This window comes from Nelumbo lutea, chromosome 3 (assembly GCF_056320005.1).
Source record: "Nelumbo lutea isolate HS-2025 chromosome 3, American lotus-T2T, whole genome shotgun sequence".
Taxonomy (NCBI): Eukaryota; Viridiplantae; Streptophyta; class Magnoliopsida; order Proteales; family Nelumbonaceae; genus Nelumbo; species Nelumbo lutea.
Window position 1 is genome coordinate 9,351,366 of NC_142686.1, and position 71,860 is coordinate 9,423,225.

Below are 71,860 nucleotides of genomic sequence, written 5' to 3' on the forward strand. Positions count from 1 at the left end.
TTGCTTTATATATGCTTAAATTAAACCAATTAATTATTAATCATTGACTAATAAACTGACTAATTATTAATTAATGACTAATTATTGCAAATAAATACAATAAAATTTATTAATTACTAACTAATTAATAATTAGTCAATAATTGAGCCAGGGTGGGCTCGGGTTAGGCCCACCCAACTTGCACCTCTAGCTCCTTTTGCTTCAATTTCTTTGAACAAAGCCCGTGCATCACACGGGTTTGAAAATTAATTTTAATAATATTGAAAATTGCTGTTTAATATTACCGAATTTTACTATTATAAAATTTAAAAAACTAAGAAAATCATTTGAAACTTAATTATTATTAAATTTAAATCCCCTAATCCATTTAAAAATAGAAAAAATCAACATTAAATAAAAATTTAGTAAAAGTTAAAATAATCTGATAACAATTAGGAATTTCACAATGCTCCTTCTTGGAGTACAACTTGGATGGGTTGGCTTGGGTTGATCCTAAGTCTTAAACCTTGAGCTCAGGCTTGGCCCAACTCAAGGTCAAACCCAAATTTACCAACCTAAGCTTGATCCAACACATCTCGGATCATACTTGAACTTGGGTGTGTTGAGCTTTGTAACCCAATTTTCAAGTATAATAAATTGACCTTGGACATGCTCAGATTGATTGGGTTAGGTTGGAAACAGGCTACCTGAGGGCTCAACCCAAGCCCAACCTGTTAGGCCTGAGTTTTTTTGCCCAAAGCCCAGCTTAAAGATTACGAAGTCAAGCCCAACATGGGCAAAATCTCTGGTTGAGCCAGGTCAGGCTGAGGTTGGGCCCATCTAAGTTGCACCTCTAATTCTTCTTACCTCAACTTCTTTTAAGAAAGCTTCTACATCACACGAGTCCCAACTAATTTTCATTCTATTATTAATTGTAAAACCAACAAGCCATGGCTTCAAAACTAGCAAAATCTCCATTTTTATTTTTCATTCTACGGTCCCTAATAATGTTATGATTTAATATTATACTTTATGAAGCATATATGCAATATTCACAGAGTTTTCACCCTCTCTCTCTCTATATATATAACCCTGAATTAATTTCTGAGCCCAAAAGAAGCAGAAGGAGAACCCAAAATCATGATCAATATTATTCGAGTGAAAGAAGAAAAGCCAAAGTTGGTCAATTTCCCAATGACATGAAGTCGATGCATAGTTTCTCATGCTCAATGTCTGAAGAGTTTGTCCAGGAAACCAAAACTGGTAAACAGTCATCTTTTGACATAGTCTCAGTGGCATCCCCGCTCTTTGTCTTCCGAGTCCCCTTCATTCATTTTTAATAGAGTATTCTTTGTATAACCTTTTCCTTATGGAGTTATGGCTTTATAGCACTAATAGAAAGCGATGTCCATCTGAATTAAATTAAATCTTTATTTTAATTACCTAAAGCTGACTTTTAGCCTAACATGGAGATATTAGACTAACCTAGGGCCGATATTTTTGCAAGTAACCATTCATTCAGATGAATGTGTTTATCTCTAGTTGGCTCTAAAACTCTACAAAGTCTAACAAAGCATTTTAATTAGTGCCCTAATATTTAACCCTGTAAATCTGTAATCTACGATATCCTTAGATTTACAAGATGTCAAGACAAGACGTTCACACTTGATCGTTACCCAATTTCAGTCAGGACCCTTAAGCATTTATTCTTTAATGCTATTTGATCTGTTCTTGAGGCTCTGTTTGATTCATCATTAAGGATATGGGAAAAATCAGTGCTTTTGAACCATGTTGATTTAGGTGGTTGGATCGTTTAGCTTGGAAATTATTCAGGCAATCGGCTCTATTTTATCCTTAATCTATTCTTTGGCCAAAAACTATTGACTTAGTTAGCAATCCATCGATCCGGGCTGTCGAATTGTCAATTAGTTCAACCTAAATAATAGTTTTTGGCCATTTATTATTATTATTATTATTATTATTATTTTAAAACAGGCCATCCATTCGAACCAGATGGTCAAACCACTGACCCCAAAACAAGTGGCCAAAGTGATTCCAGTTCCAGGTTGTTTTTTAAAACACTGTGGGTGCAAAATCTTACATGTAGGGTTCATTTGGTTTACAGTTGGAATTGGAATAATTTATTCTTATAGTCTGTTTAGTTCAAACAAAAATGAGAATGAAAATTGGAATTAGCAAGAATGAAATTTCATTCCCAAAGGCGAGGCAGGTGGCGGCCATTCCCTCAAATGGGTGAATGCCATTCCAGCAGGAATGGGAAATAGATTCTAATTCTACCCAACCAAACAGTTGAAATTGAAATAACTCATTTGTAATTCCCAAAGGCAATGCCTTAGTATTATTTTATGTGTATTTGTACTGTACATATTTGTATTTATACTCCTTTCAAACCGAGCCTTAAATGATATAAAGAAAACAATTTTCCGCTATATCAGGGAAGAGATTTTTTTAGTAAAAAGAACAAGTTCCCGATATTCCACAGATATTTTAGCATGAATTCTTTCATTCTTATTTTATATCAAAACCAAACACAGCCTAAACTATTTCTTTTTTGTTTTTGGAATAATCTTTCCCAATAAAGTAAGAGGAACAAAAGATAGTATCTTTATAAATTCCCAATCTAAAGAGTTTTGTCTTATATTTATCCCACAAAGACATTTGTATTTATTAATTTTATCTTAACATCAAGATAAGATAAAGTAATTTTATAAATATATATAGGTGATGTTGCTGAAAAAGCTACACCATAATGTTTGATTGGTTTTTGTAAATGGACCATACAGACTTCTCTTTATTATTATTATTTTTTAATCTTACTTTTTGTTAGATGACTGAGTGAGTAGTAACGCCAAGGTGGTTGAGGGCAGAAGGAGATGATTGAGTTAGGACAACCAGATAAAAAGGTAGATAATCTACTCTTTCATTAGAATAAGAGACAATTAAGCTTTCATCACTTACCTGCATGCAAAGAAGATTCTTACTAGTTACATCCTCTTTTTTATTTATTAATTGAATCTTGCACGATATAAAGATATTAGATAGATAGGCAGTGTTCAAAGCTTCAAGGTGTCGTAAGCAACGTCCACTGATCCAAAAGGAGGGACAGAAAGTAATTAAGTTGCGGGTTCCATAAGCAAGCAACAATTACACACCCTTAGAAGTGTAAAGTCATAATTTATATTGTCAAACAACCCCTTAGGACCCTTAGGCCCCATGGGTTTGATCATATGGATTATATGCATGAGATTCTCATTACATGAATTCTATTTCAACATTTTGTTCTGTTTAATGTCATATTTATTATTTATAATTAGTTTTTGGTACCGTAGCTGTTTTTAGTGAGATATTTTCCACTGTAAATAACAGTGCAATACCTCATTAGAAATGACCACGAAACGGTTTGACAATGTTGCTTCCATCTAGGATAGCATGTAATGGTTTCACCTACATAAGATATATGTTAAAAAGGTTGCATTAGCAATGTTGCTACCACGTCACATCATCATTGTGAGAAACACTAGCCTCTTGCTTGAAACACCTTTTTAGTGTTTGAAGTGGTTGTGAATTACATGGATTCCTAGGCATTTCCGTTTCTACTTGTTTCTCACTTAAAATGGTCTAACCAAATAGGTATTTTGACCATTGAAGCAGAATATCCTATGTGGCACCTACGTGAACTCAAAGCGGGCATGCAACACCCCAGTACCAAACAACACCTAAATCATTTCTTATTATTACTTCAACAAATGTCTTAATTAAAAAAAGAAAAAAAATTACTTTTTTGGTCTTCCACTCCTTCTACCCCGCTTTAATAAAGGCAAAATTATTAAGTTTTTTTTTATTTTTTTCAATTTACTTAAAAAAACTATTGTTAATATTAAATAGGATTATTTTCCAACTTTTTCCGTTAAATGTATTTATTAATCATTTTTTGACACCCTACTGTCTACATTAAAACTTTTTTACAAAAATTTTAGTATGTTGTTAATAAAAGATCGTCCTCGTTATGTAAAGACATCCCGAAGGCAAAAAGGTACATCACCCAAAAAGGTAATGCAAAGTGATGGAAATTAGGTCAATGGTTAGGTTTCTAAATATTGTAGCGCAACTTGCTTTGATGGAAATATACGTCGCCATTCACTTGGCAAATAAATTATAGGTATGGTTATTTAGTGTTTACATATAAATTTTATAGTTTAATGTTAGGGTTTAGGGGTTGAGAGTTTAGGATTTAGAATTTAGGGTTTAGGATTTAAGATTTATAAATTAGATATAAAAATCAAGATTCAAAAGGAAGACACTATGATAGGAGCCAGGCCCAGTCACCCACATAAATAAATAAGTAGCTAGAAAAAAGAAGTTAGGATATCCTCCTCACACCAATCCACAACACATCATAACTGCACATTGGGAACATCTCCCATACTATTATTCATGAGGAGATGTTCCCAATAAAGGGGCAATGCACTTTGTGATGAGCAAATTTCAATTGAAAAAAGAGACCCCATTGTCAGTCCGGATCAGGTAAGCACAATGTTAATCAGAAGCTTTCTTTGTTTCTTGATTCACATGATAAGAAGCCATGTTTTGTTTCATGAGAAACGTTTTCCAAAGTTGGTCAAAAAGGTTATTTCCGAACGGGATTCTCTTTGGGCCAAGGAATTATTTAATGCGAAGAGCACTTAACAAAAAGCAGCAAATCCCAATAATGCGCCCACAGATTTTCCACATTCACGTCAAGATAAATCCTTGTCTGATCCAGCCCCGATCAGTTGACAGCTCTAACTCTAATACAGGTGGGAATGATACAGTAAACCCTTTATGGAGCAGGTTATGAATCCAAATACCCAATCGAGTCAGAATTATGGATAAATCGACCTGCCAGTCTGGTTCCCATCATCCCATACTCATCGTGCTCACCTTAAAATCAGTTCTTCTGGAATCATTCTTGAATCTTGATCCAATTTCGATTCAAAAATGCTGCATGGACTAGAGTCATGAATATTGAAATTTGGAATTGGGACTTAAGGGATCACCTGCATTAATTTAGAAAAAGCTAAGCCGATCGCCAGGTTTCCACCAATGCAATGTCTAGGGAAGGATAGGTGTATGAACCCTCATCACCCAAGTCACAATGGAGCAACCCAACTGTTGCACCGAGCGACCAAGACCCACCCTTTATACAGTAGCTTAAACATAGTTATTGTTATTTTTGTTTTGATTTAGGCTCAGTTTAAAAGGAGTACAAATACAAATATGTACAATACAAATGTATATAAAAACAACACAAAATACAAGATTTTGCACTGTATTCCTTCCAAATTGAGCGTAAGGTATAGGTTACATGGTTGCATTTCTTTTATTTTCCTTACTTTTTATACGGTATGCAACTTTCCCTACTTCACTATCCTATATATACATTAATGTTTGTATGTAGATTTGGATGTAAAAGGAGCAGCAAGCAAAAATTTAAGCCATATATAAAAAGAGACGAATATACAGCCACATATCTGACTATCTGAGAGTGAAGTTGTTTTGACCTCCGTTACATCAAATACATAAGCAACCTTCTGAAACCTGGAACTACGTGTAATTTCAAGCAAGTTCCGAACTCAGTACAGTTGGGTTTCGCTCATTAGTACTAGATTAAAGACGTAAAGTGTAAGAATGATTTGTTATCAGTTAGCATTTTTCATGAATTAAGTCTACTTGGGAGTATAGGGATTAAAAGGTAGCATCATCCACTTACATTTGCATCACAATAAATAAAGCCCTTGAAATCCATTAATCTCTTCCCATTATACACTTAACCAGATCCAGAATGCGAAAATAATCATAAAATAGAGCAGAATGTTTACCCTCGAGCCCATCTCTACTTACCCGATTCCCACCCGCAAGGTTATTACAAGGGCTCCCACCGACAATAAGATCAAAACCACCGAATGAGCTTATCAATTTTTCCAGTCTATCCCCATTCAGTTGTTGCACATCTGCAATATCGATCAGATTTCCCGTTTGGTTGGTTTGTTCCCACCAACTACGGAAAATGTTTCTGTTTGTTTCTGAAATTTCAACTGAGACTACATTCTTCAAATGGACCCCCAGCCGATGCAGAGCAACTTCAGCACCACCGATCCCTGAAAAGAGAGATAAGACGGAGATGCCATTTGGGAACATGTTCTTCAACACAGACAGATGATAGGCCACTGTGTCAACCTGAAATAAGTCAACCTTAACAGCAGACATTTATATTTATATAAATAGAGAGAATGCAAAGAGAGCCGAGAATGCCAACCTGAAATGAGTTACCCAGTGCTTTGATTCTATCTGTCCGACTGATTCCACCACCCCTTGTGTGGTTCTTTGGAAATCCTAACAACATCTCCATCTCATCAGGCTCAAGGGGTGCAACCTTGTTCCTCCCAACCCAAACCAGATTCCACCTTCGACATTCATCAAGCACATACTTTTGAACTTTCAAAGGTGGCTCACCATCCCAGCCATCAAGGGCTTTGCGTATCCTCTCTGTCAGTCTCGCACTAGCAGTTACTGTCTGTAAGCAATTTAGCTTAGTTCTCCAATCCCACGAGGGCCACCATTTCTTGGTCAGTGGCAGTGCTTCATGAATGGTAAGTGGTGGAATTGGTAGAAGAGGATACCTGTTGTGGATTGGGAGATTGTGAACATAACCTCTTTTTCTAGCAGCTGCACAGAAATGCTTTGAATCAACAAACTCTGGCTCTATGTCATACAGGAATCGTGAAATTGTCTGCCAGACTCCTTTGGGAGCAAGTGCCACATTCTCATAATAAAAATAGGGAGGTCCAATAGCTGCCTCTGGAAGTGTTCTATGGCTCATGGCCAATGGTTCACCTGGGACCCCAAATCCAATCATTGGGTTTGGGAGACGAATTGTATCCTCATCATCTTCATCCATGATCTTCTTCTCACAGGCCTTATGCCTTTTCCTTTCCCACCTCTCATCTTCAAAGTACTCCCTCCTCTTCCCTTTAGGAGATTTGTGGAAATGGCTTGGTCCTACCTGAGAAAATTTAAAAGATGATACCCTGAAAAGATCTTCTGATTGTACCTATCAGAAATAAAGGCAAGGATCAGAAATGTTTTTGATAATTCAAACTAGATCTACAGTTAAAAGTTTATCTACAAATTACTGTACACCAGAATCTAAAATGAGAAAAAGGAAGCACCAGATCTTCAGCAGGTACCTCATCTACATAAGCATCATCAACTGCTTTTGCCATCTCAGCAGCTGTTATAAAATCAGTCAGCTCCATAATCGAGGAGCCTGGACCTGTAAACATTTCAACAAGTAATAAGAATAATAGTTGGAAGAAGTTCCAAGGATATTTACATGAACATCACTTGAAATATGGAGTTTCTTTTTTTTTATCAGCAAAGATTAATTATATTAATAGATCAGTACTAAAAATTTATAAGTAGAAAAGCCCACCTTGCAAATCAAAAACTTGGCATGACTGTTAACACCTAATCAAGGGCAATGAACTAGGGAAAGGGAGAGAACAGAAAATAATACCATCATCTAAAATTTAGAATTATAAAGAGATGCTGATGAACAGAATAAGGAACCTAGAAGGACATATGTCTCAATGTTACCAAGATTAGCAACCTAAGAGGGCGTTTGACAATGACTGAAGTTACTGATGTTAATTAACTATTAAATTTTCAAGGGTATAGTAATCTACCCAACCTTAGCTTCAGCCATCAAGGAACCCACAACCTCCTCAAAAACCTATTTGCTAGAGACAAAGAAGTTTTTCAGTTCAACAACTTTAGCTGTTATCAAACTGCCCCTAAGGAACCATTACAAGGCCATAAATGTCAAAATTTTGAATAAAATGTCAGACAATTTAGCTCATATTCATCTGGGAAGAAACCGAGTTGTAGTAAAATTTACTTTACGCCCATCTCTTTTTATAAGAAATACCATTTCCAAGTCAGATGTATGCATGTTTTAACTGTCATCTTCCAACATTTATTGCAAGTTATAGCTATTAGATTATCAACTTTAGCCCAGATACACACCACATCTATCAATAGCTGTTGATGCCACATCTATAGGGTAGCCCATATCAACCAAAAGCAATAATTTCTTCTCCTTGTCAGATAATGGGTCCATGCTTTCCTGTAAAAGAAATCCGTTAGAACAAATCTCCTTGGCTATAAGGTTGTCAATGGATCAGATCACGACCTGGATCCGTTTGAATGAAATTTATTCAAGATATTCAAATCTTAAATGGTGTATTCATTTATAACAAATCAAATTAGGATATATTTCCAATTGAAATTCAACCCAATAGATAATTGTATACATCTCCAAAATGTAGTCATTTAGATTTCTTCGCACATTGTAGTCTTATTTGTTTACTCAAAAAGAGAAAAAAATTTGTAGGTCTAAACCCTATAAAAAAAAAAAAAACATTCTAACTTCCTTCTTATAAGGATTAGCAATATACAAACCAATCCAAGCCCAATTCATGTACAATTGAAACCATATTTGGATATATGAATATATCATTGGATTCTCATATAATAATAAGATCCACTCCAAGTCCTACATGCTGAAAGCCCTACTGGCTACATTAAAATGACAAAACCCACAAAAGAGCTCCATGGAAGTGTCATACAGCACAGAAAATTGACATTATCAATTTTATTATTCTAATGAAATTACTTTTTATATCATTGCATTAATGAAGGCAGAGGGCTCACTACAAAAAAAAAAAAAAAAGATGGGCTATTTGCTCAGCCAAGGCATTGTTCTAATTAAATTATTATCTTTCTAGACACATAGCATCCCTGAACCTTAGGGCGGCAACTTTTTGCTAAAAATGGCGAAGGTTAGGTCCATATCCAGTCAATCCCTCCCAGCTTATTAGTTAATTTGGGCTTGGCTCGTAATTCTTGGATAGTTAGATCATTCTGGCATATATAATTTTTTTGCAGATCCTCAAGAAATCCTACACCTTCTAGTTGCTGAGAGACTAACAATTAGGTTTTATGGGTTTAATAGTATTCTTCTAACTGTTACATTAAACATGCCACTTTCCATGCATAAACAAATAGAAATACACAAAATATAATTGTTACTCTACTTGTATCTTTTTAACACGTCTAAAACCTACCAAAGTTTGCTTGAAGCTCCACGCTGAGTTCACAGTGCCACAAGATCAGACTTTTGGATCCTAGAGTGTTCAAAAATAAGGCAAGCTCAGATGAGGTGGTGGTGAAAAGGACAGTAATGCTTCTTTCATGGTTGGCCAACTATGCCCTCTTTATAAGCAGAAACTATACTTTCTTTTTTGAACATGGAAACCTATTTGTAATCACATGATTTTCTTGGATGGGTGATTTTATACACAATTTAGATGTCATAAAACATTATAAGTTGTACATTCCCAAAGTACAGTCCCATGTTCATGGGCTCCTTTTGTATCTCTTTTTTTATCAATACAATACTAAACTGTTTCAAAAAAGAGGCATACATCAAAACAAATAAGGAGTTTCTGATAATCAACTTGACAAGCCAAACCTTTTCACCCAATAAGTACAATACTGTAGACCCAATTAGGGATGGCATTTTTCCCCATCCCCAACGGGGACCCGACTTCCCCGACCCGATGGGGTCAGGGATGGGAATTGTTTTGGCGAGGCGGGGGTGGGGACGGGGATTAATAGGAATCCCCGATTGGGGTCGGGGTCGGGGATGGGGATTATGCATATCTATCTATATATATATATATCAAAATATATTTAAAAAATTATTTATAATTTAAAATTTTATTTATTTAAGTATATTTATTTTTCCAATAAATATTGTTATCTAAAAAATTTTGGGGATTCGGGTCCCTGCGAGGAACCCATCCCTATCGAGGATCGGGGATGGAGGACAAATTTCATCCTCGACGGGGATCGGGGACGGTTACGGGGGTTAATTTCATAATCGGGGTCGGGGTGGGGAATATGATCCCCGCCCCATTGCCATTCCTAGACCCAATAGACCAATAAATGGTTAAAAAATGGGTCCTAATTATATAGGTCATTTATGGAACTGAGATATGCACATCGAAATTCACCACCCATGTTAGGAAGACCGTATATAGTTGTCGGAAGGATTACATGGACATAAAGCCAGCACTGTAATATGGTGTTTAGAGCACAAATTTTAGTTATCATTTATTTAAGAGTTCATTCTTTTAAGTAAATAAATCTTTACCAGCAACTTTATCATTTATAGTAATTCCCAAATTTAATACCAATAGTCAATCATTCAGCTAGAGGGTCACCATTGGAGCAGCTTATTTTTTATCCTTTCTTTTTTTTTTTGATGAATAACCACGCTTTTTGTCTTATTTTTTATCCTTTCTCTAATCTCTGAGATATGTATGCTTTTTGTGAATCTTATAAGCCAGGCTTGTAAAGATCATATATGCAACATTTTGTACAGCTATTTGGAGGGGTCTTCCCTCTTTTTAATGCAATACAAATATCTCACTTATCAAAAAATGTATATATTACTAATTAATCAAGCCTTAATATTTAGGTACTGTACTTGAATAGAGAATTAATGCATTCATTTTAAGTACTGGACTGGAATAGTCATTTTTTTATTTTTCTCTATTTTCTCACTAATCACATGACAATATTCATCATTTAGATGAATTTGCAAATTCTTCACTAGATTTGTAACCAATTTGATGAATTATCCTACAGTTCTCATGCAATTTTAAGCATTTTCTCTGAATACTCCTGAAAGTCCTGCATACAATAATGTGTATTTGCTGGTGAAGTGGCACAGTGACAGCATCTTGCCTTTGCCCTTTCAATGCCTTTGAGCAAAACTGTTTCAATTTTTTTCTTTGATATGTTTCAGTATATATTCTGGCATTCAGCTCTCTTTACTTTCTTTACACAAGTAACAGATCAAATAAGTCCAGCATATGCAGCCAATACAGTGGAAAGAAAATAATGCAATAATTTTACATGACAAATTATGATCATCATAAGATAACTCCTTGCAACTATATCATTAAATCATTAAATCATTAAATACAATTTGAATGAGTCAATGCTGTAGAGAGACTGGGCCGAATGGGCCCTAGCCCATTATTATCTTATTGATTGGTTCTGTCTTGTTATTTGTTCTTAACGGGCCTTTAATTCTTTTTATGTTTTCTAAGTATGCTGATGAGGTGGATGCCCACTTAAGGGCAGACTTGTAATTTATGTAATCTTAGTAAGATTAATAAAAGATTAGAGTGGAGAAAGAGGAGATTAGCGAACTCTTTCTTCTTCCTCTTGCTGTCTTCTTCTTCTTCTCTTCCTCTTTTGCTATAATCTGAAATATTTTTACTATTTCTTATTGGTTTGAATCACATCTTGGTATCAAAGCAGGTCTTCCTTCTCTTTTATTTTTTCTTTTCTTTTCCCATACACTCTTCTAATCAAAAGGTGTATGGAGAGATAAGTTGTTGATTATTCAAAGAACTTGTATGCCTAGTTGGTATAGGGTTTGAAGAGTCAGAGTCTAGCTATGGATTGCCAAGAAAGTGGGGCTACTGATTTTTTGCCCAAAACCCTAGCCGCCTAGAGAGTTTCCAGTTACAAGTTAAAGAGATTGTTTGGGTGTGGTGCTCAAGGCTTGGAGGGTTCCTTTTGATCTCCGAAAGTGGGCGGTTGCAGTTGGAAGAGATTTGGGAAGCTCTGGTTGGAGCAGCTACTTCTTCTCTCTTTCTCCCCAGAGGCCAGGTATAGTGAAACCCTAGTTTTGGGATTTTGAAGTGCTAGACTGACCTGAATTAGGTCTATAAAGTTGAAAACCTTGTTTTTTTTTTTTTTCGTCTGACCAATGGAGCAATCTAGAAGTGAGATGATGCAGATCCCAGTGTCAAGGATTGGTCCCGTAGATTCCATTTTGACAAGAGTGACAACAATCAAACTTGAAGGAACAAATTATTTAGCTTGGGCACAATCTGTAAAGATTCATGTTTGCAGTAGAGGCAAACTAGGGTTTCTCACGGGTAGTAAGGAGAAACCGGAAGAGGTTGATCCTACATATGAGAAATGGATGCAGGATAACTACACAGTTATTGGATGGTTGGTAATTCTATGCAGCCCCACATAAGTCAACACTATCTTTGAATAACTTCAGCCAAGGAAATTTGGGATAGTGCTACAAAAACATATCCTCGGAAATTTAATGTTGCAAGGGCCTACAAAGTGAAGAATGATGTGAAAAATCTGAAACAAGGGAAGAGGAGTGTAGTTGTCCACTACTCAATGTTGAAGTCACTATGACAGGAGATTGACGTTATGGAAGCATTTGTATGGGAAAGCACCAAGGATGCAGAGACATTCAAGGAATTTGTGGGAAGAAACAAGATGTTTGAGGTTCTTACAGGACTTAACCCTAAATTTGATATTACGAGACGGAATATTCTGGCCAAGGATGAAGTAACACTTGCTCAGGCATATTCTATGGCGAGCAGTGAAGAGAGCATGTGACAAGTACAGTTACAGAGTCCACTACCTTCAAAACATTTTGCACATGCTGGAATAAAATTAGAGGGGTCAACTAAGAAGAAAGAGGTGATATGTGATTACTGCAAGAAAGGTGGTCAGCCTGAAAAGCCCAAGAATGCAAATGTTACTACAGCATCTAAAGGTGTAAATAGAGAAAGTGAAGAAAAATCTGTTGTGGAGCAACTGGCAGCAATGAAGGCAGAATTTGAGAGATATTGGAGGTTAATTAATCACTTGGGGCCTACCATTGCAGCTTCCTCCTCAAGCAACACCTCTTCATCCGCATTTGCCCATTCAGGTATTCGTGCTTCTGCAAATCATGCTACGGCCTCAAGCAATCATGAGAATTCCTTGGATACTGGTGCATCAGACCATATGACCAGCATATCTAACATTTTTTGTCCATACTAGCTCCTCTCTGGTAGAGAAGATTTCACTTGCCAATGGGTCTCTTGCTCCCGTCTCTGGCAAAGGGAATATGAGATCCTCTGTGAATTGCAACGTAACCTTCTTTCCTACTCATTGTGTTTTTCAGGACCTGAAAACTCATAGGACGATTGGGAGTGGCCATGAGGCGAATGGAATATATTTGCCGAAAATCTCTTATCGAAGTCTTGGACTACCTAGTGGAGTAGCTTTGGAGTCTATCTCATCAGAATTAGTCGATACAGTCATGTTATGTCATTTGAGATTTAGTTATTTGTCTTTTTCAATTTTGAGTCATTTGTTTCCAAAAATGTTTAAGGGAATATCCCTATCGAGTCTTCATTGCGAGTCATGTGAACTTGCAAAACATTGTAGACAATCTTTTTCAATGAGTAATAAAATACCAGTTTCTCCTTTCCATATTGTGTGCACTCTGATGTGTGGGGGGCATATCATTTATCTACTATGGAGGGTTACAAGTATTTCATCCTTTTCATTAATGATTTCTCTCGTTACACCTGGATTTACCTTATGAGATCCCGAGATGAAGTGCCAAATATTGTACAAAAATTTCATGAACTTATTCTTACCCAGTTTAATACCTGGATCAAAATATTCCGATTTGATAACGCAAAGAATATTTTGAGAAAAATGTCTCCTCCTACTTTGATATCTTTGGAGTTATTCATCAGAGTTCTTGTTCCTACACTCCACAACAAAAAGGAATGGCAAAAAGGAAGAACCGACATGTGGCTGAGGTTGCAAGGAGCCTCCTTTTTGCTTCTCATCTTCCTGTCAAGTTTTGGGGGAATGTTGTCCTTACAACTACATACTTGATAAATCGGATGCCTTCCTGAGTTCTAGGTTTTAAAACCCCCTTTAGCCTCTTATTTCCAAATGATGATCTCTTCTCTCTTTATCTCCAAGTGTTTGGGTGCACTTGTCATGTTCATGTTCACAGTCACCAAAGACATAAGTTTGAACCTAAAGCACACAAATGTGTCTTCTTGGGATATGCCTCCACACAAAAGGGGTATTGTTGTTTTGATCCGATTCGTGCCACTCGCTTTGTTTCCAGAGATGTCACATTTGTTGAGTCTGTTTCTTGCTTTGGTACTTCTCCTGAGGGGGAGAATTTAGAGGAGTGGTGTGGAACTTTCCCACCCATAGTACATGTGGCTACTTCCACTATAACATTCTCACAACTCCCGCTATCAATTACAAGGCTTGCAACTTTCCCACCCATAGTACATGTGGTGTGGAAAATATTATTTATTAGCCAATCTGATGATTCATCCCTAGGAGTTAGGAATGATAATTGCATCACCAAGGCCTCTCCCACATCCCCATACAGCATTTCTCCCTCTAAGGTTTCATCATTATAAGAGTCAAACACAGGAGGGGCTAAACAGTCAAATGCTTCTAATTGAGTTTCACTCTCATCTTCTACAAATATCGCCCCTTTTCTTTTATCACCCCTCACACATTCAACAGATTTATGGCCTAGTTCACCACATTTAAAATAGTCCCAAGTGAACCCACCTGGCTTGGATTTGGTCCACATCCTTGGTTTTGATTCAGTCCATGGGACTACGGCTGATTTGAAAGCGGGTTAGGATTATTACATGGGGGTGGTCTGGCCACATTAGTTTGGGTTTGACCGAATTGGTTAGGTCGACTGCTTTGTTTTTCTATCGTTAGAGCATGTTGATGTGCCATAGAAACATCATAGCAGTCAAATAGGTCTGATATATCCCGAATATTTGGTCTCAACCCACCTATATACCTAGCCACCAATTGGTCTTCGGTTTTAGCTAACTCATTCCAGGCCACTAATAGATGAAACTTCTTTGTATATTCATCTACTATATCAGTTCCTTGCTTTAGATTTTGCAATTCTTGATAAAGTAAACGAATATAATTATGGGATAGGAATTCCGACCTCATCTTTGTCTTGAGTTTCTCCCATCTCTTAATCTTTTTCTTGCCTCTCCTCTGCCGCATAACCTTCAATTGATGCCACCATGCTGTTGCTCGTCCTTTAAACCGAGTGGTTATTAAGGACACAACCTTCTTTTTCGAAACTTCCTTGATTCAAAGATTTCTTCTACTACGAAGAGCCAATCCATTCTTCTAGAGTCATGCCTCCTTGGAATTCCAGGATCTCAACCTTGAGACCTGCTTCCCACCGTCTCTGATCACTACCCGCAACTACAACCAACCTGGTTGCTTACCTTGATGATGAAAGGGAAGACATGGAGATACTTGCGTCAGAGTCGTTGTCCCCTATTTCCGACAGAGAACGTAGCGACTTCACCTCCTCAACAAGTGCCTCGATTCGTCTTCTCAGCTCCGCCATTTCCTCTTGTGTTTTGTTGTTGAGTTCATGCTCCATGATGTGAGCTACTAGTTTCTTCTTAGGAGTCATAATCAGAAGAATGATCAACTTGAGCTCCCATACCAAATGACGCAGTACAGAAACGAAACACGTGAGAAAAGCTTCAAAGAAAAGAGCAGAAGTCAAATTTTAGGAAGAATAATTATTCACTAAACAATTAAGAGAAAATTGATAACAAGAGAATTGCCTTAGTCTTCCCCTAACTACTCTTTATATAGGCATACACCCTTATGTCTCCTAATCCTATTCTGAAAACACTCCATAATAGAATCCTACTAAAACTCCTTAAAAAATAAAATCCTGATCTAAGAAAACACTCCAAAATAGAATCCTACTAAAATCTTTCAAAAGGAAAGTCCTAATTGAATATAAATTCGAAATAATGCTATCTTGGTAAAAATAAACTAAGACGGAAACTCTAAGATGGCGCCAACTTGGTAAAAACGTACTAAGATAGAATTCCTGTGATGATGCTATATCGGTAAATATTTACTAAGATGGACCGGTGGCATCATTTCTGTTTCTTACGTGTCTTGGAATGGTCCCAACTTGCATAGAACTTATTGGCCTTCTCTTGTACTGCATCAAAACGGAAATGTACAACCCATTGCATTTCCAAACACCTGTCCTACAGCCTTCTTTCCCCTTCCTACTATTCCTTTCTTGCCACTGTTTCCACACATGTGACTCCTAGATCTATCCCAAAAGCCTTGTCCAAACCAGAATGAAAGAATGCTATGATGACTGAATTAGATGCTTTGCATAAGAATACTTGGGAAATTGTGGATTTGTTTGAGGGAAAGGAACCGGTTGGTTGTAAGTGGGTGTTCACTATCAAGTATCATTCAGATGGTACTACTGAAAGATTTAAGACTTGTTTGGTTATTAAAGGATACACACTCATATGTATGGTATTGATTACTTGGAGACTTTTGCCCCAGTGGCCAAATTGACTTCAATTCGAGTTTTTCTATCTTTATCTGCTAATTTTGATTGGCCACTTCATCAATTCGATGTTAAAATGATTTCTTGAATGGGGACCTACATGAAGAGGTCTATATGTCTTTACCTCCAAGGGGTGTATGGGAAGGAGATGCAAGGGAAGGTCTATAAACTTTAGAAGTCCCTTTATAGCCTTAAGCAATCTCCTAGAGTCTAGTTTGACAAATTTCGAGCTGCCCTTGTTACTTTTGGGTACACACAGACTCAATCAGATCATACCTTGTTTGTTAAGAGGGGAGATTCCTTAGTGACCTTTCTGATTGTCTATGTTCTTGATATTGTGGTTATTGGTAATGATACTCAGGAAGTTACTCATCTCAAAAGATTTCTTAACACTGACTTTGAAATTAAAGACTTGGGTGAACTTAGACATTTCTTGGGAATTGAAATTGCCAGGTCTAAGGATGGTATCTTCATTTCTCAACATAAGTATGTTCTTGATCATCTTGTAGAGACTAGCAACTTGAGTGCTCAACCAGCTTCCACTCTTATAAACCTAAATCATAAGCTGTCAGCTATTGATGGTGAACTATTGATTGATAAGGGAGTGTTCCAGAGACTAGTTGGGAAGTTATTATATCTTTGCATGACTCGACCAAATATTTCCTATGTAGTTAGTATAATTAGTGAGTTCATCCATTCTTCCAGAAATACACATTTAGCAGTTGTTGAGAGGGTTTTGTGCTATCGAAAAGGGGCTCTACGGAAAGGTATCTTGTTTGCTAAGCATGGACACATGAAGCTAGAAGCATACACTGATGTTGACTAGGCTGGATATATTGATGATATGAGGTCCACTTCAGGTTACTGTGCTATGGTGGCAGGGAACATTGTATCATGGAGGAGTAAGAAGCAATCCGTAATGGCTAGATCCTTAGCTGAAGCAGACTACAAAGCAATGGCACATGGAGTTTCAGAACGTTTGTGGTTGAGATCACATTTAGAAGAATTGGGTATAGGCTGTGAGAAGCCAATGATGTTATATTGTAACAACCAGGCCGCTATCAACATTGCACATAATCTTGTTCAACATGATAGAACTAAGCACATAGAAGTTGACAAGCACTTTATATGGGAGAGAATTGCTTCAAGAGAAGTCTATCTGCCATTTATTGCTTCTGAAGAACAGTTAGCTAATGTTTTGACAAAAGGTGTTCCTAAAAAAAAGCTAGTTCACTATATAAGCAAGTTGGACATGATTGATATCTATGATCAGCTTGAGGGGGAGTGTAGAGAGACTGGGCCGAATGGGCCCTAGCCCATTATTATCTTATTGGTTAGTTCTTTCTTGTTATTTATTCTTAATGGGCCTTTTCTTTATGGACCTTTAATTCTTTTTATGTTTTCTAAGTATGTTGATGAGGTGGATGCCCACTTAAGGGCAAACTTGTAATTTATGTAATCTTAGTAAGATTAATAAAAAATTAGAGTGGAGAAAGAGGAGATTATGGAAGTCCTTCGCCATTCTTTCTTCTTCCTCTTGTTGTCTTCTTCTCTTCCTCTTCTGCTATAATCTGAAATATTTTTACTATTTCTTATTGGTCTGAATCACATCTAATCATGCATCTCCTGCAGCGTATATTGCAACAAATGAGATTCCTTAGCATTGCTATAGCCTCTAATCACACCACTAGAATCAACTTTTACTAGAAGTACCAGCATAATCCAATAACCCATGCCTATGATACCAATAAGGGTTAGATAGCAAAAAAAGTGACACCTATAAGGGTTCCAAATCATATTGGATACTTCAATTTTTGGGGTAAAATCCATATCCAAGACCTTGTTCACCACACATGTCCTTTCAGTATTTGGGTAATATAGACCCATGCCTATGTTTTATTAGGACCCTAAACAGAAAGGAAACTTTTAGAACATCATCACCACCTCTAATGAGGACCACAAAAGCAGTTTCATCCTGACTATGCATTTTAAAGAGCAAAACCTATTTGCCAAACTTCAGGTACTGAAGACTCACAAAAACATATAGAATTTGCTGGTCCACCCGCCCACCCTCTAATGAGGACCATTCTATACACATCATAACCAATCACATTCAAAATTATCCCTCCCATAGATAGGCACTACCATCTGGCACCAATCAACAAGTCAAAAGCACCTTATCATGTAGGACCTTGTGGGTCTGCTTATTGAAATGCAACAACATATATTTGTGCCACTAAAGGCCATCATCCAATGTATCCCAGTTATAGGTCAAAAGCACCCTTTCCTGTGAAGCCACGAGGGTCTACTTAGTGAATCACAACCCTTTAAGATATTTTCCATGCATCACTGCATCTGCATAATATATTTGTACCACTAAAGGCCATTATCCAATGCTGGTCCCAGTTATCTAGGGTCTTGGATGGGGAAAACCAATAGTTCAAAGTCAAATGATCATATTTACATTCTACCACTTTATATGTATATTTCTGATTCAATACAAGCTAGTTAACCTTTTCAGGTATCAATTGCCATGGTAGAAAAAGTAGTTGGTGAGTTGAACTACCTCATTTTGAAGATCGTCATCCACGTCTGAGAGCTCATCTATAAGATCCCCTTCATTTTCTGAAGAGGGGTTGGAGTGAACATGTTCAGATTCTCTAGGAGAATTTTCAAGAGCCTGCAAGAATCAAATATGCAATAAACAAGAGCATTGAAACCAAGATCCAAGAGAAAGAATTAAGTTATTAAAAAAAGAGTAATTGAGGACCAACATAGAGAAATGCAAAATGCTGTAATCACTTCTTTCTCTTATGAATGACAAGAAAAGAATTACTACATCAGAGATGCAGAAGAAGATACAAAAGGGACAAGGCCTGAGGTCCCAACAAAAGATACAATGCACCGGATCACCTACCTAAAAAATTGCCTCTCCGACCCCCAAAAGAAAAAGGAAATTATATGAAAAGAAAATTAGCGAATCTGCCATTCATTGAAATGAGGTAAAAAAAAGAGATACGCGCATATACACAACTGCAAACAATGTATACATAAAACCCACCTCCCAAGGAAAACTGATGTTGCATGGAAGCAAGAGAAAAATTTACATAGCAATCAATTTTCTCCTAATTCCTTATAATGAGGAAATGGGAGGAAGCGGTTCAAATGGGCATGCATAAAGAAACTACAAGGATGGATTGGAAACCCCTAGAGCCAAATAAAATGAAGCTGAATTTTGATGGTAGCTCCCTTGGAAATCCTGGGAGAGAAGGAATAGGGGGGGGAGTATTTTGAATTCATCTTGGAGAAATTGTGGCTATGTTCTCATGACCAATTGGGAATGGAGACTCGGTTCAGGCTGAGACAATGGCACTCCTATGGGGACTGAAATTAGCAGAACATCTAGAAGCTAGAGATTTGGAAGTAGAAGGAAACTCACTCTTGGTCATTTCTTGGGCTAAGCAAGTAAATTCAGCTCCATGGGAATACAGATTTGCTTTCAGGGAGATAGACAGTCTTGCTAACATTTTTAACTCTACATTTGGGTGGGTTAAAAGGACAGCAAATGGATTGGCAGATAGTCTGGCAAAACAGGGGCTTGAAAGACCCACTCTTTTTTGGGAAAATTTGTAGCTGGCTGCATTACAATAGTGGGATGCTGTTCTATGTAATCTGGGACTTTTGTAATCCTATTGCAGAGTAGCTAAAGAATCTGTAACCTGCTTTCATTTATTAACTAAATAAATTCTTTTCTGATAAAAAAAAAAGCTTGCATGTCTATGCTTGACATCCTGTGCTATCCACCCTGTGTGACACATTAGCCCATATAAAGTCCATGCAACACTAACAATGCTGAAAGCATGGCTGTATGAACTAATGTGTCATGTGGAGAGAGCCCGTGGACAGAACGGGCTGTCGAACATGAACAAAGTTTTCTCAAGCATTTCCAGTTTTGGTCAATTTGAGCCATTTGATAGTATTTTCTAGTTGATTGGAGTCTTAGGGATAGGGTTAGTCAATTTAAAAAGATCAATTTAGTTTATAGAGTATGATGGTTTGGCAAAACAGGGGGCCTTCAAGGAGAACTTTTTTGGGCTGTATTGTAACTAGGGCTGTTCATAAGAAGGCCCAACCCGACCAAACCGACCAACCCGGACCAACCCAACCCGAGTCGGCCGGGTTTTCATCAGCACCGGTCGGTTTCAGGTTGTACAAATTCATAAACCGATGGTTCGGGTCGCTTAGTTCCTACTTAACTAAAAACTGAAATATCTGAAAATATATATTCCAATATCTATATCTAAAAATATATATATTATGAAATATGTTAGATATATATTTCCAGAAAATATATATTCCAATATATTTGTATGTATAGTTTTGTTTATATATATATATATATATATATATATATATATTTCAGTTTTAAATATATTTCCAGAAAACTAGGTGCCCATGGGGGGCATGGATGAACTTAGAGCCGAAACCGACCCAACCCGTCTCAAACCGACCAGGTCGGTTTTGCTTAACACTGGGTCGGTTTCGGTTTCCATCTCAGATAACCTGTCTCAAACCGACCCAACCCGACCCGTGAACAGCCCTAATTGTAATTTTCTAGTTTGATTGGGGTCAACACTCATTTTCTAAGTGGTTGACAATGTATGGTGATGAATTACCAATTTTAATGAAAGTCACCATTTCCAATACAAAAAAAAAAAAAAAGTAGAAGATAAAATGGCATCATTGTTCTTTCGTCCTACTTTTCAGGGGTAAAAAATTGTCTGTTTTGCAAGATTTGGCGTCATTGGATAAGTAATTGAGCTACCTATTAAACGAGACTAAGATCTTTTAAACCCAAATTAGTAAGTTATGGTCATTTTAGTAATAGGGTATCAGTATGTGACAAGATTTCTTTCTATTTCTTTGGGTGAATCTTGAATTTGTGTTTGGCCTATTTTGTTGCAGTAGGATAACGTGTTGTTAGAGTTCTTTTGGAAGTTAGAGTCCTTGTTTCAGCTTCACTATGGGTTACCTATAGGATTGTCTTACTTTTGAAGCAATTAGAATTTGCTCTTGATCATTTTTGAATCTTAAGTGGAGGTAGAGCCAATTCTCCATATGTTGGGTCTATAAATGCTCATTGTAATTGGAACTTTGAGGTTGAATTAATGGAAAGAAGTTCGTACGAAGTTACCTATTGAAATAGACTGATCTACTTTATCTATATTTCACAATCCGGATCTGAATATCTTTTTCACATAAGATCCTTAACTTCCCTCCTTCACCCAGCAAATTCGTCCTGATAAGACTTTCATCTTTTCTGTCCGATATCAAGTCCCCTTTCAAGTTCCAGCATCATTGTCCGTGACTTAGGGCATGATACAAGCTTATAGCCTCTGAGAAAGGTCCTAATCTCAGCCTTCATCAACTCACCAGAATCTGTTTGGGCCACAGCATTTCAGTAGGCACTGCCGATTGCTAAGGGCCAAGGTTCCCAATGAACACCCATCAAAGATTGACTTAATAGTGTTCAATTTAACACATGGTGAACTTACATCTTTAATAAATGAAATTTGTATAGACAGAAACCCCACTAGCTACAAGGAAAAAGGGTATTTTTCCCAAATCTACCTGAGATGATTATGGTGGAGCCCTTAGAAAACCCTTAAAATGAGAACCCATCTCAGCAGAGTTCTGTTGATTCTCCCCATTAAAGTTCCAGTAAAGGAACATTTCCCCTTGAAGAATGTTCTGCCTCTTTTTCTCAACCCCCCACAGCAGAGAGCAGAAGGGAAGACACTCCAAAGTGATCCAAGGCCTACTACAAAAAGGCAATAGTAAATGGACCCAGACCCTCTCCTACCACCTGCTAGCTGGCCACAAGGACATCAGAGAGGATAAGCCCCTACGAGTGATCCAAGGCCTACAAAAAGGCAATAGTAAATGGACCCAGACCTCAGTTGTGAAAGAGAAATGCATCACAGATGTAAGAGAAATGAGACCACACCTATATTGCACCCACAACATTAACACAAACTGAATTTAACTGCAGCAATATAAGAATGACTACGCAATCAAGTTTACAAGATGACTTCCTTTCTACTCAATCTGCTAAAACTGTAGAGTTGTTACCTGGAAGAACACATATACACTAGATTGGCTAATAAAAATGGGGGGTGACCCCAATCCTGCCTTGTAAGTCAATTTCATATACACTAGATTGGCTAATAAAAATGGCAATGGGCCTTTAAGTACCCAAAAAACATACCTATCTCCATGATGGAGTTCTTGTTAAAATCCTTCATAAAGACAACGATATATAGAACATATTACCTGATCAACAATTAAATGGGTTAAAACCTAGCTATCCATTTGCGTTTTTTATTGAGTTACATCAGACTTTCCCTCTAAATTTTTTTTGAAAGGTAAACTTCCCCTCTTCAAAATAAGTTAAATAGTTCATTTTCAAAGTATATTTCATGAAGTTTTTTGTCCTTTAGTTACATATCCATTGGCATATGTAAGAAACATAACTCAATTTCCACATGGCAGGGTTTGGAGGAAACTTGTGGAGTCAGAAGGGAGAGAAAGAGATAGAGCTGCACTAGCCCCAGTGATCAGTTGAAGGAAAAAGCCTACAATGCAAGGACCTGATGAATAAGAATTCCCATTACAAGAACACCACTGCAGTTGATTTGCATCAGAAAGCAACCGAAAGTTCGAGAGGGGGCATATTTAGCCAGTTTAACTATCAGATCATGACAACAGTAACAATTGTTGAAACCAGGAAAAATAAAGAAAGAAAGAAAGCATTGATGAACTCACTGAGTATGTGAGGAGCAACTCCAGTATTGCTTCTGCATTGCCTTCTCCTAAAAGTAAAACAGAGTCATAATTAATGCAGCCCCTCGTTGTAATGCTAAAGATTATGAAAAATAAGAGCATTTTTACCATTTTCTTCAAGTGCCTTTCCTACTAGCTTTTCAGAGAAGCCCATTCTTACAAAATGCTGAAATAAATTGGACTTTGGAGGACCAGCTGATGAACTTGCCTGAAAAAGACAAAGGAAATCTCTGGTAGATTGGAAATGGCCATCAAAAAGTCTGAATTGTAAACAAGTGGGTGGAATGTCCCGATAAGCATTCCATACAAAAATAGTAAAATTAAATTCAATAAAATATTTTTCATTTAAACAGCCACATAATAACTGGGCAACAGTTAAGAAGAGCATAATGTAGTAAATGACACAAACAAGAATATACAAAGTAAACAAAGGTGGGGGAGATAACAAATATATAAACAGATCATCACAAACCTGTGAAGATAATTAATCATCATTATCAACAAAACAGTTTTCTTCTTTCTTTTATAATAAACCAAGGAAGCATAATTTATTTGTAGGAAAATTTTATAATTCTAATGCAAACTGATTTTCATCTTATATTACAGTGCATTATCAACTGCTCTAATTTTTCAATTGCTGCAACCAGAAATGACACTCCAAGAAGCCTGAGAAGTAACATTGACCTTCCCAAGAGCTGCAAACTCTTCTTGACCAGCAACAGTAGGTGGCAAACAAGATGAGAACGGCAAGTTAGGTTCACGTTCATCTTCACTCTCCCAGTCAAACCCATCACTACCTTCACTAGCAGTTTCTCCATCCTGCACAAAATATAGAACATTATAAAGAAAGACAAATAAATAGGAAAAAAAGTAAGCAAATTATGAAAAAATATGAAAGTAATCTCAAAAAGCCTAAGAGAGAAGGAACTTATATCAGAAACCAATGGGTGATAGGGTTTTCATGAGTTAATAAGAGAGTTAGCAACTGATCACCACTCTGAGAAATGAAGTGACAATTGAAGGAACTTTTACCATTTGCCAGTAAAACCTAGTTTTCCCCAAGCAAGAACTCTGAATATGTTGAAAAGCTGAACTGCACAGAAGAACACCAAGTCAAGGCAACACCAAAAACTAAATTGAACTATAAAGAAATATCCATGCAAAATATGCAACAACAACAAAATCTTATAGTTCAAGCTTCGATTCATAAAATGGCATGGTTGCATGTTGAATTTTATGATTGGATCTTACTGAAATTATCTACAGATAGTGCTAGACAGCTGTAATTGGATCTAGGGCTGTCGATGGGTCGGGTCTACCCAACAGAACCGATTATGTCAGTTCCAGTTCTGTGGTTTTGTCCCAACTAATAATTGGGTCAGGACAGGTTCTTGCTATTCCAAACCGATTATATAGTTAATAATATATAAAGGTTTCCTGGTTTTCATTAATTTTTGTTATATTTTGTCTAAAGGGTAAATTTCATAGACAATATATAAGATCATTTTGGTTAAAAACACTCGTCTTATCAACATATAATCAGATTTCTATTTCACTGTCATTTTTATTAAGGTTATATGCTCACAAATTGAGTTGTAAGTTGTTATTATCATAAGTAACCATACGTGTCAAGTACAATCAAGTTTAATCAGGTCAGACCCAATTATCCTGAATAATAATTGGTTTGGTTCTAGGTATATCTTACGGAACTGGTTAGTAATCAGTTTGGGACTGGTACACCCTGTCCCAAACCTGATCCAACCCATTGATAGCTCTAATTGGATCTGCACCACATTCAATCTGAATCAACTAGGATCCCACATTATACCTTTTAATTGGGATTTGGTTACATCCCTTTCCTTGCTCTTTCACGTCCAATGAGGGCCTAATTCACATAGGCAATATATTATCAAGCATTGCTTACCAATCTCACTCTATGACAAAAGTGTAGGATAAAAATATGATAGAACATTATTATGTAAAAATGGAATCGTTGTGTTGAAGTTTATTCACATAAGAATTTACATTTAGGTGAACTTATTATTACAAGCTTATCTTGAATTTGTTTTTTTTTTTTCAAATGCAACACCATCATGCACAGAAAAAGAAAATACCATCAAAATCTCAAAAATGTTTCCCAAGAATTTCAGACCTTTTAGTACCAATTGGCAAAGAAACAAAATAGCGAGCTGACAAAGACACATATGAAAATGCTGTTACACTAAGATACTTTGTGATTCCAAGATAGAAGCAACCCAATTGGAACATGAAAATCCTCAGGAATTCTTGGTGGAGTATAAGGGGAAGAAGTAAATAACAAGCTGGTATAAATGTTTTTTTTAGAATTGTAACATAAAATGAAATTTCAAAAAGAAAACATGGACATACAATAAAATGACAAGATCATAGTCATTAAGTGAGAAGTATGATTGCTTTTAAAGGATTTTAACCATTAATTCCATCAATATATGAGTTAATCAACCAAAATATCTAACTGAACTGATTTCAAAAAAATAAAAAATAAATCATCATATTGTGTCTCTTATATCACACAAACAGTAAATTTGTTGGTAATAATTGGTAAAACTGTTGATAATAACCATAAGGGAAAATTCCGGATCAGTACCCTGTACTTTGGCTCGAGTGGCAATTTGGTCCCCAAACTTTAAAATGTGACAATTCAGTATCTGAACTTTCAAAATGTGACAATCCAGTACCTGTTGTTAACCAATACGTTAATCATCCGTTAAGTGACATTTGAAAAGTCAAAAATGCCCTAAGAATGCCATCCAATTCTCTTTATCAATCATCCAAACATTGACAATAAAATGAACAGTCCCAAATTCTAGATTCTTCTAAACAGTCACCAACTTTTTTGAATAGAAGAGGCTAGGAATAGGATTTGGGACTGTTCAGTTTTTTGTCAACGTTTGGATGGTTGATAAAGAGAATTAGATGGTATTCGAAGGGCATTTTTGACTTTTAATGTCACTTAACAGCTGATTAACGGACTGGTTAACGACAGGTACTGGATTGTCACATTTTGAAAGTTTGGGTACTAGATTGTCACATTTTGAAAGTTTGGGTACTAGATTTTCACATTTTAAAGTTCGAGGACAAAATTGTCACTTGAGCCAAAGTACAGGGTACTGATCGGGAATTTTCCCTAACCATAACAATACTGTAGATATGAAATTTTCAATTTTCTTGGATGGTATTACATTATCCATAGCATTACAAAGAATGAGAAATAGAAGTCTTAAAATTTATTAACTGATTCTATTAGAGCTCCTAGCTTCCTATATAATTTTTCAAAACCAGATACAGGAAATAAGGGCATCATTATTATCGTGCATTATCAAGCATGGAGAGCATAAAAAAGATATCACAAAATTTCCACTTTCCAATATATCTTATTACATTGCACTAACCCTCCAACTGTTAATTCAGTTTAGTACCCTGCCTCCTTGGTTGAACCAAATCCTTGCTTAGCACAATGCAATGCTAGTCTTTCTCTTCTTTACCCAATTTACCCGCCTACCAAAATTATCAATAAAGTAAACATACTACTCCTGGATAAAGTGGAGACTAGTTTTGACTTGCGAATAACACTTGATTCAGTTAAATCTCTTGGTTTTCCCTTCAGTTGTTTAGGACCGATAAGGTTTCCAGAATGGTATCAACCATGCATTTACTCTGCGGTCACAGTCCCTGACGCTCCTCCAACCAACTTAACAACCACCCTCCACCCAGAAGGAAAAGACTTCGATGTTTTACATACATTTATTTTGATTAGATGAAAAAAAAAATAACAACTTTAGAATCATAAAAAAAATAAAAAGTCTATGCAACAGCTAACACCCTCAGTATTCAACAAAAAAGACAATTCTGTTATTTTCTAAGCCCTTTAACAGGAACCAGAATTGGAGGAGCACACAAATAGAGGAAATCAAAGATTCAAAACAGAACATGCAAACAGTATTTTTCTTTTCTTCGTGTTTTTTACCGACAACTAGGATAACTACAACTATTCCAGAAGAAAATTAGGGACTGCACCACATTTGTAAAACGCCAGAAAAAAGTACCATTTAAACCGGAAAGAAAATTAACGTTACGAGCGACAAATTAAAAGTGATTAAGACCTAAAGTCTACCTAAACAAAGAGCAAAGATTGCTTCAAGTTCAGTAGAAATTCTTCCAATTGAACATCAAAAGAGGGAAGAAAAAGAAAGGATGATGAGAAATAGCAAGAAACTTCACCACGGTAGAGGCGATTTTACCTCTACAACTTCAACACTGGAAAAATCTCCCGATTGTTGCAGCTGTGTCCAGATAGAACGGAAATGTGGTCCATTCTGCTAAAGATTTCCTCCTACGGCAATAATAATAAGAAGAATGTGGTTCTATCAGTCAATGGACGGGAACGGGGAGCTTACCAAAAATGGAAATAATAATTGAATAAACAGCAAATGTCGAAGGGAAGAGGGACAATAGAGCGAGAGAGAGAAGGAATTGCGAGCGTTGCGATTGAAATTTTACAGTGACGGAAAAGCGGGAATGGACTGAGTGGAGACAGGGAAGGACTGAAAAAGTGAAAATGGCAATAATAATAGAAAAGGACATTTTGTAATGGAGCAAAGCCACGACAAGCTAATTTTCACCAAGACATTCTAGCCATCCGATAAGATTTGATTTCGGTATGGATGAGGAGATATGTACTTGGGTAGGATACAGGACAATCAAATTATGATGGGTCACAACTATGCATCAAAGGTCGTGATTTCACATTTTCAATTCTGGGATGATGTAGTTGATTTTTTCTATCAGCAAGTGGACAGTGGATACTGAATAATAGCATTGGAAATCGGGAAAGTGGTATACCACGTATAAAATCTATAATTTTTTATTATAATTTAATAAAGGGTAAATTATAAATACCTCCAGTACTATACTACTTGAGACAAAGAGCCCTTGCGTTAGTTTTCCGTTAAAATTTATCATTATAATATTTTTTAATTCTCATATTATTCTTATAATAAAAAAATATATTATTTATCTTTTTTTTTTTTTGTTATTGTTCATCTTCCCTAACCTCACAATACACAATTAGGATGGAAAAGGCAGCAACGACGATGGAGTGCTGGTTTGGTATGTGGAAAATTCTTCCAATCCAAACCAATCAGCATTTGGTTGACGGAATTGGCCTCAGGGTTGCTGTTAATTCACTTCTTGGAATTCATTGATAGAATGTCCCTGAAAAGGCAGCAACTTTTTTCCAAAATGACGAGGCATGTGACATCTGCAGTCGATGGCAAGTAATCCATAACCTTTATCACTGTCCGAACCGATCCATTTCCATGCAGAAAAAACACCAAAAGTGTTTTTGGTATCAATCGTCGAGATTTTGCTGGTGATCGGAGACTTTTCATAGAGAAATTGAGCGACCAGATTGAGAACGACGAGGAAACAAAGGTTGAACTTGAAGCATTTCATCATATCAGTGAGATGAAGAGAACCCCAAAAACCTCAACTACGATGGGATTTTGATAAAAAGAGACATGGGCTTTGTTTTTCTGAAGGCAAGTTTTAAGTCTTGCAAAGAATTAAAGAAATCTAGTAAAACTAGTTTTGTAATTTTTGAAACCAAGGCAAGTTTTAAGTCTTACAAAGAACTAAAGAAATTGAGAGTGAAAATGCAACGAAAGCACGAAAACTAGTAAAGAAAGATTTCAAATTAATTACCAAATTCAATTCAAGAGAATTCTCCCTTTCACCTCCAAACTAAAACCCAAATTCTCAAACAAAAACGTAGAGGAAAAGGCATCCTCAGTTGGGTGGTGCATGCGGGTGTTTATTCTGTGTAGACAATTAAATGGGTGCCATTAATGTGTAGTATATATATATATATATATATATATATATATATATTGGTTTGAGTGACAATTTGGTCCCCGAACTTTAAAATGCAATAATTCAGTACTCAAACTTTCAAAATGTGAATCCAGCATTCGAACATTCAAAATGTGACAATCCAGTACCTGCCATTAATTAGACCGCTAATCAGCCGTTAAGTAACATTTGAAAAGTCAAAATTGTCATTTGAATGCCATCTAATTATCTTTATCAACCATCTAAACATTGACAAATAAAATAAACAATCCTAAATTCTAGATTCTTATAAACAGTCATCAATTTTTTTGAATAGAAGATGCTAGGATTTGGGACTGTTTAGTTTTTTTGTCAACGTTTGGATGGTTGATGAAGAGAATTAGATGGCATTTGAAGGGCATTTTTGACTTTTAAGTCACTTAATGGCTGAATAACAGCAAGTATTGGATTGTGACATTTTGAAAGTTTGGGTACTGGATTGCTACATTTTAAAAGCTTGGGTATTGGATTTGTTGCATTTTAAAGTTTGGGGACCAAATTGTCAATCAAGCCAAAGTACAAGGTACTGATCGGGGATTTTCCCTTTAATTTACACCTAAATAGAATTTTGTTTTCTGGTTCTAACCTTCCCAAAATCCCAAAGACATTTGCCTATGGCTTATGGAGCCTCACTCAATTTTCACCGACTTCCAATCTCCTTCCTACAAGAATCCTACCCACACTTGCCCACACCTCATTGCAGTTGTACATTGAAAACATCTCCCACGTTTGCATGTTACCATTTATGGAAGATGTTCCCAATGTACAACTGTAATGTTATCTGAGTAAGAGTGGGTAGGATTCTTGTGGGCAAGACATCTGGATTGATTTTCACCATCCATCATCCATAAATGGTAATGAAACTCCAAATTTGACTCTTAGGCTATGTTTTGTTTAAAGGACAAGGTAGGGAAAGGCAGGAAAACCTATCCCTACTATTTCCTTTAAACCAAACACAGCCTTAGAAGTTTCGGTTGGAAAACCTAAAAGCCTGAAGGGTTTTACTTTGCAGCGCCTCTTAACCATATGGAGAGGCAGGGCCAGAGTCAATGATCTATTTTTTCTTTCCTTTTTTCGGGACGAGGAGAGCCAATAAATACGGATTGGGAGAATCAAATTGGTCTATTATATTAATAATACAAGTGAGGATTCTAAGAACTTTGAGTCATATTGGCAATTTGAAACAATGGAAATTGCTTGAGGTGGTTTCTACTTTCTAGCACTGAAAATGGAAACGGTTCCAAACTGAACAAACAGCTTAAACCCAAACTTACCCGTTTACAAGAGCCTTCATTCATTCAGTGGCTTCTAACTTTGCAAGGTGGGTCCTGCACAGACAGCCCATGAGTAATAGTTAATGGATAATCTGGAAGGTCCAAATATCCTGTCGTTGAGCTAAAAAAATGCTTTCTCATGAAGGTTTTTTAGTAGTTTCTTCAAAGCGATTCAGTGAAAGTGGCTATATCAAAGCTTGAGCATGCTGAATTGGCATTAAGTTTGTGATGCTTTCTGTATTCCACTTTAAGTAGTTATTTTAGCAGTTATCAATCACCATTCGAGTCATTAATGAATCTACTACAGGAATGGATAGAACATGAGTCAATTATAAACTTATATAGCTCCATACGCATTTCACATTTGTGATTTTTTGCTTCTGTGAGGTCGAATTTCCTTCAAAATGGTACCGATAAAAGCTATCAGAATATACAAAAGTTATTAAAGCGCAAGTAAATCTGGGTCAAGACAAATTCCAGAAGCAAATCCATTTGACAAATTGACATACATTCTAAACCCACTCCTACTTCACTGGGCCAAGAAGTTAAGGCAAAGCCCAAAACTAAGATCCCATTGGCCCATTGATAGCTTATTAATAAGATTACCGTAAGAAAGTGGAAGAGGAGAAAAGAAGTGGCAGAAATTGGACAATAACATAGCATTGAAGGAGTCAGGATCTCCTGTCCATAAGAATTCTGTTCATGTATACTCAATAACACTGTAGCGACATATAGGGAACATTTCATCCTTAACATAGTATTATGCACGGAGAAATTTTTCAATGCACGGAGATAATGTGTTGTGGATAAGTGTGAACAGAGTTCTTGTGGGCAGGAGATCCGGAATTGCATTCAAGGAGCAAACGAGAAGATCACATCTCTGTCCACAACCCCCATAGCACATCCCTGCCATGTATTAGGAACATCTCCTGATGATGTCATCATTGGAGATGTTCTCAATACACGACGGAAATGTGCTGTGGGGCGTTGTGAGGCGGCCCCTTATGAGGCGGAGATGTGAACTCGCAAATGGGTGGCAAATGGGCCGATCACGGACTCACGCACCAAACAAGTGAAACCAAGCCAAGGCAGAGATCGATAATGGCATGTAGTCTCCACTTTGGTGGTCAAACCCAACCTGTTACCTCTAGCGGGGGGTGTGTGTATTGGTGCATGTCTATGTTAATTTGTTTTCTTTTATTTTATTAAGACCCAACACGTGATAGAATTTCCTCATTTGGTCTTTGATATTTGGTTGAGAGAGAGAGAGAGAGGGTTGCATTGTAATAGAAGCCAATGTCCAAGGCCTCCAGAGAACCTTCGGTGAATTTGAGTTCACTTGTGGAAGAGTAAAGCCAAATATTCCAAAAGATTTTTTCCTTATACTTAAAGTCTAGGCATGTAGATAAGGAGAAACAGAACATAGTTTCATCTTCTTCAAAGCCAAGCCATATGTACCCCAAAACTCTTCATTTTTTGCCACTAATTTTACGTATATAAGAACAAAAACATGTCCTCCCTTGATTTATATAAATCAGATGCTTCTGCAAAACAGTCATAATACAAACGAAAGCATGGAGAATATCTTCTTGGTTTCGCTTCTTGTCTTGTTAGTATCAGCATCAGCTCATGGAATTGCAGAAAACATATACGATGACATTGCCATGCTTGGAGAACTTGAAGACTTGAAGTTAGAAGAAGAAAATGAGATACAAGAGAAAGTTTTTGAGATCCCTGGATGGACAAGCGAACGTGGTGGCAATACCCTTTTTAATGTGGATAGCTTTGGTGCAATTGGAGATGGAATTGCTGATGATACCCAGGTGAGAATTCTCTGTGTGTATGTATGTGTTTAGTTTTTATTTTTTTAAATTTGTTGAGATTTTAAGGATTCAAGAAAAAGGAAACAGAAGTGCCTCTCTTGGAGTAAATGGCCTGTTTCACATAAGAACTAGAATTTAATTACCTTGGTATCATACATTCTTCAAGTAGTGCAAACTAATCGATGAAGTATTACTAATCCCATCAGCTGAGTTCAACCAGCAAAGTTGGTTATTGAATTCAAATTTGAAATTGAACGATGGGTGATAATGAGTTGATGAATTTGCAATATATATGACAATTCTTTCTTCTCTTTTTGTTTGTTTTCTTTTTTCCTGCATCGTGCGGTATATATATCTCAGGCTTTCGTTAGTGCATGGGATAAAGCATGCTTGACAACAAAATCAGTTTTCTTGGTGCCGGCCGGAGGGCGTTATCTGGTTAACGCCACTAGATTCATAGGGCCCTGTGCCGATAGGCTAATCATCCAGGTACAATTTATAATCATTCGGTAATAATATAATTCAGAGATTAGCGGTAGAGTTTCAAGTATGAATGCTACCATAGCTGTTGACACTGTTATGGGTTTACTTTGGATTGAGCTTTGTGCAGATAGATGGAACAATCGTTGCACCAGGCGAGCCCAATAACTGGGACCCAAATAACCCAAGAACTTGGCTTCAGTTCTCTAAACTCAACGGTGTAATTTTCCAAGGTAGTGGGGTTATTGATGGTTCAGGCAGCAAATGGTGGGACGCATCTTGCAAAAGAAACAAATCAAATGTAAATCTTCCATTTTATTGTGTTCTAATATATACTGTTTACAGATCAATCAAATAAAACTAGCCACGAGTCCTGAGTCCTGACATTTAATTTGTTTCTCCATCTTCTTTGACAGCCTTGCAGAGGGGCACCAACAGTAAGTATATCCTTCCAACTGATGGATGAGTGATTTAATCACAGTATTAATTAATTGGCTACGGCATTGTTGGCGGGTGAGTGCATTACATATTATCCTATTGACATAAGAAAAAATATAAAATTAATATGCAGGCATTAACAATAGACTCGAGCTCGGCGGTGAGGGTGAAAGACCTTACCATCCAGAATAGTCAACAGATGCATTTCGTCATATCTCACTCCGATTCCGTTCGGGTGTCTAACGTCCTAGTTTCAGCTCCGGGGACCAGTCCCAACACCGACGGAATCCATATTACTGGGTCTACTAACGTTGTGCTCCAGGATTGCAAAATTGGAACAGGTTTTCATACAATCTACTCAGCCCCCACCATTCTTTCTTCTCTTCTTTTCCTTTTTATTCTCCGACAGTCCGACTGGTGATGTCCATTGAAGTCTTTGCCAACCAGATGAGCGGCTTGATTATTACTGTTTTCTTTCTTTTATCAAGAAAACTAGTAAGGAAACACTAATTGCATGTAGATTGCAACTTACGGTAATCTGCTTGTGAATTGTGATAAACAGGTGACGATTGCATCTCCATCGTCAATGCTAGCTCAGCTATTAGGATGAAGAAAATCTACTGCGGACCAGGCCATGGAATAAGGTGAGTTCATATGAGAAGCCAAGCGATTAGAGCCAGTGAATAATTATTTACTGAAATCGCCTATATAAAAATTCCCCCAGTTCCCAGTCAAAATAAGTCATTCGCTGCCTACTTTATATGGATCAAATCAAGGTTATGTCATTTACTGCCCACTTATATTGAAGTCACCCACACTGAAAATTTGCCTTGGATTTATTAATTCTTTTTTTTTTTTGGGTTTAATTTGTTGGAATCTTTGAAACACAACTCTGTAAGCACGAAAACATCTTCCTTTTTAAAAATATATACTGAAAGTTTCCTCTTTCTCCTAAACACAATTAGCATAGGGAGTCTTGGCAAGGACAACTCAATAGGCATAGTGACGAAGGTGGTTCTGGATACTGCACTCCTCAGACAGACTACCAACGGCCTCAGGATCAAGACTTGGCAGGTAATTCTCCACCGCATGTCGGAAAACCCCACAAACACTTAATTTGAAGGACCATTTTATTAGACAAGGGAAAGAAGATTATCGGAGAATGATGAAATCCTCTTCTCTTATTTTGCTGGACAGGGAGGTTCTGGATACGTTCGTTCCGTGCGGTTTGAAAATGTGAGGATGGACGAAGTTGAAAACCCCATCATCATCGACCAATTCTACTGCGACTCTCCAAAAGATTGTAAGAATCAGGTACGTACTGTCATTTTCGCCTTCAACCCACCATGACCCAGGGCATTCTTGCATGATCAACAATCGTGCAAGGTGCCATCAGTTGGCCTGAACTGAAAGTAACTCCCTTTTCTCTTATTTGCATTGTTAGACATCGGCTGTTGAAATAAGCCAAATTATGTACCGGAACATCAGCGGAACCACTACGAGCCAAAAAGCCATGAAATTTGCCTGCAGCGACACAGTTCCCTGCAATCGCATAGTCCTGAGCAACATCAACCTAGAGAGGAAGGATGGGACAGTTGAGACCTACTGCAACTCTGCAACAGGCTTTGGCATTGGCAATGTGCAACCATCGGCGGATTGCCTGAACTCCTCTAACAAGGACACCCACTCTGACCATGACCAGACAAAGGATGCCCATCTCATAAAATTCAGCAGAGAGGAGATTATTCACACCGAGCTCTGACTTGAGAACTCCATAGGCACTTCGCACTTCTCAATAGGTTGCAAGTTGCAACACCAGATTTGTAGTCCATTGATTTGGGTAGACTCGTGGCAGTAGTCTACTGGAGATCTGAGGTCCCCCAACCCAGGTATTTATAAAATTAATATTACAGATTTACAGCTAACGAGAAATAATGAATATGTATATAGAATACTAAACATATCTAATGTTGTACTTAAGAAACCAAAACAGCAATTATCTAGAGATTGCCAGATTGGTTCTATTTCATTGCAACAGCCAGATATATGCGGTTTATGTCTTTGATATCACACAAATTACAAGGATTTAGTTATTCATTAAGCATCAATCAAGAAGCTTCAGCTCCATTAGTGAAGTGTGGTTTTATTAATATCTATGGAGGTGGAGATGGTATCACTGCTCCAAATGGTCTTTAATTAAATTAAAAAGCAAAAAAAAAAAAAACACCAAATTAAATGACAAACCGCACTAACCATAAGAATCCTGAATCCATACCAGTCTTGACTCTCGACTCTCGACTGTGCGGACCTATCCCTCTCCGCTTACTCTCTGCTGCATATTCTTGTCCTTTTATACATAAATCGTTCAAAAGAGAATATTGGAATCCTGGAACCATCTTTTTAATCAGCAACACTAATCAGCAATAACATCATAGAGAAGTTAAATCCCAACATTTCCAGGTTATACGGAACGTAGGGGACTCGAAACAACACTTAGCTGACAGGAACTCATATCATGTTGGATCACAATCTTACACATTAGCCCCCAGGCCTGGATTGCAACCATCTTAATCATTGCTCTAATTTTCTATTTGAATCTGCAGCAGCTATAATCAAATCTTGTTTAATTTTTTTATTGAGCAAGTCAGAAATATTTGTTGAGTATCAATTGCAGCTCACCAATTGGGAGTGAACAAGATTAAAACACCCAATTATCATACAGAACAAAGAATTAAGTGATACCAATACATTTGAATCTGGGCACTGAGTTACTTATTGCATTACATCATAATTCATGCATATACATTGCTCTGAAACATATTTTTGTAATGCACCAACAAGACATGTATCATGATTTATTTCATTTATAATTGGCACGCATGTTTCTGTATTTTTACTCGCCAACCAAACTAGTGAATACATAAAAGAGAGAATGCAAAAGTACAGGGCATAGAGGTCCAAGAAGATCCATAAAAAAGCAGTAATGAAAAGATGAAAATGAAGGGGCAAATCTTTTATCTGTCAACATCAGCATTTGGATACAATAGCAAACTTCCTTTTTCAATGTCATTTCCAGATTGAATACAGAGATTGGCAGGTCTATACATTGTTAAAACCAGTTTCAGTTTCCAAGCCATCATTTTGGAGACAATTCCAAAACACCAAACAATGTCATCTGTATTTCTTCGAACTGGAAGAGTAACAATATGTTACACTTGCACATCAACGTCATACCTATCTTTGTGTAAAGTGACAATCTAGAAACCGAGGAAAGGGCACTGCTTTCGAGCATGCTCTGGTATCAGCCTTGCCACAAGCTCTAGGGTTGCTCCCTTCAACTCTGTAAATAAGAAATCATTTAATATCAGCAGACAGAGCCAAATAGAATATACATACACAGAAAGAGAGAAAGGAACCTTGGGGTTTAAAGTTGAAAAGAGGAGGCAAAGGACGCCCATTAGGAAGACGGGTGCTCGGATCACGAAGTTCATCAAAAAATGGGTGAACACATGCCTCCAACTGCATCAAATAATCTAATAATAATAATTCATTCAAACAGATAAACAACAAAGGAAGCATTCACAGCTTCTGAGACAAATAAATGGATTGTAGGTGGGAAAAGGAAGCATTCACACACTTAACAGGGTGGGGGGGAGCACTCACAGCAGTGCATCGCAGATTTGGAGAGTACTGAAGGAATCTTGAGACAAGATCCACTGCTTCTGGGGGCATGCGTTTGTGGAATATCTGAACAAACAATACAAATGCAAGTTCAGTTACTTGCAAACAATAATCAAAAGTTAATCATGCAACAGGGAGACGCAGCATGCTCACTTTGTGCCAGGGGTGAACCTTGATCTGTGGAAACTTGAATTCTGTATAGTTTGGATTCATACATTTGATTTCTTCTCGTGTAGGTGTACCAAGTACCTGCAAACCAGTAAAGAAAATTAAATTTTGTGAAATTGACCAATTAAATATATATCAGCCCTACTATCATTACAGTCTTGCCTAAATAACTTGAGGTGGTTAAACAAGTTCCACTTAATAACAGTAATAATAATAATAATAATTTCCCATCCATTTCTTAACAGTATCGGGAACATTTCTTTGCTATATTTGGTTTTAGGTGGACTCCTCCATAGAACATCGATACACTGTTCCCGCCAACCTTCTTTCCCAAAAGAAGAAAAGGGGAACGTATGAACAAGGGCAGACATCCTACGGATGATCTAGGAAGAAAGGAACACTGGAATTTTCTCAAATAAATCACAATCCAGAGAGACACTAATTGGTCTGATAAAAATTAGAGTCTTCACTGATGAAGAACAAGGAGTTCTCTTGTTTAACTTCAGATGATATTGTTAGAGGATGGCTTGCTGCATCAACATCTACCAGAAACATCAGAGGTATTGTAGCAAGTTTACTCCCCTCCACAGAGGATACACAGACTTAGCATTGCAACCCAAGTAGATCAGCCATAGGTAAGTATTCAGAGACCAAAGGGTCATTACTCAGTATTCTGAGAAATGATAAGTTCCGGAAATTCAACAAGGGTGGAACTTCAAGCTATACCACAGAGACTTGGGGGCCATTTAATAACAGCTGAAGTGACTGAACTTTTTTTAATGCGCTGAAGCAGCTGAACTGAAAAGCTTATAACTGTCTTTTAGTGAATAAGTTTTTAAGGAGGTTGCCAGCTCCTTAATAGCTGAAGCTGAAGTTGGGTAGATTTCTCTTGAATATTTTATCACTTATTATTTTATCCATTAAAAGACAAAGCAATAAGTTGTTCAGTTCAGCAACTTCAGCCATTATCAAACAGTCCCTTTGTGCATGGATATCAAGATACAGGAATCTGCTTATCAAACAGAACACATAAACAATTATTTACTGGATGAAAGGAGAAATGGAAGGGCCACGGCACTTGAGACACCAGATCAGGGAAGTAAGGTATATAGCTATAACCATGAAAGCAGCCTTTGCCTGGATCCCTAGGTCTTATAATTCCTGCTCAGTCTAGTTTGACAGGGAGTTAGAAGGCAGGCACAGCAGGTATAATTTAGAGTATGACAATGACAATGACAATGACAATGACAACAACAACTAATAATAACCCCTTGGCTGCATTTATTTCAACATTAAAGTGGCTTAAAATGAAGTTCTTAACCTAAAGGATTAGGGCTAAAACTGAAATTTTCCAAAATGGATCATATCCACCCCTTTAGCTTATCACATGAGCCTTGGAATTGGAAAAGCGGTTACCTTGATTATCTCAACAAGTTGGTCAACTCCACTCTCTCCTGGAAAGAGAGGCTATTGAGAAAGGAAAAGAAAGACAACAATGAAAAGATCAGTACTCACACTCATAGCCATATTATACACATTACACCAAGAAAGAAAATATGCATTATCCTGGAGAGGACCTGTCCAAGCAGCAGCTCAGCAAGGACACAACCCACAGACCAAATGTCAATTGCAGTAGTGTATTCCGTTGCCCCAAATATAAGTTCAGGTGCTCGATAATATCGTGAACAAATATATGATATGTTTGGCTCGCCTTTGACCTGTTAATAAATAGATGGAGAAGAAACTTGAGTATATGACAAGGAAGATCATCTGCTTTAATAAACAATACCCGTACTGCTCTATGCTGAAACATCCTAACAATACCAAATGACTCTTGTCCATATTTATAAACATCAACTTACACAGAACACCCTAAACTCGATAAACACCAATTATGTGGAAATTATCATTTAATCACAATTACATGAATTACTAGTTGGTTCACAAGTAGAAGAAAACCATATTTAGCTTGGTTATTATTTATCAAAACCTTCTAAATAAGCAAAAGGAAAATACATCAACATGCATAGAAAAATAGGTGTCATACCAATACTTTCGCACTTCCAAAGTCACAAAGCTTGACCTGGTGAGTATGAGGATTAACCTGAAAGAATGGGAGGATTAGAGAGTTCTAAATAAAAAAGTAGTTAAACCTTAGATTGTATAATACAAACCAGTAGATTCTGTGGCTTGATGTCCCTGTGGCAAACTCCAATACCCCCATGAATATATAGCAATGCCCTACAGATCTGCCATTGTGACAAGTTTTAGAACTATCAACACAATCCAATGTCAGCTACCACAAAAAATTAAACTATTGTACAGTTCATATTGCTAACTACAACAATTTTGAACATGAAGAGAAAAGAAAAAAGAATGCTACTAAACTGGCATGGTTTGAAGTTTTTGCTTTTATTTATTTCTAGAGATTCTTGTAATCTCAAGTCACCATGTCCATATATGCTCATGGGTAAAGACCCACATGACTGACAGAATTAAAGATCAAACTATCCTGAAACTTTACCCAATTTCACAGATGAGTAACCCACAAAGATATAAACATCTTGTGTGTCTTTTGTCGTTCTTGTTGGTTGGGTAATAATTAGGGTACATTTCTTTTCTGATGGAAGGGTACAACCTAAGGATTGGCCACAAAAGTATTGGCAGGGGAAAAAAACCTATGCTATAATGTTTATTATTGGAAGTAGTTTTGCCTAATTGTGAATACGAGTAAACTTGGTTCTTTTTTTCTTTATCTAAATTCAACCAAGCAAGCAAGACAGTAATAAAAGGAAAATACTGACCTTTCTAAAACCATAATAACAATGATTAAATGATAATATAGGGAAACATGGAAGGTGGAGACAATGTCAGATTTTGTAAGCATAGCTACAGGAAACATTGTCAAATTCAAGAACAATGTGAAATCCTTAGGGTACAACCTAAGGATTGGCCACAAAAATTCAAGAACAATGTATAAAATAAAAAGATACTAGGACAAATACAACACGGAGAAAGAACCTTTTATGGAGCATTTGGGAGGAAGGTAATGATAGAAATTTCAATGACAAGAAATTGGAGCCACAAACCATTCGAGGGTAGTGACAATGGGAATTGACTGAATCCTCACTGGGAAGAGTGCAAGGGGGTCCATCATTAAAAGTTAGCAGGTGACTGCCAATACATGATACCTATAGACAATAAATACGGCACAATTTTCCAGTCTCCCACATGCCCACTCCAGCTATAAAACTATAAACTAATTTTTGATTTTTTTTTATCAGCAATAACTAATCCTTGATGGACGGTATACCTTCAACTTGGAGAGACTGCACATAGGGGAGATTGTCAACTTGTGATTAGCCAAATGCAATCTCATTCAGATAGGGAAATGGTATGTAGGCTAGATCATTGGTTTCAACTCAATAAAATGTTTTTTTTGACAAGTAATTGATACAATAATTTAAAAACCACAGCAATGAAGCATGGCATTCCACCATCCCAAGGCATGAGGAATAAAGCAGGATGCCAGAGGTATGAGCCTCCCAAGCATGGATATTTTAATTAGTAAATATTTTTTTAAATTAATAAATAATTTTACAATATAGTAAATGTCTCATAAAAATTGGAAAATTATGAGAAATTAGGAAATTTCAATTTATTTCATTTTTCTAATAATAAAGCCATCACACTTAAATATACAATTTAAGCATCCTCATCCTTAATTATGTAAGTATCATCAGCCATCAATATATCACTTGTAAATTTGAAAATTAAAATATCAAAATTAACAATTTACATAAACTTCCCCTTTTTTACTTACAGCATTTAATATTAATATTCAAATAAACAAATCTGAAGGGTCTTCATCCTCTATAGACTATGCTGGAGTCTCAACTCTAGTGTCTGTATGTCTCTATTGTGCACCTCCAGACATCTTCTTAGTGCCTTACAGCCCTTACCTAAGTCGCACACCTACAAATATATGACTCCAGTACTTTAAAACATTGGATTGATCCAAGATCTGCAAATTCCTTCACAAACCGCCTATGTCAAGAGGGTCTACCTAGAGATTAACTATTGGGATTCTTTATCCTCTTAAGATTGATATTGCATTCTCAGGTTAGTTTCATTTTCAATAGATGCCTTTTCAATCTTCTACTATCTGTTTGATTCCCTAATCCATACATTTTGGGATAACGAGCTTCTCTTTTCTTCCTCAAGTAATAGTAAGAAAAGAATAACTCTACAAAATCCACTTCTTTTATCATTTAAAAGACAGTCACGCATTCAAAATTCCAAACCTGATATGTGTAGAGTTTGACATATATCATAGGCATTCGTTGATTTGCCCTGCTGTAGTGTTTAGCTACACGATAAACTGTTTCAGGTACGTATTCAAGCACCAAGTTGAGATACAGCTCCTCCTTTTCCGTTGTTGAAAAAAAGCAATGTTTAAGTGAGACCACATTGGGGTGATCAAGAAGGCGCATTGTCTGCAACTCACGGTTCTTATATCTCTTATCCTGCAAAACCTTCTTGATTGCTACAGTTTCACCTGTTTCTAGGCACTTTGCCTGCAAAGCAAAATTAAGGCTAACAGTTATGACATTTAGATTCCAAAGGAAGAGCTAGTTAGGTTAACAAAATATTATTCAATGGATTGAGAAAATAATGACTGACTTCATAATAGATCACCTGAAATACAATGCCAAATGAACCATGCCCAACAACACGCTCTGCCATGTAACTTATAGTCTGTGAATTCAAAAAGCAGTAGAGCACTCAAACTTTTAATATGTAGAGAGGGAGTAAATATTAATGCAAACAAATCATAGAAAAGGAAAACAAAAGGAAAGGAGGGACACAAAGAAATATAAAATGAAAAAGCCTATATAAGTTTGAGGGCACATTTTTAACCCACAGCAGGTAATAGCCCCATCACTGCACAGCCCTCGGTATCAGCCAATATCTTAATGAGAAAATTTTTCACTTTTCCTTTAAAGGCCAAATAATAGAAACCTAATCGGAATTTTAATTTTTTTTCAAAATAAATTACACACGTATTATTTAGATATAATGTATCTTATTTAATTATTATTTTCATAAAGCTCTTCTAAATTGTACTTTGTAAGTATACCTTTAAAAGATATATGTATGTATGTATGACTTCTAAATAAGGAAACAATTTAACCAAACTTATATCTGAAATCAGGATGGAATTTTTAAAACATTTTCTGAGGTAATCATTTCAATCCACTTCTCCTCCAATAAAATTAATTCTCTCCAAAATACTACCAATCAAAAAAATAGTCAAAATTGCAGACTATAGCAATAAGGTGTGTTTTCTTCTTCCAAGCTAAAAAAAAATCACAAGGTATCTAATAGCAAGCTGGTAATCAAGCAACACATACTTGTTTGGGTTGACCATTTCTGCCACCAATTGTTGTTACAATAATGTGACCTGTCTCAGTTCCATTTCCATCCACCACAGTAGCTTCCATTTCCTATAAAAGAAGCATCCAAAATGAATGATGGAACACCAAAAAGAAGTAAAAATAACAACAAAAAACATAGAGAGAATATACTACTTCAAAATGTTCACAAAAAAATCAACCTTATCATCCCTGATCTTCATCTCATTAATTTCCTCAGGAAGTTTATCAACAGACATTGAATTGTCATTAGATTTTCCAACCGCTGAGGGAGGGGCGGTACCAGCAGAAGCCATATTGGCGAGGAGACACTACAGAAATCTGTTTATAACCAACTGCTTCAGCTCAAAACAACCACTCAACCTAGAAGATGAAGCATATATTAGCGGCTTCAGAAAAAAAAATGGTGGAAAAGTCCAAAATTACTAGGAAAAAGTAGTTAAGAATCACCACAAAAGCTAACAATTAATTTCTAACCAGTGTTTTAAAAGGCATGGGAGGCGTATGCATGGAGGCGTGCCTCCAAGTGAGGCGCTCCCAAAACGCCCTGAGGCGTATGCCAGAGGCGCTGACACCTCTGAGGCGTACGCCTCAGGTGCGTTTTTTTTTTTTCATGAGGCGTGCTAGAGGCGTACGCCTCATGGACATCTGATATGAAAAGACAGGAAAAAAAAAGAAAAAAGAAAAAAAAGGAAAGGAAAGGAAAGGAAAGGAAAAGAAAAGAAAAGGAAGGGAAAGAAAAAGAAAGAGAAGAAAAAAAGAGAAAAGGAAAGAAAAGGAAAGGAAAGGAAAGGATCGGGAAGGGAAGAAAAGATAAGGGGAAAGAAAGTGGTTTGCCCCCTGCCCCTTCGGCTGCGGGGTGAAAGGCCCCCCTGCCCCCTTTTCGATGCAGCCCAATTTGTTTTTTTTTTTGAGTTAGGGGGTCTTGCTCCACTTTCGCCTCCGCTTCGACAAGACCCCCCCCCCTTCAACTAATGTCATGCATCTTTATTCTTCTTAATATAAAATATTTTTATAAAAAATAAAAAAAAATGAGATCCCCCCTTCCTCTTCATCCTCCTCCTAACCCCCCTCCTCTTAAGGAGGCTTACACCTCTTGCGTTCTGAACTACACCTCACGCCTCTGGGTAGTGGAACGCCTCGCGTCACGCCTCTGCGTTTATTAAAAATAATCATCCAACCATGATTATGGTTCTAAGAATCGCCAGAATCAAGAAAAACTATTCTTAGAATTGATGCCAAATAGGACCTAAGGTATCTATCAGACTACAGTTCTCTGATGAACTCACCCCTCATCCTACCTAGCAACCTCTTCTCAAGAATTTTACAGAATATAAAAGGCACTGTAATAGAGAGCATGAACCATTTAGCTTAAAGCTTTTGAAATTAATGTAAGTTTCCTGTGGTGCTATTTAACTATTATAATCAGGAGATCATGGATGATGATTTTCATATTTTTCAAGGAAGATAGCACCTCTTATAATATAGAAATGGAAGGATGATAAACAGGAAACAGGATACTAGACACTAGAGATGATGATTATCCCTTTATAATGATATTTAAATTTGAGATTGAGTTTTCCTTCAAACCTGTGTTTTTAATGTTATTACATTTTGTGTATAGTCACAATTTTTTTTTTTATGTAAGTTTGCATTCTGTCATTTACATATCTTTTTTTATCAGCAAATTAATTTCATTTATTAATTTGAAACAAAGAACAAGTGTTTTAGCTACTCTGTATTCCGGAATACAATTCAGCCCCAATACAATACATCAGCCTTTTGTTTTACTACAGTAGCCTACAATTTTGGACAAAATAAAGTAGATCTATCCCCCCCTGCTTTGCTAGAACATTTGCCAATCCATTTGTTGTCCTTCTACCCATCAAAATTTAGAGTTAAAACTCTTTGCAAGAAAATCAATCTCCCTGAATGCAAGTCTGTGTTTCCAGGGTGCTAACTTTATTTGCTTAGCCCAAGGGCGAGTCTCTTCTACTTCCAAATCCCTTACTTCTAGTTGTATTGCAAGTTTCAAGCCTTGCAACAGAGCCATTATTTCTGCTTGAACCAAAACCAATTGGTCCTGAGAACAAAGTCACAACTTCTCCTTGCTCGTTTCTAAAAACTCCCCCTATACCTGTCCTTCCCAGATTGCCAAAAGAGCTGCCATCAAAGTTCAGCTTCAGCGTATTTGGCTCTGGAGGTTTCCATTCCATCCTTCCCAATTCATGGTGTGAATCTGTTTGTGCAACTAGACATTTTTTATCAGAAAAATGTCAACTACTTTTCGCCGTTGAATGCTGAAGAATAAAAGCTGCCAAGCCTATGAAATTTTTTCTAGTCCTTACTCAGAGATGAAAACTTCCCTAAACAGTTGTTGCTTGTAAATATAACAAAATAGTATGTAACCATGTCAGCCACTACTCTAATTGTATTTCTGATCTTTCTTAATGAAGTTGTTGCTTCTTTTGGTCCAAAAAAAAAAAAAAAACCTTCCCTGAACAGTTGTGACCTTTCGTCCATGAAAATAACGAAAAGGCAAACCTGATGAAATAAACGCCCAAATTTCAGTATAAAGAGTTATCGTGGAATTATTTCATATGATCTCGCCCACTAAAATGAATTCGAGTGCCACAATGTTCATGTTATCTCTATTTTCGAATTTTAAGTGATGCACTGATGACCAATGAAGAATGATACAACAACTTATTTATACTTTCCAATGCATTTAAAAACAAGAATATAGCTCAAGTTAAACAAGTGAATACCAAAATAAAAAAACAGATACAGAACAAAATTAAAGGAGAAAAAAGAAGCAACTTCTTTTCGTGCGTAGGAGAAATGAAAAGAAAACCCCAAAACGACAACAGGAACAACGTCGAAGAACAAATCAAGCATGAAAAGACAAGCGAAAAGGGGGGGTGGGCTATGCAGCAAAAAGTTGCAGAGGCCTACCATGAGCTGTAAAAATCTCACATTTTCCACCATTAACGGTGAAATTGAAGAATTGAGACATAAATTGCAGACGAGGGAAAACAGCCAAACCCTAACAGTGAAAGAACATTTCTCCTCTCGGACCTCTCCTCCTCTTCAGTCCTCCCCTTGATGAGATCCCTCTCTCCTCCAGCTCCAGGTTTGACCAGGAGTCCGTACCCGTTTCCCTTCGAGTGGTTATATTCAGCTTTGGTTCTGAATCTGAACGGGGGGCGGACCCCAAGAAGACTTTGTTAATCCACTTTAGACAACACTTTCCGCGTCCGTAGACAGCCTTTGATTTTGACACGCGTCTTTTTATAATTGGAAGCGTCAGTCACCCAGCTGACTTGCGCTCCCGCCGACATCTTTGTTTTTAGAAAAGTTAATGAAAATGAATAAATAATCAGATCTTTATCTTCAAACTTCAAACTGCAATGATTGAGTCACGACGGGTGTCAACGTATTATGACGTGGCACGCCTACGTGGTAGTAGAACACTCATACTGGGCTTAATGGCTTCCCTTATGAATGGGCCTTCTGTCAAAGTTGTGGCCCATTGTAATTGAAACATCATGCAAAACTTATGCAACAGGCCCAATAATTCACTTAATTATAGGTATAATTAAATGATTTAAAACCTATATATAAGTGATTTAAAACCAGACCCCATAGGACTTGTTGTCACAAACCCAAGCCCAATTATTCACTAGGTCTGGACGTCTGGTTTAAGACAAAACATAAATAACTTCTGGTTCAACTATGATACCCGAAATAGATTATACCAGAAAAAACTCGTGACTAATCTACCGATATTATAAATGCGGTAATCAATCAGGTGGTATTTATTAAAATAAATTTATAGCGGTTTTAATTTTTTTTCCAGAAAATTACTTAATTACTTAAAAACTTTGAATACAAAGTGGTGGGTTCGAAAGACACATAATGTAAACCCGATACTATTTGCCAGGCATCCGAAAGAAGATGTTTCCATCGCGATGGAGCAATTGGATCTTTTGACTTCATAAGATTGATGACGGATAGACAATCGCCGAGAATAAGCATATTTCCTCCTCGAATCCGATTAGCCACCTTCATAACTAATAACATCCCTTTCATCTCCACCATCTCTGCATCCCCTTTGAGCACTAAACATGATTTGGCCATTATGAAACATCCATCGCCATCAACTGCTAGCCACTGCTCCCCTTCCATCTTTATATGAACCATCAAAAAATATCCTCACGTCCGAATGTTGGCTAATTTGTCTGTCTTCTTCATACTGAACCTGTAACCCATCCCCTACATGTGCTTGTAGCTCCACTAACTCCATCCATAATTTTCTTATTTTATCAATTACTCGTTCTGGTACAATCGTAACTCCATTGAACATAACATCATTCCTAGCTAGCCAAATCATCCATATTACTAGAGCCTGCGATTGCAACAAAAAATCTGCATCTGCTATTAGACTCACTCGCTGAACACTATTTGTTAACCATTCAGCAATTGCGTTCTTCCTCACCCCATCCGGCCTCCAACCGATACTACCAAACCAGATAGCCTTTGAGAAACTGCACCACCAAAATAAATGCTCAAGTGTTTCTTCTTCTTGTGCACAAAAAGCACGCCTCCCGTCAACATGTTGTCCTCACCATCTGTCTTTGGTAAAAATTAACCCTTGCACCAGTATCCACATAAGTATATTAGCTTGTTCATGTATGCAACTCCCAATCAACAAGTTATAAACTGATTTAACAGTTAACTTTCCATCCCTCTCATAAGTCCAGATCCACTCATCTTCTTGTGAGGTATACTTTGGTAATCCAATTCTTGTAATAGCTTGCTGAACGTCGAGAGGGGATATAGAAGAAATAAGTTGCATGTTCCATAGCCCGCTTTGTGTAAAAAGATCAGCAACATAAGAAACCCCATCATAAATCTCATCTGTTGGCCTCTGCAGTATAAAACCTTCTAAGTCTGGCAACCAAGGGTCACCCCATATTTTGATAGTAAGCCCATTCCCCACCCTTTTACAACAATCTCTTTGTAATAGATTACGGGTCCTACAGAGACCTTTCCAAAAAGGTGAGCTGCTACTCCCCACAGAGACTGTTAGGAAATCAGCGCCTTTAACATATTTCTTTATTAACAGTTTACTCCAGAAGGACTCCTTCTCTGTCATAAGTCTCCAACCAACTTTGGCCAATAATGCATTATTGAATAATTTCATCTTCCGAATACCCAATCCCCCACATCTCTTTGGCCTACAAGCTTTCTTCCATAGCAGATCAGTACCTGGACCTGAATGTCCATTCCAAAAGAAAGATTTCATAGTGGTTTCAATGATAGAACAGGTCTGAGTTGGAAAGGAATGAACTGACATAGTATATGTAAGCAAAGCTGACAGCACACTGTTAATCAACATTGTTCTCCCCATCTGTGATAAACAATTTGCCCTCCAGCCAGTCAGTCTTTGTCTTTACCCTATCCACAACTTCTTGGTAGCTTTCAGACCTTCGATGTCCAATACAAAGAGGCATCCCCAAGTATCTTGCCCGTCGACCTAGTCTCACCACACCTAAACTTCTAGCAATTAACCTCCCTTGTCGTTTCGGTAAATTCTTACTAAATAAAATACCAGACTTTCCATAATTAACCTCCTGTCCAGAACATCTCCCAAACTTGGCGAAAATGTTAACCACCTCATTCATCTCTAATAGAGAAGCACGTCCAAATAAAAGATCATCCGCAAATAAAAGGTGAGATACCACCGGGCATCGTCTACCAATTCTCACTCCATGCAACGTTTCCCTTGCAATAGCTTTGCCTATCACCAAGGAGAGCACATTCATCCTCAATATAAAGAGAAACGGGGATAATGAATCACCTTGACGGAGACCTCTTGTTGGTTCAAAACTATTGGACTCCACCCATTAACAAGGACAACAAATCTTGTAGTGGAGATACACGTTCGAATTAATTGAATCCAATTAGATGAAAACCCCAAACCCTCCATAACTTCATACAAAAATCTCCATTCCATTTTACCATAAACCTTAGCCATGTCCACCTTAAGTGCAAAAACTCCATGTTTGCCTCTCTTCTTTCTCATATAATGAACAACCTCGTGGCCAATGATGACATTATCAGTTATTTGTCGCCCGGGAACAAATGCAGCTTGCCAAGGAGAAATAATTTTATGTAACACCACTCTTAGCCTATTTGCAAGGAGTTTTAAAAACATTTTATAAATTATATTACAGACTAAGGCCGAAAGTGATGCACTGAATCCGGAAATTTTACCTTTGGAATCAAAACTATATTAGTAAGGTTAATTTCCGGATATAAATTTTCACCATTAAAAAGAGATTGGACCAAGGCAACTATATCAAACCCAATAATGTGCCAAGTTTTACGGAAAAAAAAAATAGCTGAGATATCATCAAGGCAAGGAGCTTTAAGAGGACCCAATTGGAAGACTACATCTCCAACCTCCTCGTACGTGGGGACTCTACATAGCTCCTCGTTTTCTTCTAGTGTAATGTGTGGGTGTAACAACTCCTTGATTGCAGATGATATGACCGGGTTGGTAGAAGTAAAGATGTCTGAGAAGTACGTCACAAAAGTATCTCTGATTTCTTCCTCATTATCAATCCAACTGCCATCTTCCTTCTTCAATCCATCAATTGCCAACCTCCTTCTATTAATAATAGTACACAATTGAAAATACTTCGTGTTTCGATCACCTAATCGCAACCAATTTTCTCTTGACCGTTGTCGCCAAAAGATCTCCTCGCGCTCTAGTAATTCATCCATCTGTCTTGCCAATTCCTTCTCTCTTTGTAACACTTCAACAGTAGGATATCTCGACTGGAGCGTCTCCAGTTCCCTTTGTTTTTCCTCTATTTGACGAAAGACATTACCAAAGACTTGTCGATTCCACTTACTAAGAGCTAATCTCATTCTTTTGATTTTATAACATAAGTGGCCACCCTCCGAAACATTGGACCCATTTGTATTCCTTTGCCGATTACCCCATACAACTCCTTCAAATTGTTCATGTCTAGTCCACATCATCTCAAACTTAAATCTCTTCCTGCACACCCCCTTGTCACCAACTAAATTCAACAAAAGAGGACGATGGTCTGAACAAGTTGCAGTGAGATGTAGTACTGTGGCACGGGAAAACATCATCCCTGTTTGCTAACATTCTATCTAATCTCTCCCTTACATTAGCCAATCCTACTCTTTTATTGGTCCAAGTACACCTATTCCCAGAAAACCCCATATCTGTCAAACTACAATTATCCATAACCCTTTGAAATTCACTTCTACTTGAAGAGCTGCTACTTCTTGTACTATGGCATTAAAGTCACCACAGCATAGCCATGGTCCATTATGATGTTCAGACTTTTCGCAAATTCTGTGTATCAAAGCAGTCTCCCATCTTGCCCTCTGACGGTTTAAGAAGTCCTAGGCTCTAACAATAGTATCCGCCTTGGACAAATTGAGCTACTATATCAAATTGAGTTCCTTGGCCTAATTTTCAACTTTGAGCTAGGGTGCAGTGGTGGATCCAATGTATTGGGCCTGAACTTTCAGGCAGGTGCATTCAAATTTTAACAAATTTTCAACCCGAGAGCCCAACCAAGTATGCCCCCTAACTTTGAGATTATCTTAATGGGTAGGACCCATCAAAAGATGAATCCTAATTATCATGTCTCAAATATATGGCAAATAGGAAGTGATGAGTACAGGTCCAATCTTCATAATTGTTTTTATTGCGGGTTCAAACTAAAAACAAGTAAAAACGATATGGCTGGAAAATAGATTGTTCCTCAAAAAAATACAAAAAAAAAATATGTTCTTTAATTTCTGATTTCAAAATTTAGAAAGTTTGGAAATAAAAACAGAGTTCTTTTTGTTATTGTAGTAATTCCAAAAAAGTAAATGAAAACAAAAACATTCATGATGTAAAACACCCCTTAATTATACTTAAAATAAAGTAAAATAAATGATTTATTTAAAATGATATTCCTAACATTTTGTTTAACTTATTACTATGATGATCAACTTTGGTAGTCAATTTTCAACAGCCTCAGCAGTCAACAACGCTCTCCTTGAATGACACGCTAGCTCACACTATAATTTATCCGAGACAGGATCAATTACCCACAGACCACAGCCGATCCCATCCGTGCATTGGGAGTATCTCCCCATGACAAGCACGGGTGATGTCCCCAGTGCATGGAGGGGATGGCTGTGGGCACGCTCTGTGGGCAGCTGATCCCATCACAATTTATCCAGCATTGATATTATTAAAAGGAATCTTTATGAGTTTGAGAAAGGCCCCTGTTAACAATGCAGCCAAAGTTTTCCTATTGTCGAGCCATTCAGCTATCCATCTGCCTATTAGCTTTTTGGGTTTTGGTTGCATGATTTGAAAAATGAAAATTGTTTAAATAGGGTTCCAGCTTACATCAGTTTTTTTTTTTTATTGAATGATTTGGATTATAATCTAAACCCAATTTCAATTGGATGGAACATGTTTTGTGATTAAGGCTATATTTGGTTTGAGGGAAAAGGTAGGGAAAGACAATAAAATCTATACAGGATTTGTAATGGTTTCCTATATTTTCCTTCTTTTTCAAACTTTTTCCTTCAAACCAAATATAGCCTAAATAATTGGATTTTTAGAGGAAAAAAAAGTCTAAGAACCATTGAAACAAAAAGAAAAAAAACTATTTCAAGGAGACCCCTTATCCCAATATCTTTTCATAATTGAAATGCACGTCTCATTTTCTCTCTTAAATCAATAAGAACAATTTTGAAGCTTTGAAAAGTGTAAAACTTGCAGCAGGAGGAGCAAAGGTAACCAGAATTCATTAAAGAAAGAACAAGTACATGCCAAGATGTATAAAAGAAAAGGGGAGGATCCCAGAGAGATTATAGAAAAACACCCCACACTTGGCTAAGCCATCTGCTATATGGTTTTGTTCCCTTGGAATCCAAATTAAAGTTGAGTTTGGAATTCGTGTAAATCAAAAATAGTTTAAAAGTTTACACCAGTTCCACTTTTTTCGCATTTGGAAGGAGATTGTAATTATGATCAACATAAATACTACATATCATGTAAAACTTTACACTCTTCACCCATCACATTTTTAAAAAATCAAAGGTCCCTGGCCTCTACCAAATAGTGGCTCAGTCTCCAAGGGCCCCCCTCCCTGTTTCTTAGCCAATTTATGGCATTTGATGAATACCTGCAACGGTTATGTTCTGAATTCCCGGATTTTTTACTATTCCGATTCCAGTGACAGCACCCATCACCTCAGCCTTTGTGGAGTCAGCCAATCCAATTGGACCAGCATATGTTGCTTCTTTCATACCTTACTATGCTTCCAATGCCAGCTAAACCAGGACTACCTAGAGAATTTCCCATCAAAGTTTAGAGTCTCTTTCCATCACCGAGAACAATTAGTCGTCTCGGGATTGTTTGATGAGGGTGCGGAAGAAAGAGAAAGGAGTGAACCTCTCTCTTTTGAGATCATTAATTGAGATTACTTCGAACAAATCTGAATTGACTGTCCACAGATCATAGAGGTAAGTTACATCAGAAATTAATTCTCCAAGGGCCTAAATTTATTTTCAAAGAGGCGTTTTGTTTCTTTCATCCCAAAATCCCCACATCACTACCTGTCACTCACCTTTATTTGCAGATAACTGTCGAGTTCTATGTGAAAGCTTCACCAAACTCCATAGTAATCAGTAGTCAAATCAGTGCCGAAAAGATTTGAGAGACTACACAGCAGAAAAAAATGCTAAGTAGAGCTCTGTCTATGAAGATAATGGGCATACGATCAAAATACTTGGGGGCTTGGATCGAAGAGGAGAGAAGTAAGACCCACCTCTATAAGGAGCTGACTTCTAAAGTGGAAGGCAAATTGGCAAATTGAAAGCCTTCTCTCGGGCAGGGAGAACTACTACGCTACAATCAGTGGCACAGAGCATTCCCACCTATCTAATGATGACATATATGTTTCCATTGGAGATGATGCAAAGAAATTTATGTGGAAAGGAGACAAAGATTAAGAACAAGCTAACAATATCTCTTGGAGAAAAAATTGTAGACCAAAGAATAAAGGAGGGTTGGGATTGAGGTTGGCAGAGCCAATGAACACAGTTTTTTTCTCAAATCAAATATGGAGACTTTTAGAAAGGGAGAGAGGAGATGTGGATAAATCAAATACGAGAAAAGTATCTACAAGGGAAAAGTTTCTTTGAATGTGATGAAGGAAGATTTCGCCCGACCTCATAGTTATGCAACACGTGGCAAAAGCAACAGCTAAGCACAAAAAACGCCTAAGGCGCGAGCACCAAGGGGAGAAACCGGCTGATCGAACTCCCCTACCAGCGGTCCGAACTCCCTACTAGGAGCCCAAATTCACCCTTCGGCCCCAAACCAGACAGTAATCCGAACTGGCCTGCATGTAACAGTTTGGGACATACCTCGCCGAACTGGCCTGCCTTGTAACAGTTCGGAACAGGCCTCACCGAACTGGCCTGCCTTGTAACAGTTCAGAACATACCTCACCGAACTGGCCTGCCTTGTAACAGTTCGGAACATACCTCGCCGAACTGGCCTGCCTTGTAACAGTTCAAAACATACCTCTCCGAACTGGCGTGCCTTACAACAGTTCGAGACACACCTCGCCGAACTGGCCTGCCCTATAGCAATACAAGATATACCTCTGAACCCAAGACTTTGCCTTGCTCACCACTCCACCACATCGCCCTCAGGACACCAAAACCAAACAAACCGTACTATGCCTGACACCGAGGAAGTCCGTACCCAAGGGCGGCGCACCTGAATGACTTGGGATCTGACGCTTGACGGCCGCACTCCAAACGGCCACCTGCCACCGCCTCCTGACACTGCCATCTCCAGTTAGAGAGACGGTTCCGACAAAAGGCAGTGACGGTTTTGTCCCAGTAGAAAGGATGACACCCGAACTGACAGATGCAAGGGTAATCATTCCCGACCTGACAAGAACTTCGGAGTGAGTGCGCGAAGTGATTATAAAAAGCCCCCTTGCCCCAACAACAAGGTATATGAACTTTGCGCCATCTGTTCTATACTTTGCCTTTGAGAGAATACTAACTTGAGCTTCGGAGTTATCTCACCGGGTTCCCCCTAGAGTTCCCTCATCTTTCCCGTTTCAGGCTCCCCGTCGCTCCAGCTCAGAGGCAAAATCGTTGACAGTTAAGACCAGCCGGATTGCGCTCCATCAATTGGCGCCATCTGTGGGAACACTTCTAAAAGCCTCCCTCTAAATCTCTCTTACCTACCCTTCTTTCAAAAACTCCAACACCCATGGCCTCCTCCAACAGTGTTGGACGTGCAACAGAAACGGCCACCACCGGAGAACAACTCCACGTCCCACAGAGTGCATTGGGCAGTTCACCATCCCTCTTTCAGTGGATGGGATCCCTAGTTTGAATGTGCCACAAGCAGTGGCGCCCCTGAACCCTCCTTCGTTGAACATCCTTCTTCCACTCCCCATTGAAATGAACTTCGTTGAACCAATTGTTGTCCCACTGACAACCCGCCAGAACCAGCTGGACGATCTAATACAATGCATGCGAGCAATGCAAGCCCAAATGCAGCAATTCCAGCAGCACCAACTCCAACAACACCAGGTACTGCATCACCTCTCCCAACACCATTATTAGCAACAGTTCCCTCAGCTACCCTTAAACCAGTCACTGCTCCCCCCCCCCCCCGGCACCCTATTTCGAAGCCGGTCAAAGCCTCCCCTCAAGGTGGACGACCTCACCAAGGAGAAGCTTCCCGACCCCAAAACCCCCCTAATAGTCAGGCCTCATCCCCATGCCGAAAGCAAAGAAAGATCACCCCCCGCCTCGTAGCTCGCGGGTGGGTCAGGAACCTCGCCCACAAAGTTACCTCGGCGCTCCAAGCCCGAGTTCCCACTCACGGAGAACCGGTTCAGTGCCCTAGCAGCAGGCCAGTAGTCCGGGCCCATCAAGTTCGGCAATATGGAGGCCAGCAGCGCCAGCACCAGGCCCGCTCAAAGAAGGCGCCGAAGAAGTCGCCGAACTGCTACCCGTGTCCTACCTGAGCTCAGAGGCAAGGAAGAGATGAGCTCGGACGAGGTAAAAACCGTCCCTATTCTCTCAGTTCCTTCCCCCATTTCATCAGAACTTCTGGCAGTCCCCTTGCCTCGAGACTTCAAACTTCCATCTCTGGACAAGTACGATGGGTCCTTTGACCCCAACGACCACGTCGACGCATTCCAATCACAAATGCACATTGCTAGGGCCAGCGAGTCATGCATGTGTGTGGCCTTCACCACCACCTTCAGAGGGGTGGTCCGCACCTGGTACCGGAACCTAGCTTCCGGATCAATAAGATGCTGGGCCCAGTTCGTGCAGATCTTCACCGCACACTTTGTTACCAGCAAGAGGTGCCCCAGAACCGAGGAAAGTATCTTCGAGGTAATCCAAAGAGAGGGAGAACCAATTCGGAGCTACATCAAGCGGTTCAATGAAGCATGCTTGCAGATCCCTTGGTTAGATCCCGCGGTATAGCTCGCTGCGGCCAAAAGAGGGGTGACGCACAAAGAATTCAATGGCACATGGTGACCAGCTAGCCAGCAATCGTAGTCGACTTCCTCAAGCTTGCGGACATGTTTATGAGAACAGAGGAAGAGATCAACCAGAGAACCAAAGGCGGAGTTGAAAAAAGAAAAAGAGAAGGCGAGCCCTCTAACCCCGGCGACAGAAGAAGCCAGACCCAAGAGGTGAAGCCAAGCCAGCCGTCTTGAGCTCCCTTAGCAGTTCGGATGGATTACACGCCGTTGAACACAAGGCGGACCGAGATCTTGATGACGATCAAGGATGCCCCCTACGTAAAGTGGCCACCTCACCTAAAGAGCAACCCAAACGAAAGGAAAAAAAAATCTATATTGTAGTTTTCATAAAGATCACGGTCATAGTATCGAGCAATGTAATAATCTCCGCAACGAGATAGAGGGACTCATCCGTCGTGGGTACTTGAGAAATTTTGTACATTATGACAATAGTAATAAAGCAGGTCGGCAAGGGGAACACGGGAAGGATGTCCCCGAGTTGAGCAGTAGACCGACCGAAACCTTGCAGCGACCTCCCCCAGAAGAGAGGCCAGTCTGGGGAACCATCCACGTGATAGTGGGCGGTTCGGTGGTGGCAGGATGCACCTCGGCAGCAGCACAGACGTCAATTCGCGAAGCAGCCCGAGAGGAGCAGAACCCTCCCAACAGGCTGAAAACAGAAGAACCAATCTTTTTTACAGAAGACAACGTGCGAGGTGTTCACTACCCCCATGACGACGCGCTCGTCATAAAGCTAAGGATAAGCGACTTCGAAGTCCAGCACGTACTTGTGGACTCAGGCAATTCGGCGGACATCCTATTCAGATCGGTGTTCAACCAATTACAGTTGTAGAAAAATGAGTTGAAACCCGCGCACACTCCTCTGGTGGGCTTCAGCGGAGAGGAAGTCAGGCCCCTGGGAAAATAACAGTACCTGCGGAAATCGGCACATGGCCTGCGTGGTAAGACTCAACCACGATTTCCTAGTGGTCGTGACCTCCTCCCCATACAATGCCATAATATGGCGACCAATTACGCATATTCTGCGTGCAGTGGTCTCCACTTATTATCTGGCAATGAAGTTCCCCACGGACTTCGGTGTGGGAGTAGCGCACGGTGACCAACTTGAGTCCCACAAATGCTATGTTGTCGCCCTAAAGGGAAAAACCAAGGCAGCCGACGACCTCGAACTGGAGCGGCCTGCGGAGCAGGGCGAGGAACGAGCTTCGTCCACTGAGGAAACAGTCGCAGTCCCGACCTCGGCTATAGATCCGGTGCGAACACTACAGATCGGTGCTTTCGTCAAAGAGCCTTTGCGAACTGAACTGGTGAGTTTCTTACTCCAAAATTTAGATATTTTTGCATGGTCCGCGGCAGATATGCCCGGTATTGACCCTGGCCTTATAACTCACAAGCTTAACACTGACCCTGTAGTCAGACCCATTAGACAGAAGAAACGCAACTTAGCCCCGGAGCGCTGGAGGGCGGTCGACGAAGAAGTCAAAAAACTCCTCGCAGCGGACTTCATAAGGGAAGTTCATTACCCGAGCTGGGTAGCCAACCCAGTGCTAGTGAAAAAAGAAAACAACAAATGGCGCATGTGCATGTGCATCGACAACACCGACCTGAACCGAGCTTGCCTAAAAGGCTGCTTCCCCCTGCCCCGAATTAACCGCCTAGTGGACGCAACCTCGGGACATGAGCTGCTAAGCTTCCTGGACGCATACTCAGGCTACAAGCAAATCAAGATGGACCAGTCCGACGAAGAAAAAACCAGCTTCATTACCGAGTTCGGCCTGTACTGTTACAAGGTCATGCCCTTCGGGCTAAAGAATGTTGGGGCGACCTTCCAAAGACTTGTAAATAAGCTTTTTCGGCCCTTAATCGAAACGAAAATAGAATGTTATGTAGACGACATGGTCGTCAAAACACAGTTTTCGCAGGAATTAATAAAAGACTAGGATTCTGTCTTCCGAATTCTGCGTTAGTATAAAATGAGACTAAACCTAAACAAGTGTGTCTTCGGTGTCACCTCGGGTAAGTTTCTAGGGTACATTGTCAACCGGCACGGTATTGAGGCCAACCCGGACAAAATAAAGGCCATCCTTGACATGAGACCACCCCGAAAAGTAAAAGAACTTCAAAGGCTAAACGGCCGCATAGCCGCTCTGAGCCGCTTCATGTCCAAATCTGCAAACCGATGCCTGCTTTTTTTTAAGGCAATCAAAGGCAAAGGGTTCGAATGGACCCGAGATTGCCAGCTTGCATTCAACGAGCTAAAAACCTACCTCTCCACTATGCCAACCTTAGCCAGACCCGAGGAGGGCGAGGTCCTAGAACTCTACCTCTCGGCGAGCGATGAGGAGGTCAGTTCGGTACTAGTAAAAGAAGTAGATCGGGTCCAGCGACCCGTCTATTACGTTAGTAAAATTCTGCAGGGAGCAGAGATGAGATACCCACATATAGAAAAAATAGCGTACGCACTGGTGATTTCAGCTCGAAAACTCAGCCCGTACTTCCAAGCTCACACCGTCGTTGTCTTAACCGACAAACCCCTAAGACAAGTCTTGCTGAAACCCGAGGTTGGTCTCCGGTCGGCTGACGAAGTGGGCCACCGAACTCAGCGAGTACGATCTCCAGTACAAACCACGGACCGCAATTAAGGCTCAAGCCTTAGCAGATTTTATCGCCGAGTGCACTTTTAGCCTCGAAGCCCCTCAACAGGTTGAGCCCGAGGTCCCCAGTTCGGGCGAACCTGGAGCTCCCAGGCCAATAGAGTCTGAACCTCGTGAAGTAGCAACCAGTGTAGCTTCTCTCCTTGTTAGGCCAAGCGCGAACTGGGATGAGGAGCCCTAGATCCTTCACGTAGATGGTTCCTCGAACCAGCAAGGCAGCGGGTCTGGAATAGTCTTATGCGGCCCGGGTGGCACAAAATTGGAATACGCACTACGCTTTGAGTTCGCGGCATCTAACAATGAGGCAGAATACGAAGCATTGATAGCCGGGTTGAACCTAGCGCAAAAGGTAAGAGCAAAACACTTAATCATCTGCAGCGATTCCCAGCTCGTGGTCAACCAGGTTATGGGCAAGTATGAAGCACGCGAGCTCTCCATGATCACATACTTGGTGAAAATAAAAGCCCTGCTCAACTTCCAGTCACTCTTCATCAGGCAAATCCCGAGGTTAGAGAACACTGAGGCCGACGCTCTGTCCTGTTTAGCCAGCACAAGTCACAACAACATGAGAACCGTGTACATAGAGGACTTACCTCGGCCTAGTATTATCGGTGGGACAGAGGAGGTCGCTCCCGTCCTCGAAGCAGAGCCGAGCTGGATCGACCCACTCGCGAGCTTCTTGCTAGACGGAACCCTCCCTGCAGACCGCAATGTGGCCAAGAGGTGCAGTGCCAGGCAGCCAAATACGTCATAATTGACGAACGGTTGTACAGACGGTCCTACACGCTCCCCTACTTGCGTTGCCTGCGACCTGCCGAAGCCGAGTTCGTACTCCGCGACACTCATGAAGGTCTGTGCAGCAGACACCTGGGGGCAGAGCACTCACCCAAAAAGCACTTCGACAGGGATACTACTGGCCAACGATGAAGGCAGAAGCCGTCGAGCTCGTCAAAAAATGCGACAGCTGTCAAAAGCACGCCAATATCCCCCATCAGCCTGCTTCCGACCTCAAATACCTCGCAAGCCCATGGCCCTTTTTACAATGGGGCATCGACCTCCTGAGGCCATTCCCGCCAGCAACAGGTGGGAGAAAATTCCTAGTGGTGGCAGTAGATTACTTCACAAAGTGGATAGAAGCCGAACCTCTGGCAACAGTTACGGCCAAAAACATACAGAACTTCTTTTGGAAGAACATAGTATGTCGCTTCGGGTTACCTTGGGTATTGATCTCCGACAACGACAAGCAGTTCGAGGATATCAAGTTCCAAGAGTGGTGCCAGAACATGGGGATTCGGCAGAACTTCACATCAATCGCGCACCCGCAGGCAAATGGTCAAACAGAAGTAATGAATAGAGCCATCCTGCGCGGACTGAAAGCACGTCTAGATCGAGCTAAGGGATTGTGGGCGGAAGAGCTACCAAGTGTTTTATGGGCTCACCAAACTACAGAAAAAACCGCCACGGGAGAAACCCCCGTCAACCTCACCTACGACACTAAAGCAGTAATCCCGACGGAAATTGAAGTACCAACATTGCGACTAGAAACATATGACAATTAGGAAAACGGAGATGACTTACGTACCAATCTTGACCTATTGGACGAGGTAAGGGACCTCGCACACATCCAGACAGCGGCCTACCAGCAGCAGGTAGCTCGCTACTACAATGCCAGAGTAAAGCAGCGAAGCTTCCGGGTCGGCGACTTGGTCCTTCGTAAGATTATGGTGCCCGAACCCAACGTGGGCAAACTTGGTCCAAATTGGGAAGAGCCCTATAAAGTAAAGAGAGCGCTCGGGGGGGCATACGAGATCAAAACCTTAAAAGGCAAACAAGTACCCCGAGCATGGAACATTGTTAATTTAAGGCGATACTACATATAAACCGCCAAGCGAAATGGACGAAATCACTACAAGAGCATTAGGGCCAGGATGCAGAGCCAACAAGAGGAACCTCGGCATAAGCAAGCAATGAAAAGTCGGGCATATTATCAGCTCGGCAAAAAATCAATTCGCTACAAGAGCCTTAGGGCCGAAACTGGTCGTGCGAGTACAATAACCAGGGCAAAAAACATTGGCTTATTATCAGTTCGATAAAAAATCAGTTCATAAAAAAGAACAACACTTTAACCGAAAAGATTGTCTATTCCATTACAAGAAAAAGGAGAGTATAGAAAAAAAAATTTACATGCCCGGAGCTACTTCTTCCCCATCAAAAGGCACTTCAACAACACCCGAAGGCCCTGCCTCGCCATCGGCAGCATTGGCCATCTCCTGAGTTATACGCGAAGTGGATATGGCACTAACGTCAAGGTCGGGGTACGTGTTCCGGATCATCCACCGGCTCAGCTTGAATCCCCTTCTGTAAGAATCCACCATCAGGTCATCAAAACGCGGAGAGGCAATGTAGTCTTCAACGGCCTTCTTCTTGGCGTCTTCAATACCTTGGGAAAAAATCTGCGTTTTCTCCCTGATGTCCTCTTGAAGATATTCGACCTGATGCTGCAGGTCCAACCTCAAGTCCGCCATGTGCTTGATGACTACCCCCATGGTCTCGGCATCCCGCTGAGACATCGCCCGCCTGGCCATAGCGACGCGAGCAGCCTCTTCGGCAGCAAAAGCAGCTGCCTCAACAGCTCGGGTATTCGCCTCGGCGACACGAAAAGCCTCTTCGGTAGCATGAGCGGCCACCTCAGCAGCTCACGCCTGTCGCGAGCTCCTCTCCACCTGGACTGCTAAGGCGTGAATAATCGAATTCACCTACCAAAAGAAACAAGTGAGCGACAACAACAAGAAGGATAGAAAATGAAGAAGGCAGACGAAATCTGACTTACCACCATAGCATGAGTTACGGCACGGCAGGCGACCTGATTCAAAGGAAGATCGGTCCACGCCGCGATCTCCTCGGGGAAAGTAGCCTCCCTACTCTTCTGAAGAGCACAGTTCGGCGACAACACGCTCCTGAACTCCCCTTGAGCTCCCGAACCCGAGGGCCTAGCCGGCGTATGAGCGGACCCAGAGTGAGCAGGAGCACTAGAGTAGGCGAGAGCACCCGTGTGAGTGGTCTCAGTGTAAGGCGCCCCGGCCGCTTCATGCATCGGTGGAGTCACCTCGGGTTCCCTGGGCAAATCCTCCAGCGTGTGGCCTGGAACTTGAGGCTCCTCATTCGGGGGCAGCTCGGTACGAGTTCGCTTTGCAACCCGCTTCCTCCTCTTCATGCCTTGGAATAGGCTTCCCCCACGAGTCCTCTCTGCGTCCGTCACACCTGCAGAAAAGAGTTCGACATCAGAAAAAAACGAAGGAACAAAGCAAACAAGAAACCTTTGAGCTAGAAACCTACCCGAACTCAGGTCGGCCGCAATAAGCTTGGCCTCCGTTAAGTACTAATGACACTTTAAACCTTGTCGTGCCCATTGCCGGAGGCCCTTCACCGTCTCTTTATCGAGAGTGACACCAGAATCAGAAGCGGCCTCACCCCACCCGATCTGAAAAGGCCACCCTTGTGCACTTCGCACCCCGAAGTAGTCTCGCTTCCACGCTGGGACCATATTAAGAAGTTCGTGCAAAAGCTTAAAGCCCGGGCGAGGAGACAGGTAATACGCCCGTCTTCCCCCAGGAAGAGAACCCGCTTGTTTCTTGAGCATTAAGATGGAGGAGAATATCTCCAAGTCTAAAGGGAAGTTATGTTCACAAAAAAGGGAGACTATCCCCACTAGGTTCCGAATAGAGTTCCGATGAAGCTGGCCAATGGTAACGCCGAAGTGGTTTATGACCTCAACGAGAAGTGGGTGGAAAGGCAGTCCTAACACTGCAGCGAGCTGCTCTCGAAAAATCACGATCTCATCAGGACCGTGTTCCCAAGGAAAACCACCCGAAGGAATGAAATAGGTATACCCCCTAGGCAGGTTGTAAGAAATAAGTAGAGATTGGAGCCCCTCGGGCATCATTGTCGAAGGACCAAACCTGTCTAGCATCCAACCTCGACGGGTTCGAAGTCATCCTCAAGTTCCACCTCAGGATCACTAAAGAAGTCGGGGGATACGGCTTGGTTCGTAGAACCTACATCAGTCCTCCTTGAAGAATCGTCTGAGCTATCAAAGCTAGACATCAAGGAGAAGAGGTGGATTCAGCAAGGTACTCACCGGAAGAAAGTTTTGAAGACTGCGGAGACCGGAACAACCCAAAAACCTTGAAGGAGAAGTAACGAGCCTAGATGCGAACTGAAAGGCCTGGACGCGAGCTCAAGAAGCAAACTGCAGAAGTGACAAATCAACTGGGGTCCCCTACTATTTATAGCTACAGTAACCGAGAACCAATAGTGCAGATCAAAGCCAATCCGACGGCTCGCATTCGCGCTGACTGCATATCCCCTGAGATCGAAACGTGATTGGCGCACGTCTCTTCGAAATGAACGAAACGTTAGCACACGTCTTTTTGAAACCGACAACGCGCTGGCGCACGTCTTTCCGAAACTGACATTATGCCGCACACGTCTCTGCAACTGACAACTGCCAGTGCACGTCTCCTCAAAACGGCAGGGCCGCGCTTTTTTCAAAATTAAAAGACCTGGTGTCACATCCCAGCAGCGCGATTTTTTGAAATTTAAAATTAATGCACACTGCCACGTCCGTCAACATTCATAAGCAGTAGGCACATCTCCCGCCTTTTCGGAATGCTCCAGAAAACCGGAGAACCTTGGCAAAGCACCTCGCGTAGTCAAGATTCGAAGAACGGGACAAATCCACCTACCACCTCGTAAAACTCCCCGTGTCAGGGCAAGACCGTTGGCAGGAGGATGGGGGGCAATTGATGAAGGAAGATTTGGCCCGACCTCAAAGTTACGCAACACGTGGCAAAAGCAGCAGCTCGACACAAAAGCACTCCTAAGGCGCGAGCACCAAGGGGAGAAACCGGCTGACCGAACTCCCCTACCAGCGGTCCGAACTCCCTACTAGGAGCCCGAACTCATCCTTCAGCCACAAACTAGACAGTAATCCGAACTAGCCTGCATGTAATAGTTCGGGACATACCTCGTCGAACTAGCCTGCCTTGTAACAGTTTGGAACATAGCTCGCCGAACGGGCCAGCCTTGTAATAGTTAGGAACATACCTCGCCGAACTGGCCAATATTTTGTGATGTAACCGTTTTTTGCCACGTACCAATATTTTGTGATGTAAAATTTTTTGGCTAAGTACCTCGTTATTTGACCCGGTGGTGGCGTGCCTTAGTGATGAGCTACTTGGTGGTGAACTGCCTACTAGCGAACTGCTCGGTGGAGAACTGCCTGGGGGAGAACTGCCTGGTGGCAAACTGCCCGATGGTGAACTGTCTGGTGGTGAACTGCCTAGTGGCGAGCTCCCCGATGGTGAACTGCCTGGTGGCGAACTGCTTGGTGGCGAACTGCCTGGTGGCGAACTACCTGGTGGCTAACTGCCTGGTGGCGAACTGCCTGTGGCGAACTGCATGGTGGCAAACTTCCCGGTGGCGAACTGCTCAGTGGCGAACTGCCTGGTGGCGAATTGCCTGGTGGCGAACTGCCTGGTGGCGAACTGCTTGGTGGCGAATTGCCTGGTGGTGAACTGCCTGGTAGCGAACTGCCTACTAGGCGGCCGGTGACTTAGAGAATGCTGGAGCTCCCTGGTGTGGCGCAATCCGACTGCCCTCAGCATGAGGTGGTCTTCTTTCCTTTGTAGGCAGCAGGAGTTGAGGGACGTGCGAGAACTTCAACTTTTCCTCCTCTTTGTAGGTGGTGGGAGCTGAGGGACCTACGAGAGCTCCATCTTTTCCTCCTCTTTGTAGGTGGCGGGAGCTGAGGGACCTCCGAGAACTCCATCTTTTCCTCCTCTTCGTAGGCGGTGGGAGCTAAAGGACCTGCGAGAACTAAATCAGAGGTCCCGGGGGTATTTTCCCGGTGGGGGCTCTCCGACGCTTAAGTTAGCACTCTTATTGTAGAGAGCTTTGAAGATAATATGAGAGAGCTAGAGAGTAGGGTGAATTCCCTTTTTTCATCCCCCTCTCCTTTGGGGGGTGAGGTCTTTATATACCGGAGTCCTCACGGGTTAGGTGGGTGAAAAGTCTCCAAACGGTAAGACTCGTCGCATCCTGTCAGAACTTGGGTACGGTGGTGAACTCCTCGAGGTCGTTAGGCTGGCGCTTGTGTCAGGCGGCCAGGTCGGCGCTTGGGTTGGGTTGTTAGAGGGGCGCCTGCGTCAGTCGGCGGGTCAGTGTCTAGGCCTGGTCGTCAGGTCGGCACCTGTGTCAGTTGGTGGGTCAGTGTCTAGACCAGGTTGTCAAGCTGGCGCCTGTGTCAGTCGGTGGGTTAGTGTCTAGGCCAGGTTTGTCGATGGGCACCTTATGGGCGGCTTGGCCGGATCATGCACTAGGCTGGTCCAGGTCGGCCAGGTCGCGCATGCCGCACGCCGCATGTAGCTCACACAGGCCGTGCACAGTTCGCGCAGGCCATGCGCAATTCGCCCCGGCCGCGCGCGCCGCGCAGGTCGCGTGTGCCGCGCGCAGGTCACGCCAGGCCGGCCAAACTAGTGCCCGGGTGTGTCACCAAGTTCGTAAGTTTGTTGACTGGGTGTTTTCCTAGTTGTCACGTGGTGCCATGTGTCACAATTTTACTGGAGGGCCACATCTGCCCTCATCAATAGCCCACCACTCCCGAGCTGATAGTAACTCAACGAAGGGAGTAGATTTCTTTTGGCCCGTAAGTCGATGAGCTAGTAAGTGCTGATCTAATTACTAGTGTGGCCCGTAGGCTTTGGGAGCAACTCGTAGTCTACTCTTCTTTGACTTTTGCCCGTGCCGGAGAGGCGACCGTGTATTTAGTAGTAATGTGGCCCGTAGGCTTTGGGAGTGACCAGTGGTCTACTCTTTTCTAACTTTGCCCGTGCCGGAGAGGCGACCGGGTCTTAAGTAGTAATGTGGCCCATAGGCTTTGGGAGTGACCAGTGGTCTACTCTTTTCTAAATTTGCCTGTGCCAGAGTGGCGACCGGGTCTTAAGTAGTAATGTGGCCCATAGGCTTTGGAGTGATTAGTGGTCTACTCCTTTCTGACTTTGCCCGTGCCGGAGAAGCGACCGGGTCTTAGGTAGTAATGTGGCCCATAGGCTTTAGAGTAGCTAGTGGTCTACTCTTTTTTGACTTTGCCTGTGCCGGAGAGGCGACCGGGTCTTAAGTAGTAATGTGGCCCGTAGGCTTGGCCTGCATCAGCTTCGTAATGCCGGTCACCTACTCCTACAAGAAGCTACTAGGTGCTCGACCTTCGGGGGCAGCACTACTAACTTTAGGTTGCCAGCTCATACGGGAGCCTTGGAAGGCTCGACCAGTAAGGGCGCCTATGTAGTCAGTTGGCCGCCAACTCCCGCGGAAGCCACGAAGAGCTCATCTTTGTAGGGGGGACCTTGCGGAGAGAACTGATGTGGCATTATCTAAATTGAAAGTAAGGTTGGTAGAGCTACTTAGTCCGTTAGCTCCTTGCATAGTCTCTGAGTTTATAAAAAATGTAAACTATAAAGCGATAGCTTCAATTTCTAAAAAGTGAGGACTTAGTTTTGGCAAGATGAGAACTTAGCTTTTGTAGGATGAGAACTTAGCTTTTTGTAGCGTGTTCCCACAGACAGCGCCAATTGATGTAATCGTTTTCGGCCACGTACCAATGTTTTGTGATGTAAAATTTTTTGGCTAAGTACCTCGTTATTTGACCCGGTGGTGGCGTGCCTTAGTGATGAGCTACTTGGTGGTGAACTGCCTACTAGCGAACTGCTCGGTGGAGAACTGCCTGGGGATGAACTGCCTGGTGGCGAACTGTCTGGTGGCGAACTGCCTGGTGGTGAGCTCCCCGGTGGCGAACTCCCTGGTGGCGAACTGCTTGGTGACGAACTACTTGGTGGCGAACTGCTTGGTGGCGAACTGCCTGGTGGCGAACTGCTTGGTGGTGAACTGCCTAGTGGCGAACTGCCTGGTGGCGAACTGCTTGGTCGCGAACTGCCTGTAGGTGAAGTGTCTGGTGGCAAACTGCCTGGTGGCGAATTGCCTAGTGGCGAACTGCTTGGTGGCGAACTGCCTGGTGGCGAACTGCCCGGTTGTGAGCTGCTCGGTGGCGAATTGCCTGGTGGTGAACTGCCTGGTAGCGAACTGGCTACTAGGTGGCCGGTGACTTAGAGATTGCTGGAGCTCCCTGATGCGGTGCAATCCGACTGCCCTCAGCATGAGGTGGTCTTCTTTCCTTTGTAGGCAGCGGGAGCTGAGGGACCTGCGAGAACTTCATGTTTTCCTCCTCTTTGTAGGTGGCGGGAGCTGAGGGACCTGCGAGAGCTCCATCTTTTCCTCCACTTTGTAGGTGGCGGGAGCTGAAGGACCTCCGAGAACTCCATCTTTTCCTCCTCTTCGTAGGCAGTGGGAGTTGAAGGACTAGCGAGAACTAAATCAGAGGTCCCGGGGGTATTTTCCCGGTGGGGGCTCTCCGATGCTTAAGTTAGCACTCTTATTTTAGAGAGTTTTGAAGATAATATGAGAGAGCTAGAGAGCAGGGTTACTTCCCTTTTTTCATCCCCCTCCCCTTTGGGGGTGAGGTCTTTATATACCGGAGTCCTCGCTGGTTAGGTGGGTGAAAAGCCTCCAAACGGTAAGACTCGTTGCATCCTGTTAGAACCGGGGTACGGTGGTGAACTCCTCGAGGTCGTCAGGCTGGCGCTTGTGTCAGGCGGCCAGGTTGGTGCCTGGGCCGGGTTGTTAGGGGGCGCCTGCATCAGTCGGCGGGTCAGTGTTTAGGCCAGGTCGTCAGGTCGGCGCCTGTGTCAGTCGGCGGGTCAGTGTCTAGACCAGGTCGTCAAGTTGGCGCCTGTGTCAGTTGGTGGGTCAGTGTTTAGGCCAGGTCATCAGGTTGGCGCCTGTGTCAGTCGGCGGGTCAGTGTCTAGACGAGGTCGTCAAGCCGGCACCTGTGTCAGTTGGCGGGTCAGTGTCTAGGCCAGGTTTGTCGGTGGGCGCCTTATGGGCGGCTTGACCGGATCATGCGCTAGGCTGGTCTAGGTCGGCCAGGTCGCGCAAGCCGCACGCCGCACGCAGCTCACGCAGGCCGTGCGCATTTCGCGCGCAGATCGCGCCAGACCGGCCAGACTGGTGCCCGGGTGGGTCACCAACTTCATAAGTTTGTTGGCTGGATGTTTTCCTAATTGTCACGAGGTGCCACATGTCACAATTTCACTGGAGGGCCACATCTACCCTCATCAAGAACCAAACAATCGATCTAGGTTCTAAGACAAAGGAATGAAATTGACTGCTCTTTCTGGCATCAAGCCACTAAAACATAGTTTCATCTATTCAAATTTGAATGTAATTTCACACGAGTTGTGTGCTTAGCAGCTCAAATAGGAGTAAATTCAGAAAAATCCATATCCTCTTGAAATCTGGATCTCTTAGGGTCCATTTGCTTTGCGGTAAAAAATGGTCTTGAAATTGAAATGATGCATTCTCATAGTGTGTTTAGTACATACATGAATGGGAATGTAAATTAGCATCATCAGGAATGAGGTTTCATTTCTAAGGGAAAGACAGATAATGGCCATTCCCTCCATTCCCTCAAATGGGGGAATGCCATTCCAACAGAAAAAGGAATGGGATTCTGTTTCCACCCAACCAAACCGTTAGAATCGGAATAACCTATTCCGATTCTGATTCTAAACCTCTATCCTTGTGAACCAAACGGGGTCTTAGAACGGTGGTCAGACAGATTTGCAGGTCAGAAAGGCTTGGCAAATATACGGGACCATAGAAATGATGTGTTTTTTTAGGGGAAGAACAGCAAATCCGCTTGAGATCATTCTTCAGGCGGACATGTTTCTCTAAAGGATTCTCTCCAGTTTAGTGCAGTTATAATTTAGAGATTCTCTCCAGTTTGCAGTTATAAGCAGAGAACACTGCATTAATACATTGGAACCTCAATTCCCGTATTACTTTTGATGGGTCTTGAGACACAACCACACACACAGCAACCACATGATTATATCTAACCTCTTATACTCAGGGTACCTCCATTGTAGAAGTACAACCTGTTATGCAAATGACGCCACAGAAGCTGAGCTTTGGACAATTATCAGAGGCTTGAAAAAGCTGATCGTGCTAGGCATTACTGAAGTAGTTTTTGTGTCAGATGCAAAGGAAGCTCTACTGAAGATTGGAGGAAACACTGAAAACACCAGTTGGCATGAAAAGCCCCTTTTGAATGGAAGTATGGAGCTTCTCTCTTTTTTCCTTAATATATTAAACTGATTTATGAAAATAGAAATGGAGTTCTAAGAGCACACGTACTACATAGCTCGTAGGCTTCCTGGAACTACAATTTTTTGGCACAGTAGTCCACCCTTATCTACTAACTCAACTTTTTGTACAAGGGGTACCGTTTGTCTCGATGTTTTGAGTGGATCCTGTTTTATCTAAAAATAAATAAAATAAAAATAAAGCTCATCTCACGAATCACGATGCTTATACCGCTGTCTGGTAAACAATAGGGGTTTCTATCACTGTCTGTTTGTTATCTATCTATCAGAAAGGTAGCAGCTATAGTAGGCAGTAGCCACTGGTCTTGAACGGCCGATCTTCTCATGTCTGTCTGTTTTGACAGTGAAAATCCTTGATATGACTTGTCTACACGTCACATCGCACATTTATAAATGAACACTCATGAGCAACTATTTCATTGGCAGTTACCGGCAGTTAGATCGTCCAGAGTCTGGCTGATATGGTTTAATTTAAGCCAGGTGGCAAATTATAATAACTCATATTGGCATACTCCCTAAAGACGCCACCTGTAAATTTTGACTCACTCAGAATTTGATACATTATCCACAAGGACCACAACTCGATTACTAACCTGCTTTTCCCTTTTTTTTTTTATTTTATGGGTAGAAATTATTATTTAACAAGTAGGTACAAGGATGGATGGATTCTCTTGCAAATTTGGGTGCAGTGACATACCATAACGGATATAAATTATTAACAAAGCCATGCTCTCATATATGAGAGTACTTTAACAGGATAAGTTAGGTGGCAAATGGATTTCTTTCAAAAAAAAAAAAGTTGGCAAATGGATAGTATGGTTAAATTTTCTCTTTTTTTCCTGTTATTTTGGTTCAGAAAACCTCTACTACGGAAACAAGAAAAAAAAACGTTTCATCCCTTAGAATTAATAAGTAAAAAACGAAAAAGGGGAAATCGAGGAGAAAAGATGTACCTGAATCAAAATTTTGGCCTTGAGCAATGATGCTGCAAGGGACTTTTAGTAGGATAGTTAACACTTGACTAGTGATGATTTTCTTAGATTTTGGTCAGTATAGCCACCAGTTCGAACAATAAAATTCACAGTGTAAGAGCTCGATTGATGATTAGAATGATAGAGCAATGGCAGTGGGGTGATAAGAAGGAAAATTAGGGAAGTAAACGGGACCGAAAGAGGTTGGGTTTCTGTTAAAATCGAATGGGGAATCTGAGAAGAATTGCATTGCTGTAAGTCATCTGTTCTTGTCGATGGGGAACAACGAACATGGACAATTGCGACCATGGCTCGTGGGAGGAGGAAAAGGAAAGGAAAAAATAGAAAAGATAACTGAGGAAAAGAATGAGGGAAAGAGATGGGGAGGATGAGAGAAGAGGGATCACTAGGGAGAAACTCAAGGTGGTTGCTGCTGTTTCGCCTTCGGAGGGAGAAGACAATGAACATTAGAAGAAAAATAATAAAATAATAGATAATTCCTTTTAACGAGGAAAACGTTTAGATGAAAAGCACATTAGCTGGAACAGGTGTCGCACATCTATTAAGTGCTCACTCATTGTGCTTACCTGACTTGCCTACTACATCCGGATCCATTTCTTTGTGGTGCAATCATGGTAAAAAAAGTGCAACATTCAAAACCCCAATACACCTCTTCAAGCATATTAGCTAGGGTATATCGAAATTTTGAACAATTTCATTCGCATTAGCAAATGCAAGGTAGTGAAAATGAACAAAGTGGAAATTCTGGTTCACTTATCCTTTTAATCTTATTTTTTTTATATTGCAAATAAATAAAACAAAGTAAAACCTAGAACAATAGTAGATTAGAGTTATGAACCTAAAAAAAAATAAGAGTTTGCACTCAATTCATTTGCAATTTCGCTCAGTTTAAAAGGAATACAAATACAAATTTGTAGAGTGCAAAACTCAACCGGAACTGGACTGCAAACAAATCGGACAGGCTTAAAAGTATCGCTGTCAATTAACTCCAAAAGTTTGATATTCTATTTGATTTTGAATCCGATTATTCTACATTTGAATATTAGAATTTATATCTAATTAATAATTGGATTTGGCACAAATTTAAATCCATCCAATCCTATTAAAAAATGAATCTGATAAAAAATATTATTTATATAAATATATGTACTATAATTATGTATACATATAAATATTATATAACTATATAATGTGTCAAATGGGCTTTTTGGCCACTTAATGGGCCAAGCTTGGGTAACTTGTTTAGCCCATGAACGCTCGTGGCTCCTTTGTCATGACCGGTGAATTGATTTTGGGATGGAACCAAAAATTTGAGCAAGGAAAGTTCATTAATAGACCCTGCGGGTCGGGCTTAACACTTATGATGAATCAGGAACTCTAGTTTTGAATCTGCAACATGGACATGAATTTATCATCCACCAGCCTGTTTGTAAGCCTTGGTTAGTTTTCTTAGTTTCATTGTCATTTGTCAATCTGGGGAAATGGTCTAGGCCTAAGATCTAGAAGAACATGATAATCAGGGGCACTTAGACTTCTAAGGATAAGCCTACTTCGAAATTATGCATTTATACAACAAATGAGAGATAAAACGTTACAACTTACAAAACAAATTTGTCCTCCTAATCTACTGTTGCATACATAGATATATATCTGAATTCCACAATTATGGTATTGGGTGCTCCTCCTGAGTCTAGTCATCATCCTTGAATTCCCTGTAAAAAAAAACCCAATCTATTTTTCATGTCATCAGGTTGTTGGGGTTGTAAAATATCTGCCTAATGACTATTTTTTTTTAATGGATCGACAGTTTGATCATCCAAGTCAGTATGCCGCTGACCAATTCAACGGTTTTGGCCAGAGATCAGGTTTGGGTTAAAATGAAATTGGTTGTCTGGACGGTTCTCAGATCGAATGGTTTAATCCTCTAGGTCCGATCAATAGCGATTCAAAAACATTGGTTATCACAATAAAATTAATGGGCGCATCCTTTTTAAGGAATACATTTTCCTAAGGGGGAGGCATATATGTAGTGGGGCTTTTAAACCATGATTTTCAAAGCTGTATTGGATTAGAAAGTTGGACTAGAAAAATCGGGAATAACCAGTTCCATTTTATCCTAGAACCATCTTTTTGGTCAAAAACCATTGATTTGTCCAACAAACTGCTGGCATAGATGGTCAAACCAGTGGTTTTTAGACATTTTTTATTTCTTTTGTCAGAACAGGCCATCTATTTGATACAAACGGTTGGATCGTTTAACCCAAGAACTGAACCCCTGAACCATTGGTTATCCGATTCAGTTTTAAAAACCTTGTTTTAAACCATCTCATCTCTTACCCACAAGACACCACTTCCCTGCATTGGAAATACAATCTCCCGTATGGAAGAATTTGAGCGTATAAAATCTGAGCTCCTCTTAAACCGGTTTTTGGTACGAAATCTTCTGGAAATCGCATCAAATTGGACCAGAAATACCCCTACATTTTCTAATTATGTCATAGGTGGTCCTTACATTTATCAGATGTATCAAAAACTCTCTCCTGATTGGGTTTTGTAGCCAGTAAAGACAGGGCTTGCGCTTGTTTGAAGTAGATCCGTAGCCTAAAATAGGACCCACTGAAGCGTGAATATTGGTGAAAGAGGTTCACGGAATATTCTCGCTTAGATTTGAAAGAGAGGGAAGTTAAATAATTAACCACTAAATTCACAAATTGGAAGGAGTACGTTCGCACTTCTATAAACAGCATAGTTAAATAATTAAGCAAATAAGTATTATAATAAGTACGGAAGGATAAAATAAAAACATGTGAAGTGATTTTTATTTTTGTTTGTTTTTTTTTTTTTATTACTGCAATTGAAAATGGAAGCATGTGAAGTGAATATACATAG

At 40.2% G+C, this 71,860-nt stretch overlaps 3 protein-coding genes across 20 annotated transcripts; 1 reads left to right on the forward strand and 2 right to left on the reverse strand.

Moving 5' to 3' along the window:
* Positions 1–5,660: 5,660 nt before the first annotated feature.
* LOC148862801 (DNA (cytosine-5)-methyltransferase DRM2-like) lies at positions 5,661–27,779 on the reverse strand. 13 transcript variants are annotated; one of them, XR_016109975.1, is made up of 12 exons: positions 27,454–27,779; positions 25,002–25,058; positions 24,206–24,266; positions 23,858–23,992; positions 23,282–23,381; positions 23,156–23,202; positions 18,897–19,010; positions 8,065–8,164; positions 7,209–7,312; positions 6,660–7,090; positions 6,296–6,553; positions 5,661–6,216 (listed from the first exon to the last, which is right to left on the reverse strand). XR_016109975.1 is itself a non-coding variant. In XM_088978433.1 (11 exons), exons 3-11 carry the CDS (start codon positions 24,206–24,208, stop codon positions 6,183–6,185), a joined length of 1,422 nt encoding a protein of 473 aa, XP_088834559.1. In that variant the 5' UTR covers positions 24,209–24,266; positions 25,002–25,058; positions 27,454–27,779; the 3' UTR covers positions 5,661–6,182. The 13 variants fall into 13 exon arrangements, 10 of the variants coding, with proteins under 10 accessions (XP_088834559.1, XP_088834552.1, XP_088834553.1 ...); XR_016109976.1 differs by lacking the exon at positions 25,002–25,058 and having other exon boundaries at positions 5,661–6,206; XR_016109974.1 differs by lacking the exon at positions 25,002–25,058.
* A 3,869-nt stretch (positions 27,780–31,648) lies between these two features.
* On the forward strand, positions 31,649–35,147 carry LOC148862802 (putative polygalacturonase At1g80170). Its single transcript, XM_088978586.1, has 9 exons — positions 31,649–32,198; positions 32,559–32,687; positions 32,809–32,979; positions 33,095–33,115; positions 33,250–33,457; positions 33,679–33,760; positions 34,082–34,190; positions 34,314–34,430; positions 34,561–35,147. Exons 1-9 carry the CDS (start codon positions 31,914–31,916, stop codon positions 34,876–34,878), a joined length of 1,440 nt encoding a protein of 479 aa, XP_088834712.1. The 5' UTR covers positions 31,649–31,913; the 3' UTR covers positions 34,879–35,147.
* Positions 35,148–36,100: 953 nt separating this feature from the next.
* LOC148862803 (shaggy-related protein kinase epsilon-like) lies at positions 36,101–45,760 on the reverse strand. 6 transcript variants are annotated; one of them, XR_016110016.1, is made up of 13 exons: positions 45,356–45,760; positions 42,583–42,763; positions 42,380–42,472; positions 41,664–41,723; positions 41,270–41,542; positions 39,140–39,214; positions 39,013–39,069; positions 38,543–38,683; positions 38,382–38,432; positions 36,951–37,046; positions 36,780–36,863; positions 36,533–36,649; positions 36,101–36,456 (listed from the first exon to the last, which is right to left on the reverse strand). XR_016110016.1 is itself a non-coding variant. In XM_088978587.1 (13 exons), the coding sequence occupies exons 2-13, from the start codon at positions 42,694–42,696 to the stop codon at positions 36,374–36,376; spliced, it is 1,230 nt and encodes a 409-aa protein (XP_088834713.1). In that variant the 5' UTR covers positions 42,697–42,763; positions 45,356–45,760; the 3' UTR covers positions 36,101–36,373. The 6 variants fall into 6 exon arrangements, 4 of the variants coding, with proteins under 4 accessions (XP_088834713.1, XP_088834714.1, XP_088834715.1 ...); XR_016110015.1 differs by having other exon boundaries at positions 36,754–36,863; XM_088978587.1 differs by having other exon boundaries at positions 36,533–36,635.
* Positions 45,761–71,860: the final 26,100 nt, after the last annotated feature.

Bases quoted from the DNA above. Each gene is read 5' to 3' on its own strand.
- LOC148862801 (XM_088978425.1), bottom strand. The intron at 23,382-23,857 runs GTCAATGTTACT...TGTCTTTTTCAG, and splicing joins AGTTTGCAGCTCTTGGGAAG to GCAAGTTCATCAGCTGGTCC. The intron at 8,165-18,896 runs GTAGTTCAACTC...TTTCTTTTACAG, and splicing joins ATGACGATCTTCAAAATGAG to GAAAGCATGGACCCATTATC.
- LOC148862802 (XM_088978586.1), top strand. From the start codon at position 31,914: ATGCTTCTGCAAAACAGTCATAATACAAACGAAAGCATGGAGAATATC. The intron at 33,116-33,249 runs GTAAGTATATCC...ATTAATATGCAG, and splicing joins CTTGCAGAGGGGCACCAACA to GCATTAACAATAGACTCGAG. The intron at 34,191-34,313 runs GTAATTCTCCAC...TTTGCTGGACAG, and splicing joins TCAGGATCAAGACTTGGCAG to GGAGGTTCTGGATACGTTCG.
- LOC148862803 (XM_088978587.1), bottom strand. From the start codon at position 42,696: ATGGCTTCTGCTGGTACCGCCCCTCCCTCAGCGGTTGGAAAATCTAAT. The intron at 39,215-41,269 runs GTTTGGAATTTT...TCACAATGGCAG, and splicing joins TCAAACTCTACACATATCAG to ATCTGTAGGGCATTGCTATA. The intron at 37,047-38,381 runs GTAACCGCTTTT...ACTGGTTTGCAG, and splicing joins AACTTGTTGAGATAATCAAG to GTACTTGGTACACCTACACG.